At 42.6% G+C, this 54647-nt stretch overlaps 1 protein-coding gene across 2 annotated transcripts; it reads left to right on the forward strand.

The window, feature by feature from the left end:
- Window positions 1–19065: 19065 nt before the first annotated feature.
- On the forward strand, window positions 19066–31946 carry Zscan25 (zinc finger and SCAN domain containing 25). 2 transcript variants are annotated; one of them, XM_057763741.1, is made up of 6 exons: window positions 19066–19192; window positions 21410–21814; window positions 24322–24523; window positions 25625–25716; window positions 27111–27234; window positions 28888–31946. In XM_057763741.1, the coding sequence occupies exons 2-6, from the start codon at window positions 21428–21430 to the stop codon at window positions 29715–29717; spliced, it is 1635 nt and encodes a 544-aa protein (XP_057619724.1). In that variant the 5' UTR covers window positions 19066–19192; window positions 21410–21427; the 3' UTR covers window positions 29718–31946. The 2 variants fall into 2 exon arrangements, with proteins under 2 accessions (XP_057619724.1, XP_057619725.1); XM_057763742.1 differs by having other exon boundaries at window positions 29127–29236.
- Window positions 31947–54647: the final 22701 nt, after the last annotated feature.

The raw sequence follows: 54647 nt of genomic DNA on the forward strand, positions 1-54647 counted from the left end.
AAGCAGTAGTTAATCTCACACCAACAAAACCCAAAGAAGAGAAACAACCAAAAGCACACACACACACACACACACACACATACATACACACATACACAAAACACCAATAATAACAACAGAAGTAAGAGAAATTAACAATTATTGGTCATTACTATTTCTTAATATTAATGGTCTCAATTCACCAATAAAAAGACACAGGCTAACACAATGACTATGAATACATGAATCCTCTTTCTGCTACATATAAGAAACACACTTAAAACTCAAAGATAGACATTACCTCAGAGTAAAGCACTAGAAAAAGATTTTCCAATCAAATGAACCTAAAAGATAGATTTCTAACCAAAAGTAATCAAAAGAGATGGAGAAGGACATTTCATATTCATCAAAGAAAAAAATCTATCAAGAAGTCTCTATTCTGAAAATTTATGCCTCAAATATAAATGCACCAACATTTATAAAAGAAATATTACTAAAACTAAAGTCCCACACATTAAATCCCACACATTAATATTGGGATACATCAAGACTCCACTCTTACCAAAAGACAGGACTTCCAGATAGAAGCTAAACAGGGAAAAAAAGGAACTAAAGATGTTGTGACTCAAAGGAACCTAACATGCATCTACAGAACACTTCATACAAACATAGAATTTGTGTCCTTCTCAGCACCTCATGGAACCTTCAACAAAACTGACCTCATACTTGATCACAAACCAAATCTTATCATATACATACCAAAAATAAACCCCAAAGGAATAACCCCTGTATCATATCCAATCACCATGGAATAAATTTGGAGTTAAAGAACAACCAAAACAACAGAAAGTTTACAAACTCAGAGAAACTGAACAACTCTCAACTGTGTGACAACTGGGTTAAGGAAAAAGTAAAGAAAGAAATTAAAGACTTTTTTGAATACAATGAAAATGAAAGCACAGCATACCCAAAGTTCTGAGATACAATGAAAACAATGCTAAGTAGAAAGTTCATAGCACTAAGTGCCTGCATAAAGAATTTGGACAAATCTCACACTAGCACACATGATCTCTATAACAAAAAGAAACAAACACACCCAAGAAGAGTAGATGGTTGTAAATGATCAAAGAACTAAAATTTATAAAAAATAGAATCAAAGAGAGCAATTCAAATAATCAGTGAAACAAAGAGTTGATTCTTCGAGAAAATCATAGACAAACCGTTATCTAAACTAACTAAAAAGCAAAGAGAGAATATTGAAATTAACGAAATCAGAAAGAAAATTGTGCACATAACAAACACTGAGGAAATAAAAAAATCATTAGGTCATACTACAAAAAAACCTGTACTCTACAAAATTGTATTTTAAAAAGATGATTCTTGGAGAAAATCAACAAGATTGACAAACCCCTATCCAAACTAATCAAATGGCAGAGAGAGAACATGCAAATTAACAAGATCATAAATGAAAAGAGGAAAATAACCACAGACACAGAGGAAATTCAGAGAATCATTAGATCTTCCTACAAAAGCCTGTATGCCGCAAAATGGACAGTTTTTTTTAGATAAGTACCATATACTAAAATTAAATCAAGACCAGGTGAACAATTTAAATAGACCTATAAGTCATGAGAAAATAGAAGCTGTCATCAAAAACCTCCGTACCAAAAAAAAGCCCAGGAACAGATGGTTTCAATGCAGAATTCTACCAGAACTTCCAAGAAGTGCTAATATCTATACTCCTTAATGTGTTTCACAAAATAGAAACAGAAGAGTAATTGACAAACTCCTTTTATGAAGCTACAGTTACCCTGATACTAAAACCACACAAAGACTCAACAAAGGAAGAGAATTACAGACCAATCACACTCGAACATCAATGCAAAAATTTTCAATAAAATACTGGCAAACCAAATCCAAGAACACATCCAAAAAATTATACATTATGATCAAGTAGGCTTCATCCCAGAGAGGCAGGACTGGTTCAACATATGAAAATCTATCAATGTAATCCATCATATAAATAAACTGAAAGAAAAAAACATAAGATCATTTCATTAGATGTTGAAAAAGCATTTGACAAAATTCAGCACTGCTTTATGATAAAGGTCTTGGGGAGATTAGGGATACAAGGTTCATTCCTAAATATAATAAAAGGAATATGCAGCAAGCCGACAACCAACATCAAATTAGATGCAGAGAAACTTAAGCCATTTCACTAAAATCAGGAACAAGACAAGGTTGTCTACTCTCTCCATACCTCTTCAATATAGTGCTTGAAGTTCTAGCAATAGCAATAAGACAACATAAGGAGATCAAGGGGATTCGAATTGGAAAGGAAGAAGTCAAACTTTTATTATTTGCAAATGATATTATAGTGTACATAAGTGTCTCCAAAAACTCTATCAAAAAACTCCTACAGCTCATAAACACCTTTATTAATGTGGCAGGATACAAGATCAACTCCAAATAATCAGTAGCCCCCCTATACACAAAGGATAAGGAAGCAGAGAGGGAAATCAGAGACACATCACCTTTCACAATAGCCACAAATAGCATAAAGTATCTTGGGATAACTATAACCAAGGAAGTGAAAGATCTATTTGACAAGAACTTTAAATCATTGAAGAAAGAAATTGAAGAGCATACCAGAAAATGGAAGGATCTCCCAATGCTCTTGGATTGAGAGGATCAACATAGTAAAATGGCAATTCTACCTAAGGCAATCTATAGATTCAATGCAATCCCCATAAAAATTCCAACAAAATTCTTCACAGACCTTGAGAGAACATTAATCAACTTTATATGGAAAAACAGAAAACCCAGGATAGCCAAAACAATCCTATAGAATAAAAATACTTCAGGAGGCATTACCATCCCTGACTTCAAACTCTATTACAGAGCTACAGTAACGGAAACAGCTTGGTATTGGCATAAATACAGAGACATTGACCAACGGAATCAAATTGAAGACCTGGATATTAACCCACAAACCTATGAACACCTGATTTTTGACAAAGGAGCTAAAATTATACAATGGAAAAGAGAAAGCATCTTTAACAAATGGTGCTGGCATAACTAGATGTCAACCTGTAGAAGAATTAAAATAGATCCATATCTATCACCATGCCCAAAACTCAAGTCCAAATGGATTAAAGACCTCAATATAAATCTGAACACACTGAACCTGATAGAAGAGAAAGTGGGAAGTACCCTACAACATATGCGCACAGGAGACCACTTCCTGTGTATAACCCCAGTAGCACAGTCAACAAGAGCAACATTGAATAAATGGAACCTCCTAAAACTGAGAAGCTTCTGTAAAACAAAGGACACTGTCATTAAGACAAAAAGGCAACCTACTGACTGGGAGAAGATCTTCACCAACCCCGCATCAGACAAAGGTCTGATCTCCAAAATATATAAAGAACTCAAGAAACTAGACATTAAAATTCTAAATAACCCAATTTAAAAATGGAGTACTGAACTGAACAGAGAATTCTCAACAGAAGAAGTTCAAATGGCCAAAGAATACTTAAGGTCATGTTCAACTTCCTTAGCAATCAGGGAAATGCAAATCAAAACAACTTTGAGATACCATCTTATACCTGTCAGATGGCTAAAATCAAAAGCACCAATGATAACCTATGCTGGAGAGGATGTGGAGTAAGGGAAACACTCATCCATTGTTGGTGAGAATGCAAACTTGTGCAACCTCTTTGGAAATCAGTGTGGCCGTTTCTCAGGAAACTGTGAGTAAACCTACCTAGGGATCCAGCAATTCCACTCTTGGGAATGTATTCAAGAGATGCCCAATCATACTACAAAAGCATTTGTTCAACTATGTTCATAGCAGCACTATTTGTAATACCCAGAATCTGGAAACAACCTAGGTGCCCCTCAATGGAAGAATGGATAAAGAAGGTGTGGCACATATACACATTAGAGTTCTACTCAGCAGTAAAAAAACAATGACATCTTGAATTTTACATGCAAATGTATGGAAATAGAAAACACTTTACTGAGTGAGATAATGCAGACCCAAAAAGATGAATATGGTATGTACTCAGTCATTAGTGGGTTCTAGCCATAAACAAATGACAATGAGCCTATTGTTCGTGATCCTAGAGAAGCTAAATAAGAAGGTGAACCCAAAGAAAAACATATATTTATCCTCCTGGATATTAGAAGTAGACAGGATCGCTTGGCAAAAGGTGGGAGCATGGGGGTGGAGGTGGTTCCCAGGTGTCCAAGGGGATGTCCCCAGCTAGGTCCGTGGGCAGCAGAGGAGAGGGTGCCTGAACTGGCCTTCTCCCATACCCACACTGATGAATATCACCATAGAACCTTCATCCGGTGATGGATGAAGATAGAGGTAGAGACCCACAGTGGAGCACTGGACTGAACTCCCAAGGTCCAGATGAAGAGCAGAAGGAGGGAGAACATGAGCAAGGAAGTCAGGACCACAAGGGGTATGTCCACCCACTAAGATGGCATGACTGATCTAATGGGAGCTCACCAAGGCCAGTTGGACTGGAACTGAATGTGCATGTGATCAGATCGGACTCTCTGAATATTGCTGACAATGAGGGCTGACTGAGAAGCCAAGGACAATGGCACTGGGTTTTGTTCCTACTGCATGTACTGGTTTTGTGGGAGCCTAGTCTGTTTGGGTGCTCACCATCCTAGACCTGGATGGAGAGGGGAGGACCTTGGACTTCCCACAGGGCAGGGAACCCTGACTGATCTTTGGACTGGAGGAGGAGGGGGAGAAGTGTGGAGAGAGGGGGAGGGAAATGAGAGGAGGGTAAGAAGTGGAAATTTGTAATAAAAAAGCAAAAAACAAAAATATAAACAAATAAAAAGCAACAAAAAGTGGGTGACAAAAAGTGAAAATTGTCAAAGTACATTGTACACATATATGAGAATGTCATAAGGAGACACATTTAATACAGTTGATGTGCACTAATGAAAAAGACTGCCCTGGCAAGATGGTTCAGGGGATAAAAGCACTTGTTTTCAGACCTGACAACCTTGGAACTCACACTATGAAAGGATAATTCTGTAAATTGTCCTCCACATGTACTTAATGATAAGGCACACATACTCATACACAGTCATGTACAAACACACACACACATACACACGTCTCACTCATACACAAAATTTAAGAATTTAAAATGGTAAAGAATACTGGTTGGACCTATTAGTTCAAGCCTGTAATCCCATTTAGTTGGGAGGCAGAAGTAGGAAGGTCTCAAGTTCTGGGAAACTTTTTCTGACTGAATGAGAAAAAAAAAAAGAGAGAGAGAGAGAAGAATGGGAAAAGACCAAAGGCATTCAAAGGCACTAGGCTGTAACCACCATACCAAGATAAAGAAAATGAAAGAATACAGAATACAACAATGAACCAAAACATTTAAAGAATGCTAAACACATGCACTGTTGAGTACAATCAGAAAAAGAGGACTGCTACATATACAGCCCATCAAGGGGCTTCATGAGGCTAAAATCTACCCCCAACCCATTTCAGCACTAGAAGCCTCTTGCTTTCAAACAGAGCCCAGCTCTTTGAAGGGGCTAAAACCATCCCCACAGGTGATATTGTTGCACTGGTCAGACAGCCTTCTGGGAAGGCATGCATCTACTACATGTGGGCCAGGGAGGCCAGCAGGGAATCTGAGGGATGGGAGTAGATATCCTAAGTTATGTTGGATGTGCCTCCTTTCCCTTGTCTGCTTGAAGACTTTTCTAGGTATGTCATTTAATCCTTTCCACCATTCTACAGAAAGGGCTCCTACTGTTTATTTTCCGTAGAATGTTTCTATTGATCTATTTTTATTTTTTATGTGTATGTGTTTGGGTGAGAACTCCCACTCACATTGTGTCAAGTGCATACGTAGAGGTCAAAGGACAATTTGTGGGAGTCACTTCTCTCCTTTCACCTTGCTGGTCCTGTAACTCCAGCTCAGATCAAACTCGGTCAGGCTTGAGAGCAAGCGCCGCTACCTGCTGAGCCATCTCACAGGTTTGCTACTTATTTTTCTTTTACAGACAAGGAACTGAGAGCCAGGAAGAGTTCATTTATCCATGGTCACCCTGCAGTTCATGGCAGCTGGGATTTGAATGCAGCAGATATGATTTTTGGCGACTCAGAACAAAACCCCAGAAGTTGGGTTTCCTACCCAGTACAGGTGAGCAGCTTCACTCCAGCTCCTGGCATAAGCCCCCTTCCCTGGGAGTTCCCTCAGTCCAAACCCCACTTCCAAGAAAGCCTGCCAAATGGTGACCCCTCCCCAGGGAAGGTCAAGACCACCCCCACGGGCTATTTACAGTGCCCCCCCCAGAGAATGAACATATGGTCTCTGGGTTTTACATGGTCTTTTCTTCTCTCTCTTCCCCTCACCTTGTTTTCCCAGGGCCGCCAGGGAGTACGGGCATTTTATTAAACATGGGCATCTTTAATTCAGTCTGATTTGGTCTGATTGGTATTATTTGTGTTGGCAGAGAGGCTCATCTAAGACAAAATACATAACATTTAGAGTTCCATGGGGGGCTGTTTTTCCCACAGACCCAGGGCCAAGTGTTGGAAAATGACCTTCTTGCATGTGCTCTCCACCAGGCTAAGATTGGCTTCATCTTGGTGAGTACCTCTTTTCAGTACATATGCCTCTAGGGTTCAGGGACCCATTTGTGCTGATTCAGTCTGATTGGAATTGTTTGAGTCAGCAAAGAGGCTTGTCTAAGGAAAAAATACCTAACACGGGGAGATAAGCGAGGTGTTCCATGTGTGCAGGGAGGCACATGGCCCAGCAACAGGAAGGATGGATACTTAGATAATTTTATGAAAGGAGATGCAGGTTCATGGATGAGATGGATGTGTATGGGGGAAGGGAAGGGAGCATAAACCCAAGGCTGGAGCCAGGAGAAGCAAAAGGACAGGAACAGGGAAGCTTTGAAGTTGTACCCAGATGGCTGAGATTGGGGTGGACCCATAGGCTAAGCTATCAAATGAGATGGCCAATGTATTCAAACAAGACCAAGATGTAGTTTACAAGTCCATTCAGGCGAGGTCTAGAGTTAGACTTCTCAGGTTCTGGACCAGCCCACTCTCTTCTTCTGGAGTAGGGGAAATTGAGGCTTTGAGATTGACATTAGTGAGAGCTGGAGAGGAGGTGGAAGAGGAAAGTGGTGGAGGCAGAGAGGGCTCAGATGGGAAATGGAAAGTACATTAGAACATCTAGAGATCAGAGTAAAGTGCTTGTCCATCCATGTACAGTGATTAGCATATTTGGATGTGGGGTGCAGAAGGGACACATCCCAGGACCCCTGTCTCCAGGCCAACAGAAGTCAATAATATCCCTTGTTCCTGCCTATAGGGAGGGTTTGCATTGACGTGGTAGATGGGCATCTGTGTCTGGCACCAACTGTAGGTGTTTGTGGTGCTTGTGAAGGGGGAAATGAAGGAGCCAGCCACGCCAAGCTAGATATGAACAGATCACCCAAAGGAAGTTCTTTACTTCCAACCATTATCACCTGCCAGTGTAGGACTCAGGCATCAATAAATTTAATAGAGGCCTGAGTCTCAGTAGGTTAACCTGAAGCAATACCTGGTTGCAGGAAGAAGCACAGACTGAGATTACCTGAGCACCACCCAAGAACAGACCATTCAAAGGAAATGCCTAACTTTTCCAACCATTGTAGATAGGATCACCTGCCAGCACACTCACCCTAGACAAATGTCAGCCAATCAGGGGTCCTGAACCTCAGAAACCCCTCACTCCCACCTTTACTACTATAAAAAACCCCCACTGTAACTGAGCTTGGGGCTCTCGATTTGTTCCAATACGTTGGACATGCGAAGAGACCAAGACTGCAAACTTGCATAAAATAAAGGCTCTTTGCTTTTACATACAGGACTCAGTCTCCATGTTGGCTTTTTGGGGGACTTCGCAGATTTGGCTCATCCTGGATCCCCCAAGCTCACTGGGACTACCACCCATGGAGCCTTAAACCGGCCAGTAAACTTTCTGTTTTGTTTCATGTCGGTAAGTTTTTTGTGTTTTGTTTCATGTCTCATATCTGTGTCTCTTGTCTTTCTGTGAGCAGGCCCAGGAACTGTAAGTGCCTGTAGACTATCCAGGCGGATGTGCAAAAAGATCACAGGTGGGCGCCTGGAGAAGACATCCCCAGGACCCTTGTGCAGAGGGCGTTTCCCTCTGGTGAAACATGGGTAGCCATCTCAATTCTTGGTGAGACAGTCAGGTAGCATTCAGTTCTGTGGTATGACATGCAGGTAGCAGTCTCAGTCCTGTTGAGACACATGTGGGTAGCAGTCTCGGTTCGACAGAGGGAAGGGTCACACCCGCAAAACAGCTTAAAACTGTCGTCTTTGGTTTGGTTTGGAGCCATTGTCCTGTTCGTTGTTTTATATGTCTGTGTGTTGCTGTGGTTTTGTCCTGACTTAGACTGATGCTGACAATATGGGACAGACTCAAATCATGACTTCTTTGACTTTGATATTGTGATCACTTACAGGACTTTGGAGATAGGGCTATAAGCATGTGGGGTCTGTTTTTCTAAAAGGGATAAAACAAATAACCTCTACCAGCCACCATAAACATTTCCTAAAAAGGAATCAGCCTTGTTCCTAAGCATGAGGCTGCAGGGTAGCATGCTTGTATAGATGAGTGGCTGGGCTATCCAGCCTTGTTGCAATGTAGCAAGGCTGCCAGCCACAGTTGTAGGGGGCAGATGTATCCCAATAGGATTTCAAACACTGAACAGAGAATCTAGGGTTAATTGCTATGGCTTGGAGAGCTTAGCAATCTTTTCCCCCATGATGCATACCACCCTGTTCCCTCCCACACTGGTGGATGAGTTCTCTCTGCCCACCCTGGGGCTGCGTGCCTCAACTCCTGGTCAAACCTGACCAAGGTTTGGCTCCACGGGTTAAGGACTCTGGCTATAGCTGTTGCTGCAATGGCCGTGCTGTGACACTATAGCCAGACTTCCTTCCACCAGAGCTGCCTTTGATCATTCAGATTCAATGTGTCATCATTTATAGGGGCTGGTTACAAGTTATTACTGGTTAACATATATAAAAAAAACCCTACTATTGGTCTCAAATGTTTCATGCTGGTGCAGGATTTTATGCGATGTACATTTAAAGGTTTTTTGTTATAATATATGCATGTTTCTGTTCTTGTTCAAAATACTGTAGTCATACAACATATCATACACCACTGAGGGAAACCACAAGAAAGACTTTGGTATGTTGTCTAAAAATGGAGAGAGATTTTGGTGTGTTGCCTAAAAAGCAAGAGAGATTTTGGTATGTCATCTAGAAAGCAAGGGAGAAAGCAGGAGACTAAAAAAATAAAGAAAAATGGATTAAAGGTATATAAAAAGTTATAGAAGGTCAGAAGGGGATGTAAATTATGTTTGCTGTGGTTTCTCACACATGCAAATACTGAATATGCTTGTTTTGTTTAAAAGTTTGTGTAAGTTTTCTTGCAAGCATGGAGCTGGGACAGAAATGGTCTGGCTATTTGTTGTTGTTGTTGTTGTTGTTGTTGTTTTGATTTTTTCTTTTTGGTTTTTCGAGACAGGGTTTCTCTGTAGCTTTGGTGCCTGTCCCGGAACTAGCTCTTGTAGACCAGGCTGGCCTCGAACTCCCAGAGATCCGCCTGCCTCTGCCTCCCGAGTGCTGGGATTAAAGGCGTGAGCCACTACCGCCCGGCGGTCTGGCTATTTTTGCTGTCTCTGCCACCCATCACTACTGTGGCCACGTTTACGGGACTGACCTCAGAAATACTTCACTGAGCTCTGATTACTTAATTTGGGTTAGCAGAAATTCAGATGACTTTTTGGTGTAAATAATGTTCAAACTGCTATATGCTGTTTTTTATTGAAAAGCTGGCTCTAGAATTGGATTATGTCTCTCCCTTTGTTAGACCCATGTTTTATTTACTTAAAATCTATGCATGGGTAATTTTAAAAAAATCATAATGCATAATTTCATTTTAAGTTTTGGATTGCCATTTTGCTAGACTTAATATTGTTAATATTTAAACTTAAAAGGCTAAAAATTAGGGTCAGAGCCATAAACACCAAAAGGTAACCAAAAATGAAAATGTTCATTTCTTATGATGCAGAAGACAATGACCTAAGCAGTTTGATAGGGGGCTTGGAACAGCATCCAAGCCTATGAATCTCAATCTTTTGGAGGTTGTACTGGGGTAGTCTGGGACCACCTGCATATCAGATGTTTGAATTGAAGTTCACAGCATAGTCATAACCACAGCTGTAAAATAACAACAAAAAAGTTCTGTGATGGGAGGATCACTATAACATAAAAAACTATATCAAAAAGTAAAAGCATTAAAAATATTAACCAATGGTTTAAAAATAAATTTCCTTGTCCAAGGACTATTCAGGCTTAAAAATGTATGTTTAGCCTCCTTATCTTTGCTAACTTTGTTAGGTTTAAACTATTTGGATTAACTGAGTCATAAATTTTTGTATTGATACTAAAAGGTTTGGACCTCTTCTTCTGGGAAAAGAATGTTGTTTCTATGTCAATCACTCCGGGGTAATTAGAGATTCAACGGTCTTATTAATGATAAAAAACAAAATGCCCATGCAACAGGTGGATGGTATAAAAACTTGTTCAACTCGTCTCCTTGGTTAACAACCCTACTTTTACTTCTAAAAGGCCCCTAATGATATTGCTTCTTCTTATCAACAGACTTGATGGCTTTTGTTTGAGAACAGGTCAATACTGTTTGACTGATGGTATTGAGGTTCTAGTATCACCCCCTTGAGCCCCTGGACAGATAGGACCCATGATTGAGTCCTGTCATTGGGATTTGTGAAGGGGGAAAAAATGTAGGGCCCAGGGCAGCTTTCTGAGTGCAACTTGGTACATACCTGCCAAGATGGGTTCTATAGATCAGCAGGAAGGTAGGCCTGAGTCCAGTTTGCCCTAGCTCTTAGATTCCCTCCTGTTTCCATTTCACCCTGGGACCCCTTCCTTGCCTTTGCAGGAGACAGCATTAACAGCTAGATATAATCTTGTTCTTTGTTTAAAAAAAAAAAGCCGAGTCAATGAGTCGCCATGATTCTTCCACTCCAGACAGATGCAGGTTAAGATCTTTCCTGGTAAGCTAGCTCATGGTATTACACAAAATATTAAAAATGGGTTAGATCAATATATAAGAGCTAGCCAATAAGAGGCTAAAACTAATGGGCCAGGCAGTGTTCAAAAGAATACAGTTTCCATGTAATTATTTCAGGGCATAAGCTAGCCAGATGGCTGGGAGCTGGGGCAGCCGGGTGCCAGAAACTTAGCCCACTGCTCCTATTACAACACTCGGAAAGACTAATTCAGTTTCTTTATTAACTTTAATTCAAAATCATCACAGAGTGTGGAGTTCTAGTCTTGTAAAAGCTGCTAAATTATTATAGACTGTTAGGAAATGCAAGTTAGTCTATCATCTTTAAAGTATTGATATAATTAGTTACAGGAATAAGCCTTATTTAGTTTTCTGTATAGGTTTTCAAAATCAAACTTAAAACAAGTAATGAGAATCAAAGTTTGTCTAATCAGACACACCTAGGCAGCTCTCATACTTCAGAGATATACAGAATATAGCATTTAAAATAATGATTAAAAAGCTTATTATATTAGACAGAGACTCTGAGAAACTGGCAGCAACCCCAAGGTCTCCAAAGAAGATAATGAGACACCATAATGTCTCCACCTGGATTATGATGATGCTGACCACTGGGTGAGATGCCCCAGTGCAGCTCCTGCTGACAGGACCTGATCCAAACTGTGGACAAACAGCAGGACCTTAGAGAATTGATTGCACCACTTTTGCCTAGACAAAATAAGGTCAGTCTTTTCCATGTCCCTCTTCCACAGAAAAAGAAAAATTCACCTTATGGGCCTGGCTTAGACAGTAAGACTGTTGTTCTGAATATTTCTGCCTCCAATGGAATATGGAGACCTGGGTATGACTAATTATATATGAACTCTGGTTTGTCATTTTAAATAGATTTGAAAACTATTTGGTCTGTACCTAGATATACTTTATTTGTCCTTCTGAGATCTCTGATAGTATTAATGGCTAGGGCAGTTATAATGTCAATTACAGCAAAAGGTATCCAGATTCTTCCACAAGCTATAGCCAACTTGTTAGCTCATTCTAAAGCTTCCATACATGGTTCTCCAGGCAGCAGAAAAATATACATGCTTCTAACCAAAATCTATAGTTTTTGCTAGGACTCAAAAGTATGAGTCTATTCCTTCTGTTTACAGATACCTGTTATCTGCTCTTTTTCTAAATTTTAATTTCTGTTCCTAGTTTAAACTTATCTCAATTAGCAGGCAGACCGAGTTTGCAAACTTGCATAAAATAAAGGCTCTTTGCTTTTTACCTATGAGATTCAGTCTCCTTGTTGGCTTTTCAGGGAACTTCACAAATTTGGCATAACAGTGAAGTCTAGAGTTAGACTTCTCAGGTTCTGGACCAGCCCACTCTATTCTTCTGGAGTAGTGGGAACTGAGGTGATGAGGTTGACATTAGTGAGGGCTAGAGAGGAGATGGTAGAGGAAAGTCGGGGAGGCAGAGAGGGCTCAGATGGGAGAGGGAAAGTACATTAGAACATCTCAAGGTCTGAGGAAAGTGCTTGTCCATCTATGCATGGTGATTAGCATATCTGGATGTGGGGTGCAGAAGAGACACATCCTAGGACCCCCATCTCCAGGTCCACTGAGGTCAAAGATATCCCTTGCTCCTGGCTGTAGGGAGGGTTTGCATTGACGTGGTAGATGGGCCTCTGTGTCTGGCACTGAGAGTAGCTGTTTGCAAGGACCTGGGGAGATAAAATAGGAGCACTCCCTTTCTCATGGCCTCATCATCCACACTTCTCACATGTTTAGAAACCACAGTGCTGTCAAAGAAAACCCTGCATCAACAAGACCCCTCAGGCCTGCCTTTGAGTCTTTTGGGGCATACCCCTCATCTGCCTCATTATTTCCCTCTTTGACCTAATTACCTCCCATTGTATATTGCCAGATGGCCTGGCTTGCCACAGTGCCCACTGGAGGCCCTGCAACCAGGCCAGGCTTTCTTGCCAAATGCTGGGCTCCCAGCAACCTGCTTGTCTTATCCTGTCAGCCCTTTGCCATTGTAGGAGAACCCCTCCCTGGGCTCCAGGCAGAGTTAAAAAGGATTAGTTAAAGAAATGTGACCAAAAAGGTGAATAGGGTGAATAGCTGCCTGAACGTCGCCCCTCTCCCTCCCTGCAGTTGAAAATAGAATCCCCACCACCACCACCACCACCAACTCCCCACCCCCCCCTCACATTTCTGTGAAAGGCTCCTCCTAGACAGATGGGTTTGGCCAACCTGACCTCCAGCTTCCTCTGGCCAAAGAGCAGATCCCTGGATTAGGGCCCCTGAGACCTCAGTGTCACTGTCTCCCGGATGTCCTCATTTTGCAACCAAAAGGCAAACAGTTGACACAGCAGGGGGAGGTGGAAATGGCCTGCTGGCTACAGAGGTGAAGGTTTACTGAGGCAGTGCACAGGAGGCTGTGGGCAGGGCCTAGGCCAGCCTCCTCAGTTTTGCTAGATGAGGAAATTTGTCCTTAGAGATAGACGCCTACACCAACCACCTGGTGAGCTATCAGTAGATGACATTTCATGCAGGTTTTAGGTCAGTCACAGAGGCCTGTAAACCATACTGTTGACTGACAGCTGCCCTTCTGTGGTACATACAGACATCCCCTTTGCTCTGGGGATGGCTCACCCTGTCATTACTTTTCCCTTGCACAGGTGGTGCTGACTCTAGACTCACCTGGGCCATCACCCTGACCTTGGCCTACCTGTACAGACTGCTTGGTTTCTAGTCTTTCCTTCTGAGTGAGGCTCGTGAATCAGGGGATCCAGGAAGTGTTTTTCCAGTGGCCTGTTTGAGAACTGCTTCTATATCCCGTGTTGGAAGTCTTGACCCTTATCTAGCAAGGAGCAAGCAGGGAAAGGAGAAATGGGAGACAGAACCAGTGTACGGACTAGGGGACAGGGGACAGGGGACAAGGCAAAGTAGGTTGGGGGCAGAGGACAAAACTCAACAAGACCACAATGACATTTTCTTTAAAAGTTGCAAGTGAACTTATTTACTTGTACGTCTGTGGGTAACACACAGTCACAGCTTTGCACACACGTGAAAGTCAGGGGACAACCTTTCCGGAATTGGTTTTCTCTGTCCATTATCATACGGGCTAAGCCCCAGGCTTGAACTCAGGTGGTCAGGGTTGGTGGCAAGTGCCATTATCTGCAGAATCATCTTGCCAGCCCCTTCAGAGCATTTTCTCCACTCTCTTGGGATGACAGAAAAACAGGAAGCCAAGAGGAGGTGAATCCCATCAGGCGTGTTGGAGGGATGGGAACAGTCATAGACACAAATTTTCCTTCTGCATCAGTAGTGCTCTACGCAAGACTAAAGAAGGGTTCTGCTTTGGGAGGCTGGAGCTCCCAGCATCCAGATGCCACCCACAGTACCCACATGCACAGGCACAGCCCAGCCAAGGAGAGATCCCCAACTAGAGAACAGGATGTGGGTAGACTTTGGCCCTAGCCAGCTATGGGTGGTCCTCCGCAGATAATCTGCTCAGGCATGGGCACACTTAAGAGGTAACACAAATATATTGAACTTGGAAGACAGTGAAGGAAGTCGAATCTCTTTATTTCATTGTGTTAGTTCATTTTTTGTTTTAGTTTATGTAGCCCACACTACCCTTAAACTTGCGGCAGATCCAAGAATGCATTTCTAACCTGTCTGCTTCCTTCCTCTGAGTGCTGGGATCACAGTTGTGGGGTGCACCACCATCCTTCCTTCCTTCCTTCCTTCCTTCCTTCCTTCCTTCCTTCCTTCCTTCCTTCCTTTCTTCCTTCCTTCCTTTCTTGCTTGCTTGCTTATTTCTTTTAGGGAGGCCCTCACTATATAAAGCAGGCTGGCCACAAACTCACAGATCCACTGGCCTCTGCCTCTCAAGTGCTTGAGCCACTACAGCCAGCAGGGATGAACAATCTTTGATGTTTCTTGAAGTATCAGTAATATCATCCTTGCCTTCTTTCTACCCACTAGTTGCTATAGCATTCGGGTCAGGTGTCCTCTTGGGTGTTAACAGTTACCTGTTAACAAGCTACCTAGAGGTACTGAAGAATGCTTAAGATGCCCTGGTTGAGGAACACTGACTTTACCCAAATGGAGATTTGGAAACATCTAGGTCTTCTATAATACCTTTTTGTTTGTTTGTTTTGCTTTGATTTGCTTTTGTTTGTTCGTGTTGCTTGTTTTTGAGATAGGGTTTCTCCGCAGCCACCTCAACTGTCCTGGAACTTGTTCTGTAGACCAGGCTGGCCTTGAACTTGGAGCTGTGCTCGCCTCTGCCTCTTAACTGCTGGGACCAAAGGTGTGTGCCACCACCTCCCAGAAACAAACTTTTTAATGATTTATTTTTGTTTTATGTTCATTGGTGTTTTGCCTGTAGGTGTCTGTTCAAAGGTGTTGGATACCCTCAAAATGGAATTACAGACAGTTGTGAGCTGCTACTGGGTGCTGGGAATTGAACTCTGGGCCCTTCAGAAGAGTAGCCAGTGCCTTTAACTGTAAGCCCAGACTAATTCTTAAAATATTTGTCACAGGGGGCTGGAGAGATGGCTCAGCGGTTAAGAGCATTGCCTGCTCTTTCAAAGGTCCTGAGTTCAATTCTTAGCAACCACATGGTGGCTCACAACCACCTATAATGAGGTCTAGTGCCCTCTTCTGGCCTGCAGGCACACATGTAGACAGAATATTGTATACATAATAAATAAATAAATAAATATTTAAAAAAAATAGTTGTCACATAGCCCAGACCGGCTTTAAACCTATTATGTAACTGAGGATGGCCTTGAACTTGTCATTTTCCTGCCTCTATTTCTTGAGTGTTGAGACTAAAAGTGCTTTCCACCATGTCCAATTTATTTGGTGCTGGGTGTGGAACCCAAGCCCAAGCAAGCACTCTACCAACTGAGCTACACTCCCAGCCTCAGACTCATTTTTTAAGGTTTTATTTTGACTTTTGATTAATATTTTACATTTTTCTTTACTTTTATTTTTAATTATATTGTATTTATATGTATATGTATGTATATATTGAATTATATTGCCTGGCTATGTGTGGGTTTGTGCATATGAGTACAGTGCCTGAGGAGATCAGAAAGGGCGATGGGTTCCCTCTGGTGCTAAAATTACAGGGGATTGTGAGCCACCATGTTAGTGTTGAGAATTGAACCTAAGTCCTGTGCAATAGCAGCCAGGCTCCTAACTGCTGACCTGTCTCTCCAGCTCTCCAAGACTAATTTTTATTATGGTCTGAATATGTGAAGAAGAAGAAGAAGAAGAAGAAGAAGAAGAAGAAGAAGAAGAAGAAGAAGAAGAAGAAGAAGAAGAAGAAGAAGAAGAAGAAGAAGAAGAAGAAGAAGAAGAAGAAAGAAGAAGAAGAAGAAGCAGCAGCAACTAAAATCTCTTTGTTCCCATATTTAGCTCTGCATTCCCCCCACCCCAAATCTTTCTCATTTTTTCTCCTTCTTCGTCTTGTTGTTTTGTTTGTTTGTCTCACACGCACACACACACACACATATATATATATATATATGGCTGAGATCCGTCTGCCTCTGCCTCCCAAGTTCTGGTATTAAAAGCTTGTGTCACCACCGCCCAGCCTCTTTCACTTCTTTTATTAACTATGAAAATTAAATAAGGGTGATAAGTTCCTGTGGGGTGCAGCACACTTTTGACTTAATGGAGTTCTTATTTTCCATGGGTGGAGCTATTTTATCATAACTATGACAGAGGTGAATAGTTACATTTGCACATGAAGCAAAATTTGTTTGTAATTTTAAAATACACCTTATTTACTCACATACTGGTGTGCCATGGTGCAAGTGTAGAGGCCAGAGAACAACTTGTGAGAGTTTGGTTGTCTCTTTCCTCCAAATGGGTCCAGAAATTGACCTCAGGTTGTCAGGCCTAGTGTCAGGCACTTTTAATCACTAAGTCATCTCAACCAACCACATGTAGCAAAATTTTACTAGGAGATTTTGGTTTTATTTTGCTTATTTAACCTATTTTTTGTAAGTTTTTACATAATTTTTATTGCTTTTGTGACAAGAGTCTTGCTTTGTAGCCCTGGCTAGCCTGGAACCTGGGCCTTTGAAGGGACAAACAGGCCAACTACCGGTCTAATCCTGTCCTGAAGTCAGAGGGCTCCTGAGTGAGTGGATTCTGCCTGTCTGACTGTCTGTCTGTCTATCACCTATCTCTCTTCCTCTCATTGTATGTAATCCAAACTGGCCTCAAACTCACTATGTAGCACAGGCTGGATCTTAATTTATTGTATAGCTCAGAGCAGCCTAAGCTGATTGGCATTACAGGCATGCACCACCATGCTAAGGCTTCTCTCTTCCATTGATGAGTTTGGGACACATGAAGTACATCAGCAATATTTTAACATAACCATTTCTTTCTAATATTGATGACTTTCCAGGCACTGGTTTCTTTCCATCTTATTATTTATTTCTTGTTTACTTACTTAATTTTTGAGACTTTGCAGACTAGTAGTTTGGTCCTAAGCTGAGATCACAGAGATCTGCCTGTCTCTGCCTCCTGATTGCTAATATTAAAGATGTATACCACCATGTCTGGCCTGAGCACCAGTCTCTGGGTTCTAGTACTCTTCTCTGTCTTTTCCCAAAAGGGAAAATCCCTCATGTAGAACTAATCCCAACTGAAATGTCACCTGCTATATGACAACCTCCTAATCACAAGTTCTGTCTTTCTTTTCCAAGAGAATCCAATGTACTTGTCTTTTTTAGTAATTCTGTTATAGTTAAAACATTAAGCCAGGCAGGTGGTGGTGGTGCGTGCCTTTAATCCGATCCCAGCTCTCTGAAGGCAGAGGCAGGTGGATCTCTGAGAATTTGAGGCCAGCCTGATCTACAGAGAGAATTCCAGGACAGCCAGGGCTGTGGCACAAGCCCTGTCTCAAAAAAACAAAAACGAAACAAAACAAAACACCAAACATACAGTCATTAGCCAGGCATGGTAGTGGTAGCATTTAATCCTAGCACTGGGAGACAGAGGCAGGCAGATGTTTGTGAGTTTGAGGCCAACCTGGCCTACAGAGTGAGTTCCTTAACAGCCAGGGCTACATAGAAACTGTTTTGTCAAGCAAAAACAGTTTTGGGTAGATCGTGTTTATTTTGGCTTACAATTCCAGGTTACAGCCCTCATTGTAGGGAAGAAGAGGCAGCATGAATTTGAAGCAGATGGTCACATTCCACCCACAGTCGAGAGCAGGGAGATATTAGTTAATGTATGCGTGCTTACCACTCAGCTCCCTTTCTTCATTCTTTCACAGCCTAAGAACCAAACCCAGGGAATGGTGCCACCCACAGTAGTCTGTGTCTTTCCACATCATGCCTACAGGCCAACCTGACAGGGAGGGATTGTCTAACTCCTCATTGAGACTTTGCTGGGTGATGCTAGATTGTCAAGGTGACAGTTAAAACTAATCATCACCTTTCCTAAAGGAACATATGTCAATCACCTTCTAAATTATTTATGTTCAGGATCACTGAGGTGACTCAGTGGGTAAAGGAGCTTGGTCCCAAGCCCGGTGGTCTGAGTTCTATGCCGGGAACCTCAAAGAGGAAGGTGAGACCTGACTCCTCAGGTTGTCCAGACACACAATAAATAAATACACGTAAAATGTTAAACTATTTATGCTTATACCCATAGGCTAGCCTAGAGCAGAAAAGCTACGTTTTTGTAGAAATTCATTAAAAAATAAATGCACGGAAGTGCAGTAGAGCCAGGAAATAGATGGGGAGCCTGCGCTAATCATGACCCACCATAGAGATATGCCTCCTTCTGAGACCTCCGAGCGTCCTAGAGAGGAACCGGACGCGGGCCCTTTCATTAGGGCACCTGCCTGACAGCATCCGCCACTCACTTCCGGTCCGCGCTGGCCCGGGCAGGTGTGGAGCAGTCAAGGCCGCGGCCGGCTCGGGGCGGATAGGGCACGGGGCGGGTTGCAGTTCGGCAGGGCAGCTGCGGCCCGGAAGGTCGCCTCTCCACGCACAGCCGTGGTCCCAGGTAAGAACCGGGCGGAGGCCGGGCCAGGCGGAGAGAGCCTAATGCAGGGTGCCCACGCTCCGCGGGGAGACCTCGACCCTGCGCCTCTAGGAAGTGGGGCGATTTAGACGCGGATGCCGGGCAGTCGTTGGAAGAAGCCACGCGGCACCTTCTGTCTGCCAGAGGCCTGCAAGGAAAGACCCACGAGGGCCTATTGCCCGCAGGGCGCCGGCGGAACGAGCTAGGCAATAGCTGGCTCGTTCGAGAAAGCTCGATGCGGCAGAGAGACGAGTACTGTAGGCGGAAAATGAGTAATCGGTTTAAGGGGCGGGTGGAGAAAAACACGAACAGCCAGTAGAATCTGTCGCCGAAGGTCGTGGCCTCTCGCCCGCTGGTTGCGCCAACAGTCTGAGCGCTTTTGTGCTTTGGGGCAGGGGCCTGTCTCTCCAGCCTGCCCGCCCGGAAGTAAACAAGACTCATTTTACGGACTGCTTTGCTGCCTCTTTTTTCCTCAGGTGTAATGTTCGCTTCCCACCCGTTCTCCCGTTCTCCTCTCGCTTTCTTCCAGCTGTGTAACCAGATTGCCCTAGAACTCACCGTCTGCCAGCCTAAACCAGGTTCCGGGATTACAGGCAACTACTGCCCTGGCTGTTAATCTTTCTTTTTGCGAGAAGGGCTCACTGTGCACTGTGTAGCTCTGGCTGTCCTGGAACTCACTATGTAGACCAGGATGGCCTCTAACTCACAGAGAACATCTGCTTCTTCATCCAAATGCTGAGAGATTAAAGATGGTGGGTGGGTTTTTTTTTCTTTCCCCCTCACGTTTGTCTATGTACCGCGTGTGTGCCAGGTGCCCACAGTGTCCAGAAGACACAGCAGATCTTCCGGAACTAGAGTTACAGCAGGTTATGAGCCACGGTGTGGGTGTTGGGAACAGAACCTGGGTCCTCTGCAAGAGCAGTGGGTGCTCTTAATCACCGGACTGCCTCTCTAGCCCATTCTCTCATCTTTTTAACCTTCCATGTTTTTGGTGGGAGACGGTTCTATATGCTGCTTGCATATTCTTTCTGTGTCTCCTCTTTTACTTATTCTCTTGACACTTTTGTCCATGCATACAGCATGTCTTGACTATTGCTACCCTAACTCCCCTCCCCCACTCCTCCCAGGACAGCCAAACACCCCTTTTCATATCCTCTTCTTTTTTGTTGGGATGCTGACTGACTTTACTGGCTTTGTCTTGTACAAGTATATAAGTCGTGTGTGGCAATAAGTTCATGAATGCAGTGGCTGTGTCACATCCAAAAGACAGCACGTCACAGTTCTCTTTCCCACCCTCTGGCTCTTAAATTCTTTCTGTCCTCTCTTCTACTGTGTTCCCTGAGCCTTGGCTGTGTAGGGGTGTTGACACAGTTGTCCCACATCGGGATGAACAGTCAGCTTTGGCCAGTTATAAGTGTCTGTGCAAACTGTAAGCAGAAAGTGGCTTCCATGACTAAGGCCGAGAGTAGCTAATCTGTGGGTATAAACATAAATATTTAGAAGGTGGTTTGATGCCATGTCTGTTTAGCAAAACCATAGTTGTAGGTTCTCCCTTAGGCCCAGTCTCCCTGGCTGTGGGTTTTTGACCAGGTTTACAGTACCAGGCATGAATTCCCTCCTGTGGAGCAAGCCACAGATCCAGTCAGAAAGTAGTTGGCTACCTTCAAGCCACTATTAACAGCAGTGGACATACCTTGTCTGGCAGGTCATTCCTTGTTAGAGCCTGCAGGCTTCCCTGCTATGTACTACTGGCAATGACTTTTCTCCTCCAGGGACCTGGATAGCACCTTTCAGCACTATGAAAACTAGTTAATGGGGAGGAAAGTTCCAGGTCAGTTCCAGCTTGATTTCTCCAGGTGCTGCAACCAGAATGTATTGTGTCTTCAGCAGCAGGGCTTTACCATCTAAGTACCTGGGCATTCAAGAGCAGTGGCAATGGCCTGTGCAGCATTGTCTTTAGACCGAAAGCACCGTCACCATCAAGCCACTAGTGAATTTGTTGGTGTTGACCTCAAAGTTTGTCTTGGTCTTAATTTTGCCTGCTTTGTTGTCTCCACCCTGACCAACCAAAGCCCCAGATCAGCTGATAGGATTTTAAGATCTCTATCAGCTTCCTGAGAACAAACACAAAATTGGATGGGCTGACCTCCTGTTTGCATTTTCTGTTCTCAGAAGGGCCCTCTCTGTTGTCATCCTCAGGCTTGCTGGAGCTTGAAGATGCTGAAAGAGCGCCTGGAGATGGCAGAAGATCCTCAGCAGCAGATGGGTGCTCCAGTGGTGAAACTGGAGAAGGAGCTGCCATGGGGCCGGGGAGGGGAGGACTCCAGTCCTGAGGCATTCCGACTGAGGTTTCGGCAGTTCCGCTACCAAGAGGCTGCTGGTCCCCAGGAAGCCCTCAGGGAGCTCCAAGAGCTCTGTCGGCGGTGGCTGCAGCCAGAACTGCACAGCAAGGAGCAGATCCTGGAGCTGCTGGTGCTGGAGCAGTTCCTCACCATCTTGCCCCGAGAGCTCTACACCTGGATCCGAGAGCACAGCCCAGACAGCGGCAAGGCTTTGGTGGCCATGGTGGAGGACCTCATGGAGAGCACACCGGAGGCCAAGGCGGTGGGTGAGAAGAGGGTGTTCAGGCCTTGTGCGGTTGGTGTGGGAATCAAAAATGGAGAGGTTAAGGAAGTAGTGGGAGTGGATGAGACTTAGAACCTGCTCCATCATCCCTTTGCCCTCAAACAGCCTTTCTAGAGAGTGGCTGCTGTTTAGCAAGAGTCAGAGTTGAAGAGATGGCTCAGTGGGTAAAGCACTTGCTCTGCAAGCATGAGGACCCAAGTTCAGATCTCCAGGACCGTGTAAAGGGCACATGAGGAAGTGTGCACATGTACTCCCGGTAGTGAGATGGTGGACAAAGGAAGAAGAGCCCCCAGAAGTTTGCAGTCCAGCTAGGCAGACGTCCTCAGCAGGGATGAGCAAGAGTCCCTGACATAAGGTGGAAGACGAGAACCAGCACTGGAAGTTGTCCTCTGATCTCCACACATACTCAGTATATGACATGAACATACAGGCCTGTACTCAGTATATGACATGAACACATACACACTCATATACATACTTAGAGGATTTTATTTTAAAGAGCCATCTCTAGGGAAGATATCCATGGTTTAGGCATCAGGGACCCCTGGGTGAGCTTCAAATCCAGTGAACGTAGTTTAGCTTGTATTCCAGGTCCACTGTGAGCTTTGCTTGTCCTTGGGGAAGAGGCTAGTGGCAGTGGTTCTGCCAGTGGCAGCTGGGATTAGACACAACCCCACTCTGTCACTCTGGGATTTCTTACTCAACTTCTGGTACCTCCGCTCAGGCAAAACCAGATTTTGGATTCACTTTGTTGCAAAAAGCAGTTTTAGAAAGAGCAGAGTGGGGTATATTAAAAGACCTTTTTTTTTAGGGGTTGGAGAGATCGCTCAGTGGATGGAGCATTTGCTGTGAATGAATGAGAACCGGAGTTCTGTTTCCCAGCTCCCACATACATGCATAATGCTGGCTAGGCTTGATAGTCCGTGATCCACTCAGGAGGTGGAGTTAGCATCCGCTGTGTGATCAGCAAGCAAGAAATCAGATGACAGACTTTGCCTAAATACGTAAGATACAAAGAGATAAAGGTAGACACTGAAGTCACCCATTGTCCTCTGCGTGTGCATGCACATGTACCCACATATCATACATACATACCATACATACCAACCACACACATCTATGCAAAGAAAAGACATTTTAAATAACTTTGAAATTTTTGTTTTATTTTGTTTAGTGTGTGGGTGTTTTGCCTGCAAGTATATCTGTGCAGCATGTGCATGCAGTGTCTCTGGAGTCCAGATCCCCTGGAACTGGAGGTACAGCTACTTGTGAGCTGCCATGTGGATGCTGCAAGTTGAACCAGGGTTCTCTGGAAGAGCAGCCAATACTCTTAATCACTGAACCATCTCTCTGGCTGTTAAATAACTACCGTAAGGCCAGGAGTTACCAGAGAGAGAGATGCTCACATTTTGTCTCACAGTTTTTTGGAAAAGTGTGGTGGCGAGACGATGAGACAGCTGACCACGCACATCTGCCTTCAGGAAGCAGCGATGAATGCTGGCGCTCAGCTCACTTTCTCCTTTTGTTTTAAAGATTAAAACATTTACTTCTTTTTATTGTGTGTATGCGTGTCTGTGTGTTAGAATGTGGACATATATTCGGGTATCCACAGAGGACATTGGATCCCCTGGCGCTACAAGCTCCAGGTGGTTGTGAGCTACCTGGTATGGGCACTAGGAACAAAACATAGGTCCTCTGCAAAAACAGTATGTACTCCTTGCTACCGAGCTCTCTCCAGCACCTCACTTTCTCCTCTGATTCAGTGTAGGACTTCAGCCCATAGGATAGTGGGGCTGCATTTAAGCTGGGGCTTGCTACCTCAGGTAACCAACTCTAGACACATCTCCCTCCCAGATAAGCGCAGAGGTTTGTCTCAGGTGACTCTAGAACTGTCAAGTTGATTATCATTATTAAAATCTATGAAAGAGAAGAAAAGGGAGCAGGGCTTGTTTCTATGAGAATGTCACTTCAAAGCTCCACTTTTTGTAGAGCTGCTCTTTCTCATTAGCTAGTTCATTTTAGAAGCATTTATTTAGCTTTCTTCATGTGGAAGAAGTCAACAGCTTTCTTTCCTCTTCCATCTTTTCTCTTTTTCTCTTTTGCAACTCCCCTCCCCCCTTCCTCTCTCCTTCTTTCCTGCTCTTCTTTCCAGTCTTTTTTTTAAAACAGGGTCTACTGGGTAGCCCTGGTGTGCCTGCAATTCATTAATTAGACTAGTTAGACCAGGCTGGTTTTGAACGCAGGGGTGGAGGGCTCCTCCCTCTACTGGGTGCTAGGATTACAGCTTGGACCATCATACTGGGTTTATGTGGTGCTGGGGATGGAACTCAGGGCTTCAGGGCTTACGGGGCATCATGCCTGCAAGGCAAGCACTCTACTAGCTGATTTGCACCACTAGCCTTGCTTTCTTTTTCAGTTTTATTTCAGCTCTTTTTCTAACAACCTCCAGCAGGTCTCATTCTAACTGGTATGTGCATTCTTCTTAGGTTCCATGCCATGCCCAGGGAGAACAGCTGGTCGCAGCCCTTGGTGGAGGATCTTGGCAATCAGGCATCCACTTGGGGCCAGTAGAAGTCAAGCCTGAGTGGGGGATGCTGCAGGGGGAAGGAGTTCAAAGCCTGGGCCCAAGCACTGCAGAACAGCTGAGCCAGGGCCCTGGAGATGGGACACAGGCCTTCCAGGAGCAAGGTAAGATGCCAGTGATGAGGATGAAAGGTCAGCACTGGGCTAAGTAGTTACTGATGTGGGAGCGATTTCTTTCTATCTGTTGCTTTCATTGGTTAATTAATAAAGAAACTGCTTGGCCTCTGATAGGGTAGAATTTAGATAGGCGGAGTAAACAGAACAGAATGCTGGGAGAAAGAAGCTGAGTCAGGCAGTCGCCGTGATTCTCCCACCGGACACAGACGCAGGTTAAGATCCTCCCTGGTAAGCTCGTGGTGCTACACAGAATATTAGAAATGGGTTAGATCAATATGTAAGAGCTAGTCAATAAGAGGCTGGAACTAATGGGCTAGGCAGTGTTTAAAAGAATACAGTTTCCGTGTAATTATTTCGGGGCATAAGCTAGCCAATGCGGGGGCCGGGGTGGTGGGACGCAGCCCGCCGCTCCGCACAACAAGTTACTGGTAAAGTATAATATTGAGTTTTCCAGGCTACTTCCTTTACCCCAGTAGGAAACAAATGAGATGGTTTTTCACACCTTGACTGGTTTTACAGGACACATCTAAAATCATGTTCTCTTATCATTTCTTCCTTCCCCTCATATCCCCTCTAGAACCACTAGGAACTATGCCGATGATATGGGAGAGTTATTAAGTGAGGAGACAAGCCATACCCACATGAGGCTTCATTATTACTGAGTCTCAGAAAGTTGTTTTCATGAGTGACTCAGGAGTGTGACTAACTCTGAGGGGACAGGGTTGGGATAGTCTTCTCAGCCAGAAAAGGGCAAGGGACTCCCAGACTCTTGGCTATAGGTCATTGTGGTACTGAAGTAATTCTCTCTCTCTTGTATTTTTTTTTATATTATTATTATTATTTTTGAGATAAAATTTCTCTCTGTAGCCCAGACTGTTCTGGAACCCGCTTCATGGAGCAGGCTGGCTGGAACTCAGGGAGATCCACCTTCCTCTGCCTCCCAAGTACTGGTATTAAAGGCATGTGGCCACCACTTCCTGGCCCTGATGTAATTCTTTGTGGTCTGTTGTTCTAAGATGGTATGTATTGGGGTAGGGTACTTTTGAATTGGTGGACAACAGCCCTGATCCTTTTCTGTGTTCTGCTCAGCACTACCCATTCTTCATGCGGGTCCAGGTCTTCCCTCTGTGAGCACCAGAGACCAAGAAATTGCTGTTGGGTTCCTTGCAGCAACATCCCAGGTGAGCTAACATTTCTGTTTTGGAGATTTTGTTGATTTGTTTATTTTTTGAGACAGGGCCTTACGTAGCCCAGGTTACCTTTAAACTCAATATGTAGCTCATAGGGTCAGAGAGATGAGTCAGCAGTTGAAAGTGTTTCCTGTTCTTCCAGAAGACACAAGGTAGGCTTCCAACATTCGTGTCTGATGGATCACAGCTTCCTTGTAGTTCCAGCAGATCTGAGGCTCTTTTCTGGCCTCCCAGAGGGTTGCACATACGTCTCTGCCTCTTTCTCACACATACAAAAGTAAATCGTTAATTTTTTTTTAAAAAAAAGTAGAAGATGATGTCTTTATGCTTCCGATCCTTGTGTTTCCACATCCTGAGTACTGGGATAATGGGCATGCAGAGACACCTAATTGTGTGATGCTGAGGATGGAGCCCGGGGCTTTGGACATGCTAGGCAAGCACTCTACCAGCTGATGCTTATTCCTAAGTACCATACTCCATTTTGTTTATTTAACATACTTTATTCTTTTAAATTAAAATGTATTATTTATCCTCTTGTGTGCATTTGTATAAGATAGATGTGTGGGTGTCCATGCCACTACACGTGTCAAGGTCAGAGGACAGCTTCATGTAGTCATTTCTCTACCTTTCTGTTGGTCATCAGGTTTCACCTACTGAGCAGTTCTTTAGAAAAGCATAACCTTAAGGTGGGGCTTGAGGGAACACACAGGCTTCCAGGCTCAAACTTGAGGAGGTTACTGAGATGACGAGGCCAAGCAGGGCCATAGTAGCAGGTTCTGAACATGTTGGCCACCCTATTAAAGCTGGTTGGAAGATGGCAGTTCTCCCAATTCATCCAGGGTCCAGTTGCTTCTGTCTTTGCTGTGCTTGAGCCTGGTTTTGAAGCTACTGGTAGACTACCCCACCTTTATTTGACAATGTATCTAGTGTATGTGTTGTGGGAGGTGGGCCACAGTGCTCATGTAGAGGTCGGAGGCCAGCTTGCTAGAGCCAGGTCTCCCTGTCCACCATTTCATTTCTAGGAACTCAGCTGAGGTCATCTTGCTTGGCAGCCAGCACCTAAACACACTGAGTTATTTCACCAACTGTAGGGTTCTTACTTTTTTCTCTTAATTTATTTTTATCTTTTTTAGGTGTATGAATGTTTTGCCTGCACATATGTGTGTATATATGTGTATCACACATGTGCCTGGTGCACTCAGAGTCCAGAAGATGGCGTCTGATCCCTAGGAACCGTTAGTTACAGGCATTTATATTAGTTGTGATATAGGTACTGGGAACTTAACCCCAGTCCTCTAGAGGAGAGCAAGTGCTCTTAATGGTTGGGCCATCTCTGTAGCCTCCAGTGTTCTTTCTTTATCTATAGCAGTCTTTTGTTGTTTTAGGGTCTGGGGCCTTTTAAAGACATGGCTCTGGCTTTTCCTGAAGAGGAATGGAGACACGTGGCCCCAGCTCAGATTGACTGCTTCGGGGAATATGTGGAATCACAAGACTGTGGGATCCTTCCAGGTAAGATTGTTGCCTGGCACAGGTAAGAAAGGAGTTTTGAAAACTGCAGTTTAAGAGTCTTGCCCTAGCTGTAGTGCTGCTGACCAGATAGTATAGGAGAAGTGTGCCCATGACTAAGGGGCATCGAGCACTAGAGAGAAAGGAAAAGAGCAGAAGAGGAGCGCTTGGTCTGGTTCTCCAGCAGATGGTTACTGAACACCCCTGCATGCAGGCCCTGTGTGGCAGCTTTCCGTTGGGACAGGGAGTGCGCTGGATGGGAGAACGTAGTGTGGGTGTGCTAATAAGTGAAGCGTAAGTGAGGGCTGACTGATTATATCAGTGTAAAAGAGGCCAGGGGAAGATAGCTAGGTTGTGCTCTTCATAGAAATCTGAGTTAGATTTGTGTATGTGTGCTATATGTGCACATGTGTATATGTATGCACATAGCTGTGCTCATGCTCAGAGAAAAGACGAGGGAGTGTTGGGTTTCTCCCTTTGTCACTCTGCCTTACTCCTTTGAGGCAGGGTCTCTCTCCCTAAAGCTGGAGCTTGACTTTTTCAGCTAGACTGACAGTTCTTGCAGTCTTCCTGTCTCTGCCACTACAATGGTGGTGTTACAGGCATGTATAAGAGCACACTGGGCTTGTTCTATGCATGCTGGGATCTGAACTCAGAGCCTCTGGTTACACAAGTGCTCTTAACCACTGAGTTGTCTCTCCAGCCCCACTGAATTCGATTTTTGAAGGAAGTAAAAGTCTGAACTAACAGAACCTTGAGTGGGGGATGGGTATTAAAATCTGTCAGTCAGTTCAGTATCAGGGCAAGGAGGTGGTAAGGAGTAAAGAAAAGTCAGAGTTCAGGGTTCATGGATGTGAAAGGTGTTGTGGTTGTTGATCAAAGGAAAAATAGAGGAGCCATTAATGGGACATATTAGGAAGCTGGGTATGGTTATGCAGGCCTGAGATTTCCCCCTTCAGGACTGCATGAGTTCAAAGCCAGCATGTGTTACAGAGCGAGATCCTATCCCAGAAAATCAAACCATCACCACCACCAAGATGAAAGGATGCATTTGGAGGAGAAGACGTGGTGCATGAAGTTCCCTGGGTAGTCACTGTTTGAGGAAGACATAAAAGGAAGTGAGAGGAGTCTCCTTTCAGATGTTTCTTTCTAGCAAGGCCATAGCATCACAGTGGGAGAGCAGGCCTTCAGGTCTGAGGAGGAATGACATTACAAACAGCCGTAGATAATATGCTGGAGCCTGAAAGCATAGGCAGCCATGGGGGGCCTGGAGAGAGGAGAGATGGCAGCCTGTAGGTCTCTTCATTCCTTTCAGATCCCCACAAAGGAGTAAGCTTGTTCTTTTGAATGGTGATGGGAAGCCCATACCTAGTTCTGACCTGGCTCCTGGCATGCAGAAAACCTTAGATAAGAGTGGAAAGTTACAACAGGCATTTGTGTCTGTCTGCCTGTGTGTGGAAGAGCTGGTCTTGCTCACATTTGCAAGTGGGAGAGAGGGCGAGGCTACAAGGTCACAGCAGCTCTTTAGAGCTAGCAGAGAACCAGGCACAGAGAGACAGAAAGACAGGGTTACACCTTATTTCTGGGTATGAAGGAAAGTAGCAGTTGAAGGGTCTGTGCTGGAGCATCACCACAGTGTTGACCTTTGCCACACAGGTGCTGGGAACAAGGAGAAGGAGGCCAAACCCCAGCAGGAAGATCTGAAAAGAGCATTTGTTGGGTTGACTTCCGATGGGTTTGGAGAAACTGCCATCCAGGTTCCTGGACCAGGGGGTGCCTGTGAGCAGGAGCCTGGGGGATCTGGAGCCAATTTACCTGGGCTCCCTGCTCCTCAGCATGGGGTCCCCCTGCCAGACACCCTTAACACCCACAATTCTTTCTGGAAACCTTTCCAGTGCCCTGAGTGTGGAAAAGGCTTTAGTCGCAGCTCCAATCTTGTCAGACACCAGCGAACACATGAAGAGGAGAAGTCCTTTGGCTGTGTGGAGTGCGGGAAAGGTTTCACCCTGAGGGAGTACCTCACCAAACATCAGAGGACCCACCTGGGCAAGAGGCCCTATGTGTGTGGTGAGTGCTGGAAGACCTTCAGCCAGAGGCATCACCTGGAGGTGCACCAGCGCAGCCACACAGGGGAGAAACCCTATAAGTGTGCAGACTGCTGGAAGGGTTTCAGCCGGAGGCAGCACCTGCTGGTGCATCGCAGGACACACACTGGGGAGAAGCCCTACACCTGCGAGTGTGGCAAGAGCTTCAGCAGGAATGCCAACCTTGCGGTGCACCGACGTGCACACACTGGAGAGAAGCCCTATGGCTGCCAGGTATGCGGCAAGCGCTTCAGCAAGGGGGAACGGCTGGTGCGGCATCAGAGGATCCACACGGGCGAGAAGCCCTACCACTGCCCCGCCTGCGGCCGCAGCTTCAACCAGAGGTCCATTCTCAACAGGCACCAGAAGACCCAGCATCGCCAGGAGCCCCCTGTGCAGTGAATGTATCGTGGGCCGGCTCTGCCTCGGGGGTGACTTGCATTGTACCGAGTGTCCTGGGCAGTGCCCAGTGAAGGACAACAGAATGTGCTCAAGCAGGAGGAGGACAGAGCCTGGTGTATGGAGAGCTTCCAGAGGGCCCACAGTTTCCTTCACCTGTTGTAGGGAAACACAATCCTAAGTTTCAGGTTTTTTTGGGGGGAGGTTGTTGGGAACCTACCTCCTGAGCAAGTTCGGAAAAATTTTATTGCATACTGGGAACTTGAAGCTCATTTTTCTTTTCATTTTGAGATAAGGTCTCATATTATTTAAGTTGGTCTCAGACTAGTTGTGTAGCTAAAGATGATCTTGAACTTCTGATACTCCTCCCTCCATCTTCCCAGTGCAGGGATTATTGGAATGTGCCACCAAAGCTGGCTTATGCTATGTTGGAGATGAAACCCAGGATTTTGTGCATGCTAGGTGGGGTACCCTACTGACTGAGGTATGTGCCCAGCCTTGAAGCTCAATTTTTAGAGAACTCTGTCTTGCCTGCGAGATCTTTAGCTCAGGCCTGCCTTCCCTCTATTTTTCATTTGAAAATATTTATTAAGCACCTACTGTGCTCCTGGCTCAGAGAATGCCATGGTGATTGGGACCAGTGAAATCTCGGAGCTTGTGAGCAAAGCCGGAGCAGTAGCTTGTAAGTATCCCAAAACACGTGTTGCAAGTGCCACATCAGAACCTTGGTACACTCCTGTGACGGCCTGTCCCTGTGTGAGGTCTCACATGCCCTCCACCTCAGGTGGGGACTTCTCTCATGCAGCCTTGTTTATTTTGTTTATTTAGCTTTCTTGGCAGCCTTATTGTCGTGGACTAGAACGTTCTACCCTCATCTGTAAAGTCTCCCCCTCCCACTACTCCTTGCACTGTAACCACAGCTACTAGGAAATTAATATTTTGCTACTGATCATTGAATAAACGTGAACATATTTTAAGACAATTAGTAACTTCCCTGAAAATACCTGATGAATTTCATCTGAAAGACAAACTAGTATTAATGCCCTGTATTTGATGACACTTTCGTATATATAAAACCTCAGTGAGAGTGAGGGGCGTGTGAATGTGGTGTTGGCTATTAAACCTATAGCCTAACATGCTAGGCAGCATCATGCCGCTAAGCTATATCCCCAGCTCTACCTCTCCCCTTTTTTAGAAGTTAATTTTTTATATAAATTGCTCAGGCTGGCCTTGGAATTGTTTTGTGGCCCATGCAAGCCTTGAACCCTCCAGCTCCACCCTCTGGAGTAGGTAGAATTCCACATCTGCTCCACCAGGCTGGCTGACCCCTTTGTTTTTATCTCATTCATCCTGTGTTTATTGAGGTCCTGCAGTGTGGTAGGAACGTTTCTGTAAGCTTAGGTTGCATCAGTGAATCAAACAGGGACTATCCTTGAGCTTGAGCTGAAGAGATGGCTCCATGGATAAGAAAGTTGCTACTCTGACAGAGGACCCAGGTTTGGTTCTGGCAGCTCACACCAGGCTGCAGCTGCCCCTCCAGGGGATCCAGCACATTGTTGTGGGCTTCTGTCTTCCAGCTTCTGTGGGTACTTGATTCCCATACACAGACCTCCCATGAGTATGAACATAATTAAAAATAAATCTTTACAGGCTGGAGAGATTATTTAGCCATTAAGAGTGCATATTGCTCTTGCAAGGAGACTGGAGTTTGATTCCCAGCACTCACATTGAATGGCTCAATGCTTCCTGTAATTCCAGCTCCTGGGGATTGGACAACCTCTTCTGGTGTCTGCACACAAGTGCATAGCCACAGACAGACACATATACATGTAAATAACATGTTTTAAGAAATCCCTGAGCTTGTAGGATTCTCAACTTTGCAGATGAACTATATCTTCAGAGCCTGTGGATAGCCCATGAATCCTCTGGGTCTGAGGATTTTTGTGTTCGTTGTGCTTTTAAGATAATGGTCTCATTATGTAGACCAGGCTGGTCTCCAACTCAGAGAAATCTGGCTACCTTTGCTTCCTCAGTGCTGAGATTCAGGATGGGGTTTAACTTGGAGCTTCTTGCTCTGAGTTGCATTTCCCACCCACCTTATGATCCTCTCCAGTCATCTGGACTCTTGTCATCTGACATTTAGGAACATGAATACCAACTTCTAGTTTTATTTCTATTGCTGTGGTCATATAACCTGACCACCACCCAAAAAAAAAAAAAAAAAAAAAACTAAGGGGAAAAAGAATTTAGCTCACGGTGGCAGGTTGCAGTCAGTTACTGTGGGGAAGTCACAGCAGAAGCTTGAAAGCAGCTGGTCTCATCACTCTGTCAAGATGAGAAGGCTGGAGAGGTTACTGAATGCTTGAGAGCTGCTCTCAGAGGAGCAGGATTTGGGTCCCAGCTCCCATGTTGAGTGACTCAAAACCATTTCTAACTCTAGCTCCAACGGATCCAATGGCCTTTGTTGATCTTTGCAAGTACCTGACTGCACGTGTGCGCGCGCACAAACACACACACAGATTCTTTTACACATCTTAAAGAACAAGTGGCAGGTAGATCTCTAAATTTGAGACCAGCCTGGCCTACAGAGTGAGTTCCAGGACAGCCAGTCTCGAAAACCTGTCTTGAAGAATAAACACCAAAAAGCAGAGAGATGCACACATGCTTGTGCCTGCTGTGTTCAACCTCTTCTCCTTCAACAGGCCCAGAACCCCTGAGCACAGTGTGGGCCACAGTTGTTTGCATCTTCCTACATCAGTCAAGACAGTTCCCCATAGATAAGATCACAGGTCAAGCTGACCTCAACTGTGGCTAAGTGAAAGTTCCAGGAGACCTTTGACTGTCAGGTTGACAGAACAAGCACGTTGCAAGATGAACCCCATTTTGCATGTATGTGCTGGCTTAGCAAAGTTGGGTTGTCTGTAGGCATTAAAAACACATTTCCTTAGTAACAACCTGGGGCAGGGGAGATCCTAGAGGTAAAACATTTGCTGTGCAAGCATCAGGACTGGAGTTCAGATCCCCAGTGTCAAGTGGGCTTGGCTGCTCTGCCTACCTGTAATTCCAGTTTGGGGGAGGTGGAACCTGGGGACAGATCCCCAGAGCAGGCTGGCGAGTCAGACTAGCGAAAAGAGCTAGGTCTGGGTTTATCAAGAGATCCATCTCAATATACAAGATGAAGAGGGGGGAGAGAGACACCCAATGTCAACCTTGGTGGTCATGCACACATGTGACCACCCAGACACTATATGCATAAGCAAAAAGGGCAATGTAACTACATTTTCTTGTATTAATTCGCTGGTATGAAAGGATTTCCCTGCTGTTAAATTCTTCGAATTTTATTTTTACATGTGTGTGCATGTGCGTGTACACACAATTGCCATGGCACATATGTAGAGAGGGCAGAGGACAGTTTTCAGGAATTGGTGAGTTTTGGAAATGAACACTGTTTTTCAGGCCTGATGGCAAGCACCTTTACCTGTTGAACCTTTTTTTTTTTTTTCTGTTCATAAATTTGAGAACTTAAGTAACATGAGTATCCCTCATGCCATGGCTTTGACTGTGGGCTTTTGAGGCAATGTCTTGTTGACTGTTCTGTTATAATTGCAAGCTATAGTTTTGCTCAGGGTGCCTCCTGATATCCTTTAACTGAGACTTTCATTTTGCATTGTAAATAAGGTAATTAGGGGCTGTGGGTATTTGCTGTGTGAGCATGAGGACTTGATGGGTTCAGTCCTCAAAACCCATATGAGCCTCAGTTTGGTGGAGCTTACTGTCCAGCCATCTTAGCTAATAGATGAGATTCAGGCTGGTGAGATTCCCGGTCTTAAAATACAAGGTGGGTTCCATGAGGAATGGCCCCTAAGGTTAACCCCTGGCCCCCATACACATGTATACATGCACATGTATCTCTACACACGTGTGGGTGTGTGTGTGGGTGTGTGTGTGTGTGTGTGTGAATACATATGACAAAGATACATGGTAATGACAGTTACATGTGATTTTATTTCCCATTTCTTGGCAGGCAGCCATGACATTTAATATTTTGTTTTGGAGACAGGGTTGCTCTGAAACTCTAGAACTCTGTAGACCAGACTGACCTCAAACTCACAGAGATCTGCTTGCCTCTTCCTCCTTCCCAAGTGCTGGTATTAAGGACACATGCCACCACTGCACCACGGCATTTAATTTGTTTTATTCTTTATTTGTGAGTCTATGTATACTGTGACACAGTATGTGTTTGTACTGTGATTCTATTCCTAGGACAATGTAAACTGATGTCTACCTATCTCAGATAAGGAACCAGCAACAGATCGGAGTACCAATACTACCAAGGTCCAACCTGGCAAATAAATGAGTTTATTGTGGTTTTGTATAATATAGGGGAGGGGTGACCCACAGGAGCAGCTGCATCCCTGAAGCCCACCTCAGGATGGATGAGGGATCACTGCAGGACTTGCAAGCAGCTTGACAGACTGAAGAATCGCCTCGTCTCTGCATTCCTTAAACTGATTCTATAAGCTTGGGGAGGAAGGGCTTTGTGAATCTGGTCCATTTCAGAGACTTCCTGAGACTAGCGAGTTGCTTACTGAGTTTTAACCAGTTTCCTTTTAGAACTTACTGGGTCTCAACAAGTTTCTCTATGGGATGGCATGTTCCAGTTTGGAGATAATTGCTACACAACAGTGTGTGCAGGCACACATTCCACAGCAGCTGCACAGAGGACAACTGGTAGGAGTTGGTTCTCTCATTTTACTGTGAATCTAATGAATAAGACTCTAGTTGCCAGACTTGGTACCAAGCACCTTTATCTAAAACCTGTTTCATCAGTACCATCAAATTTACATTTTTAGATTAATTTTGTGCAGATGAATGTTTTCTCTGCATATGTGTCTGTACCATGTGTGTACCTGGTACACTCAGATTCCCTGTGTACTAGGACATATGGTTATGAGCCACCATATGGATGCTTGGAATTCAACCTGGGTCCTCTGGAAGAGCAGACAGTATTCTTAACTACTGAGCAGTCTCTCCATCCTCCCCTTCCCCATTATTATTTTTATGTGTATGAGTGCTTTGCATGTATGTATGTGCACTGCATGCATGTCTGATGCCCATGGAAACCAGAAGAATGCACCAAATAGTGTTACAGACTGTATGGGTGCTGGGAATTGAACCCAGGTCATCTACAAGAGCAGCAAGTGCTCTTAACCACTGAGCAACCTCTCCCGCTCTTATTGAATTTCTAATAACCAAACCCCATTCCTGTCTTTTAAAGTGTGTCCACAAGTTCATGTGAAGCAAGTGTAAACTTTATTTGAGATGCCTACAGTAAACAATGCTGAACTCTGTGTACAAAGTCAGCTTTTTCCATTCCAGATCTCAGATTAGGCAATGCTGGTGGCTCCTTGCCACCCAAGATCAATGGCAGGCTTCTGATGTGGGGGAATGGCTAACTGGACCTCTGTGTGACATGTGTATTTCAAAACTAGGCAGGGACCAGGGTTTTATATACTAAACACAACAGTGTGTATGTTTCTCTGAATGAATAATAATAACAATAAAAATATTAATGTGTGTACACCAGAGGACAACCTTGGCTGTTGTTTCTCAGGTGACCATCTTTTTTTTTTTTAAATAAAAAATACACTTACTTATTTTGTTTGGTGTGTGTGTGTGTGTGTGTGTGTGTGTGTGCGTGTGTGCGTGCAGACATCTTAAAGAAGATGGTTCTCTCCTTCCACCATGTGGGTCTTGAGGCTCGCACTCAGTTCATTCAGGCTTAGTTGGAGGTAGACACCTTTACTGCTGAGCCATATTGATGTCCTCATCTTGTTGAACAAAAATTTGTTTTTAAATTTATTTTTGTAGGTGTATAAATGTTTTTCCTGCCTTTATGTATGTCCTTGTGAGTGCCTGGCTCCTCTGGAGGTCAGAAGATGTTGGCTTCCCTGGAACTGGGGTCATAAATAATTTCAAGCTACCATATAGGTTTGAAATTGCACCTGGGTCTTCTGCTAGAACATTTTTTTTAAACCACTAAGCAATCCAGCCCTCCATCTTGGGATTGTAAGACAGGGCCTTTCATTTGTCAGGAACTCACCAAATAGACTCAGCTGGCTTGTCAGCAAGCCCCAAAAGTCTTCCTGTTTCCACCGTACCACAGCACTGTGGTTACAGATGTGTGTATAGTTATGCTCAGCTTTCTACCTGCATGCTGGAGATTTGAACCCAGGTCTTGATGCTTGCACAGCCAGTGTTCTTAGTTGCTGAGCCATCTATCCAGCTCCTAGATTCAGTTCTTAAAAGAAATTCAGGATGAGGGGCTGGAGAGATGGTTTGGCAGCTAAGAGTTCTTCATGCTTTTTCTGGAGGACGCAAGTTCAGTTTCCAGCACCCACTGTAACTCCAGCTCTAGGGGATTTGATGCATCATGGGTTCTCACACATACCCACACACAATTAAAAATAAATCTTTTAAAGAAAACTGTTGGCTGAGTGATTTCTTACCCTTACTGACCTGTTTTCACAATAATCACCTATTAGTTTCTTCCTGTAAAGGCAATCAGGTTTTGTTTAGAGCTCGGCATGGAATCCATACCTTGCTTATATTTGGTGCTGCTACAATTGTAGTGCTAGGCAGTCATTTATTAAAATTAGTAACGTTTGACATTGAATAGTCCACATAGTTACAGAATCTGATGTTCAATATATTTCATCTTCAATCAGTTGAAGCCTCTTTAATTTGACTTTATTTTAAAAAATGTATGTGTGCATGTGTGTAGAGCTGAAGTTGATACTGTCTTTCTTAGTTAATTCCCACTTTTATTTCACTAAGACAAGGTTATTTGCTGAACTCAAGAGTTTACAGATTTGGCTAGCCTTAGCTACACGGCTTTTCCAGAGGTCCTCCATCTCTGCCTCCTGACCAACCAGAACTGGGCATTTTTTATTCATTTTCCCTAGATAAGTTTTTTTTTTTTTTAGACAAGGTTTCTTTGTGTAACTCTGACCATCCTAGAATTTGCTCTGTTCCAGGCTAGCCCCAAACTCAAGAGATCTTCCTGCCTCTGTAAATGGAGATTTCTTGTTCTTTTCCCAGCCACTTAGACCCAAATAATCACAGAAAAACTATATTAATTACAACACTGTTTGGCCAATGGTTTAGACATATTCCTAGTTACCTCTTACCTCTTAAATTAATCATTTCTATTAGTCTATGTATTGCCACGTGGCTGTGGTGTAACCTCATTTTCTACATGTTCCTTGGCACCTAACTCGTCCTCCTTTGACAGCTATATGGCATCTGCCTGTCTCTGCCTTCTGTCTCCCTTCAGTTTATATTCTCCCGCTGACCTATATTCTGTCCAGCCATAGACCAGAGCAACTTCTTTTTGTTTAATTTTTTATTTATACATTTATTTTTTAGAATCGAAGATATTGAAACACCAGATGGTCAGTCTAAAACAACATTTGAAAACAAGCAAGCTTGCAGTGTGTGCTATCAGACAGCAATGGGAATAAGGAAAACAAAATAGGGAGGTTTCCATAAAACAGCCTGGTAGTTATCTGAGCTAGGTTTTTTTCCAAGACAGGGTTTCTCTGTGTTAGTGTCCTAGCTGTCCTGGAACTAGCTCTTGTAGACCAGGCTGGTCTTGAACTCACAGAGATCCTCCTGCCTCTGCCTGCTGAATGCTGGGATTAAAGGTGTGTGCCACCACCGCCTGGCTGCAATGAACATTTTCAAAAAATAAAATGTAGGACTGGGGATGTGGCTCAGTTGGTTCAGTGCTAGCCAGCGTACACAAAGCTTTGGTTAGAGCCCTATCATTGTAAACCAGACATGGTGGCTCACAATGGTAATCCCAGCACTCAGGGGTAGCAAGGTAATAGGTTATTCTTGCCAAGAGCAATTCTAAGGTCAGTCTGGGGTACATGAGACCCTATCTCAGAAAATTAAAAATGAAAAACTGAAAATACCAGGTATAGTGGCACATGCCTTTAATCCCAGCGCTTGGGAGACTGAAGTTTGTCAGGCTTCTAGGGTTGGGGACTATCCTGGTTTACACACTGAGTTCTAGGTCATTCACAGCTACATGGTGGAATCTTGTCTCAGACATCCCCCAACAGCACACAGAACTTGACTACCTATAATATACAGATATTTGTCCATTCATACAGTGATTGAAATGCATATACTATTCTTTCATGAAATCCTAAAGCATCTAAAATTATCCCAATGATACAAAAAGAAAGTAGATAAAGTTTTAAGAAATTTCATTACCTGAAATTGCAAAATTAACTGTGGGCATAAAGTGTTTGAGTTCCCTTCGCTCCTGTTCCATCCTTTTGGCTGGCTTCTAGTGATGTGGTATCTGCCCTGCTTGTCTTCCTTTCATATGAAAAGCATCACAATCCTGCACTCAAGGAAAACCCCATCTCAGTTATCAGTCCCCTACCTCTTGGCATCAAGAATAAACAAGACAGTTTGATCAGTCTCTTTGCAATGGATCTTTTATTCACTAGAGTTCTCCCTTAGAATTTAATTTCTTTGTAAGTCTGGCCTGTGAGATTTTATTGCTTTGTCATGGCTTCCTCTTTCTCAGTCAGTAGAGCTCGCTCCAGGTCCTTTGCAGCATCCTCTTCCTCATTAGTAGAGCTTGCTCCAGTTCCTTCACAGCATCCTCTTCCTCACCAGTAGAGCTTGCTCTAGGTCCATTTGCTTTTGTAGCGCTCACATTCTGGTCATTGTCTTGCTCAAAGTAGTGCATTTGTGGCTCTTGCTCTTGCTCATATGTGGTTTTTACTCATCAAAAACTGGTTTAAAGGGTGCGTGAATAGCTTGACATCAAGACTTTGCTACTTAGGGTTCACCTTCTTAATTAGCTTCTCTAGGATCACGCATAATAGGCTCAACGTCCCCTATTCATGGCTAGAAACCAAATATGAGTGAGTACATCCCATGTTCCTCTTTTTGGGTCTGGCTCACCTCACTCAGTATAGTGTTTTCTATTTCCGTCCATTTGCCTGCAAAATTCAGGAACATAATGGACAATGAGGACTACTGAGAACTCAAGAACAAGGGCAATGGGTTTTTGATCCTACTGCACGTACTGGCTTTGTGGGAGCCTAGGCAGTGTGGATGCTCACCTTACTAGACCTGGATGGAGGTGGGTGGTCCTTGGACTTCCTACAGGGCAGGGAACCCTGATTGCTCTTAGGGCTGACGAGGGAGGGGGACTTGATGGGGGAGGGGGAGGGAAATGGGAGGTGGTCGCAGGGAGAAGGCAGAAATCTTAAATAAATAAATAAATAAATAAATAAATAAATAAAAGACTTTGCTACTGATAATGCCTTTAAAATTGCACCTGCTGAATCAGGATGGTTAGTGTAGATTTTGCATCCCAGCCTATATTGAATGTGATCCACATCAGAGGCAGCTTTCAGTAATGTCAGTTCCAGGTTGTCAGCCTACCTCTGCACTGAATAGTTGACATTGCTCAGTTCATTTTTAGTGTGTGTGTGTGTGTGTGTGTGTGTGTGTGTGTGTGTAAAATGCTCATGCATGCAGTACCCATGGCTACCAGAAGGTGGCATCAGATTCCCCCTTGGAACTGGAGTAGCAGGTGCCTGTGAGCTGGTGCTGTGCATACAATTCAGGTCTGTGTCTTTAACCCCTAAGCTGTATCTCCCACCTTTTCTTTTTTCTTTCTTTCTTTTTTTTTTTTTTGAACATATTGGTAACTTTATGTATCTCCTTTAATTGTTTATTAATTTTCTGTATCGTTTCTGGTCAGTTTTAATCTGGACTTCACTCTCCCTTCTTGGTTTGATTGGCATTTTATGACTAAGCCAAGCACTGTGAATCTTTGTAGACATGGAATCTGCCAGATCTCTGTTTTTAAGGTGTGATATATTGGGGAGAACAGTACTTAGCCTGGGATGCTTATCTACACCTTTGGAAGTTACAATCTTAGAGCACTTTATGGGACTGGAGAGTTGGCTCAATGATGAAAAGCATATGTTGACCTTGTAGAGGACCTGGGTTTGGTTCCCAGCATCCACATAAGATGGCTTACAAAAAACCTGTTATTCCAGCTCCATGGAAGTCCTAAGCCTCGGATCCATGGAAATCGAAAGCCTGGGGCCCCTGTGATCATAACTACCTGCTCATGTCCACACATGGTCACGAAACACACATAATAAAGAGTAATAAGAGTAATCTTACAAAGGAGAGAATGCCACTCAATGAACTGAGAATTTCAAGGTTCTCCAGGTTGACTGATGGTCACAGCTAATGAACAGTAGTGGTGATAAGAGGGCATGATGTCTTCTTTGATTCCTAAAGGTTCTGATCCTGACCACAGCATGTTTCCTCATGCATGTACTGATCATTTAGCTGAACACTCTGAACAATCTGAACACTGCAGATTTCCAGGGTTTGTACAGGGGTACAGGGTTTGTTTCTCACTCCCCCTTCTCTTACTGATGTTTTATTCTGTATATGAGCAACAGGTGAAGGTCAGAGGACAGTGTATGGGAGTCAGCTTTCTTCCTCCACCATGTGACTTCTGAGGATAATACTTGGGCCATCAGGTGTCATGCTTGGCTGCAAGTGCCTCTGCCTGCTGACCCATTTCTGTAAGCCCAAGAGTCACCATTTATTAACCTATTATTAGTCATAGATTCTAAGCATGTAAGTTAAGAGAAAAATGTGCTCAGAGGAAAAAAATGAGAATTTTCAAGCCTTGGTATGGGCTTCTCAAAGGAGAGTGAATGAAAGCTTTGCTGGTTATAGTAGTCTGGGCTTGATCCGTGGTCTCTTAGTACCTGCAGCACATCTATCCAGGCCCTTCTGGATTTCAAGTTTTCCATTGAGAAGTTGGGTGTAATTCTGATAGGTTTACCTTTATATGTTACTTGACCTTTTTCTTTGCAGCAGAGTAACTTCTTTATTACCAATGAGAATAAATAATAATCATAGCATATGGAGGGAAATTCCACATCATGCCTCTATCTCTTAAGTACTGGAATTAAAGGCAATTGTCACCACTCGTGACTCCCCAGATAACTTAATGTATACAAATGTATTATTTTTCAGAAACTTTCACAGAATGTCTTTTTGTTAAATACATTTTTGTGGAATTCAAGTAACTCCTTGAGAACAGCTAGAATTCTGTCTAGTCTTGCACTCTGGGGAGAACACACTTCATGTCCTGAACATTCCTCAATAATCCTATCACATGAACCTTCTAAGTTTTATGTGGTCAGTTAAGGTCTTTGCTTAATATTTAATAAGGATTATGACAGCAAGGCAGTTCTTGGTAAACATCAGTTATGCCATCCTTGGCATGAAAGCCACTGCCTTTGTAGGTTGATTTTCTGCAGCTGTGTTATCAGAAAATAGAACCCATTCAAGAAGTGTCAACGTTTTTGATAGGTATGAGGACTGTTCCTAACAGTATTTTATTCCTAAACTCTGACAAATTGCTATTACTTGCCTAAAGAGTTGTCTGAGTGTAGTGTGAACATTCTGAAGTTTACAGGGTCAGCTGTGGTCTCAGGTTAAATATTTAACATGCCGAACTATGAGGAAACAACTCATGATGTCGTCGTTGTTTTTTGTCTTTTGTTGTGAAGCAGTCACTAGCCCTGCCTTCAGTTTATCTCCCGTGTCAACAGTCTCAGAAGCTTTTGGGTCACAGAATGCTAGGAAACCACAGGCCAAGCATATGTACTTCTGAGTGCCAAGTCAGATAACCAAGAGTGCTAATGTCTTTGCACAGTCAGTAAAGTAGAGATGGGGCCTGGGGAGATGGATCAGCCTTTAAGAGCACTTGCTTCTCTTCCAGAGGCCGCAAGTTTGATTCACAGCATCTGCTTCCCATGCTCACAACTGCCTGTAATTCCAGCTCCAGGTAAATATGATACCCTCTTCTGTCCTCAGTGGCAAACAGCACAAACACACACACACACACACACTGAGATGCACATAAATAAAATTTAAAAAGTCTTAAAAGTAAAGAATGAGTTTTAGATCTGGAATGGGGCCATGAGATCTGAACTGTTATTATAACTTCTTCCAAACAACTCTGTTACTCTGTTTGGATTTTGAGACTTTTCACTAACTATATGTATAGTTACACTTACAGATCGGTTTTGGATGAAACCAATGGTGGTGGCTCAGGCTTTAACCAAGAAGGTGCTCAGAGAAAATATGAGAATTTTCAAGTCTTGGCATGGGCTTCTCAAAGGAGACTCAAAATTAAGCATTCCAGTCATTGTCACCTCTACCATCTTAGGGACTTTAAAACTATATTCCAAAGGCCTGTTAAAAAAAAGTTAACTCGGGGCTGGAAAGATGGCTTAGTGGTTAAGAGCACTGTCTGCTCTTCCAGGGGTCCTGAGTTCAATTCCAAGCAACCACATGGTGGCTCCAAACCATCTGTAATGAGATCTGGCGCCCTCCTCTGGCGTGTGGGTATACATGGAGGCAGAAAGTTCTGTACATAATAAGTAAATAAATGTTTTGAAAGAAAAAAAAAAACCAGCTCACCTTACTAGACCTGGATGGAGCTGGGTGGTCCTTGGACTTCCCGCAGGGCAGGGAACCCGGATTACTCTTAGGGATGATGAGGGAGGGGGACTTGATGGGGGAGGGGGAGGGAAATGGGAGGTGGTGGCAGGGAGAAGGCAGAAATCTTTAATAAATAAATTAATCAATTAATTAAAACAAACAAACAAAAAGTTAACTCGCACCTGGCATGGCGGCACACGACTTTAGTCTCAGTACATGAGGGGCAGGGGCAGGGGCAGGTGGATCTCTGTGAGTTTGAGATCAGCCTGGTCTACAAGAGCGAGATCCATGACAGCTGGGCTGTTACATAGAGAATCTCTGTCTTTGTGTGGTTTGGGTATCAGGGTGACAGTAGCCTCATAAAAAGAATGTGGCAATATTCCTTCTGTTTCTATTATGTGGAACACTTTGAGGAGTATAGGTATTAGCTCTTCGAAGTTCTGGTAGAATTCTGCACTAAAACCATCCAGCACTGTGCTTTTTTGGTTGGGAGGATTTCAAATAACAGCCTTTTTCACTGTAGTATAGGTTTGTTTAAACTGCTCATCTGGTCTTGATTTAATTTTGGTATATGTTATCTATCTAAAAAATTGCCCAATTTTTTTACATTTTCCAGTTTTGTGTACTACAGGTTTTTGTAGTATGACCTAGTGATTCTCTGAATTTCCTCAATGTCTGTTGTTATGTCCACCCTTTCATTTCTGATTTTGTTAAATGGATGTTCTCTCTCTCTCTGCCTTTTGATTAGTTTGGATAAGGGTTTGTCTATCTTGTTGATTTTCTCAAAGAACCATCTCTTTGATTAATTAATTCTTTTATTATTTTCTCTGTTTCTATTTTGTTGATTCCAGGCCTCAATTTGATTATTTCCTGTTTTCTACTCCTCCTGGGTGAATCTGCTTCTTTTGTTCTAGAGGTTTTAGGTGTGTTGTTAAGTCACTAGTGAGAGCTTTTTCCATTTTCTTTATGTGGGCACTTAGTGCTTTGAATTTTCCTCTTAGCACTGCTTTCATGGTGTCTCTTAGGTTTGGATATGTTGTGCCTTCATTTTCCTTGATTCAAGGAAGCCTTTAATTTCTTTATTTCTTCCTTGATCCAGGGGTGGTTCAGTAGTTCACTGTTCAATTTTGATGAGTTTGTAGGCTTTCTGGGAGTAGAGCTGCTGTTAAATTCTAACTTTAATCCACGGTGATCCAATAGGACACCGAGGGTTATCCAATTTTTATATCTGTGGATGTTTGCTTCGTTACCGAGTATGTGGTCAATTTCAGAGATGGTTCCATGAGACGCTGAGAAGAAGGTATATTCTTTTGTGTTCGGATGGAATGTTCTATAGATGTCTGATAAGTCCATTTGATTTATGACATCTGTTATTTCTCATATTTCTCTGTTAAGATTCTGTCTACTTGACTTGTCTATTGGCAAAAGTGGAGTGTTGAAGTCTCCTACTATTAGTGTGTGGAGTTTGATGTGCGATATAAGTTTTAAGAATGTTTTCTAACATATGCATGTGCTCTTACATTAGGGGGATAGATGTTTAGGATTGTGACTGAATCTTGATTAATTTTTCCTGTTATGAGTATAAAGTGTCCTTCTCCATCTCTCCTGACTGATTTTAGTTTGAAATCAATTATGTTAGACATTAGGATATCTACACCTGCTTGTTTCTTTCTTAGGTCCATTTGATTGGAAAACCTTTTCCCAACTCTTTTCTCTGAGGTAGTGTCTGACTTTGAAGTTGAGATGCGTTTCTTATATACAGTAGAAGGCTGGATCCTGTTATCATATCCATTCTCTTAGCTTGTGTCTTTTTATAGGTGAATTGAGTCCATTGATATTAAGCAATCTGAATGACCAGTGCTTGTTAACTCCGGTCATTTTTCTATAGTAGTGTTTGTGTGTTTCCCTTCTTTGTGTTATGCTGGTGAGGGGTTATCAGATGCCAGTGATTTTGTGAGTGTAGTTAGCTTCCTTGAATTGGGATTTTTCTTCTAGTACTTTCTATGAGACTGGGTTCATGGATATGTATTGTTTAAATCTTTTTGTCCTGGAATATTCTGTTTTCTCCATTGATGGTGAATGAAAGCTCTGCTGCTTATAGTGGTCTGGGCTTGCATCCATGGTCTCTTAGTGTCTGTAGCACATCTATCCAGGACCATCTGGATTTCAAGATTGCCATTGAGAAGTTGGGTTAACAAATAAAGGTTTACCTTTATATGTTACTTGACGTTTTTCCTTTGCATCAGAGCAACTTCTTTATTAACCAATGGCAATAAATCATAATCATAGCATATGGAGGGAAATCCCACAACATGCCTCTCTCTCCTAAGTATTGGGATTAAAGGCAACTGTCACCACACCTGACTTCAAAGATAACTTAATGTATACAAATCTATTATGTTGAGAAACTTTCACAAAATGGCTTTTTTTTTCTTAAATACATTTTTGTGGAATTCAAGTAACTCCTTGAGAACAGCTAGAATTCTGTCTAGTCTTGCACTCTGGGGAGAACACACTTCATGTCCTGAACATTCCTCAATAATCCTATCACATGAACCTTCTAAGTTTTATGTGGTCAGTTAAGGTCTTTGCTTAATATTTAATAAGGATTATGACAGTAAGGCAGTTCTTGGCAAACATCAGATATGCCATCCTTGGCATGAAAGCCACTGCCTTTGTAGGTTGATTTTCTGCAGCTGTGTTATCAGGAAATAGAACCCATTCAAGAAGTGTCAACGTTTTTGATAGGTATGAGGACTGTTCCTAACAGTATTTTATTCCTAAATTCTGACAAATTGCTATGACTTGCCTAAAGAGTTGTCTGAGTGTATGTAGTCTGAACATTCTAAAGTTTATAGGGTCAGTTGTGGTCTTAGGTTAAATATTCAACAAGCCAGATTGTACAACTCATGAGTGTCATCGTTGTTTTTTTTGTCTTTTTTTTTTTTTTTTTTTTTTTTTTTTTTTTTTTTTTTTTTTTTTTGTGAAACAGTCACTAGCCCTGCCTTCAGTTTATCTCCCGTGTCAACAATCTCAGAAGCTTTTAGGTCACAGAATGCTAGGAAACCACAGGCCTAGCATATGTACTTTTGAGTGCCAAGTCAGATAACCAAGAGTGCTAATGTCTTTCCACAGTCAATGAGGTAGACATGGGGCCTGGAGAGATGGATCAGCCTTTAAGAGCACTTGCTTCTCTTCCAGAGGCCGCAAGTTTGATTCACAGCATCTGCTTCCCATGCTCACAACTGCCTGTAAGTCCAGCTCCAGGGGAATATGATGCCCTCTTCTGTCCTCAGTGGCAAACAGCACAAACACACACACAAACACACAAACACACACACACACAGATTCACATAAATAAAATTTAAAAAGTCTTAAAAGTAATGAATGAGTGATGGATCTGGAATGGGGCCATGAGATCTGAACTGTTATTATAACTTCTTCCAAACAACTCTGTTACTCTGGATTTTGAGACTTTTCACTATTTGTATAGTTACACTTACAGATCGGTTTTGGATGAAACCAATGGTGGTGGCTCAGGCTTTAACCAAAAAGGTGCTCAGAGAAAATATGAGAATTCTCAAGTCTTGGCATGGGCTTCTCAAAGGAGACTCAAAATTAAGCATTTCAGTCATTGTCACCTCTACCATCTTAGGGACTTTAAAACTATATTCCAAAGGCCTGTTAAAAAAAAAAAAAGTTAACTCGGGGCTGGAAAGATGGCTTAGTGGTTAAGAGCACTGTCTGCTCTTCCAGAGGTCCTGAGTTCAATTCCCAGCAACCACATGGTGGCTCCAAACCATCTGTAATGAGATCTGGCGCCCTCCTCTGGCGTGTGGGTATACATGGAGGGAGAAAGTTGTATACATAATAAGTAAATAAATGTTTTGAAAGAAAAAAAAACCAGCTCACCTTACTAGACCTGGATGGAGCTGGGTGGTCCTTGGACTTCCCACAGGGCAGGGAACCCGGATTACTCTTAGGGATGATGAGAGAGGGGGACTTGATGGGGGAGGGGGAGGGAAATGGGAGGTGGTGGCAGGGAGAAGGCAGAAATCTTTAATAAATAAATAAACCAAACAAATGAAAAAAAAGTTAACTCGCACCTGGCATGGTGGCACACGACTTTAGTCTCAGTACATGAGGGGCAGGGGCAGGTGGATCTCTGTGAGTTTGAGATCAGCCTGGTCTACAAGAGCGAGATCCATGACAGCTGGGCTGTTACATAGAGAATCTCTGTCTTTGTGTGGTTTGGGTATCAGGGTGACAGTAGCCTCATAAAAAGAATGTGGCAATATTCCTTCTGTTTCTATTATGTGGAACACTTTGAGGAGTATAGGTATTAGCTCTTCGAAGTTCTGGTAGAATTCTGCACTAAAACCATCCAGCACTGTGCTTTTTTGGTTGGGAGGATTTCAAATAACAGCCCTTTTCACTGTAGTATAGGTTTGTTTAAACTGCTCATCTGGTCTTGATTTAATTTTGGTATATGTTATCTATCTAAAATATTGCCCAATTTTTTTACATTTTCCAGTTTTGTGTACTACAGGTTTTTGTAGTATGACCTAGTGATTCTCTGAATTTCCTCAATGTCTGTTGTTATGTCCACCCTTTCATTTCTGATTTTGTTAAATGGATGTTCTCTCTCCCTGCCTTTTGATTAGTTTGGATAAGGGTTTGTCTATCTTGTTGATTTTCTCAAAGAACCATCTCTTTGATTAATTCTTTTATTATTTTCTTTGTTTCTATTTTGTTGATTCCAGGCCTCAATTTGATTATTTCCTGTTTTCTACTCCTCCTGAGTGAATCTGCTTCTTTTGTTCTAGAGGTTTTAGGTGTGTTGTTAAGTCACTAGTGAGAGCTTTTTCCATTTTCTTTATGTGGGCACTTAGTTCTTTGAATTTTCCTCTTAGCACTGCTTTCATGGTGTCTCTTAGGTTTGGATATGTTGTGCCTTCATTTTCCTTGATTCAAGGAAGCCTTTAATTTCTTTATTTCTTCCTTGATCCAGGGGTGGTTCAGTAGTTCACTGTTCAATTTTGATGAGTTTGTAGGCTTTCTGGGAGTAGAGCTGCTGTTAAATTCTAACTTTAATCCACGGTGATCCAATAGGACACCGAGGGTTATCCAATTTTTATATCTGTGGATGTTTGCTTTGTTACCGAGTATGTGGTCAATTTCAGAGATGGTTCCATGAGACGCTGAGAAGAAGGTGTATTCTTTTGTGTTTGGATGGAATGTTCTATAGATGTCTGATAAGTCCATTTGATTTATGACATCTGTTATTTCTCATATTTCTCTGTTAAGATTCTGTCTACTTGACTTGTCTATTGGCAAAAGTGGAGTGTTGAAGTCTCCTACTATTAGTGTGTGGAGTTTGATGTGCGATATAAGTTTTAAGAATGTTTTTTTTACATATGCATGTGCTCTTACATTAGGGGGATAGATGTTTAGGATTGTGACTGCATCTTGATTAATTTTTCCTGTTATGAGTATAAAGTGTCTTTCTCCATCTCTCCTGACTGATTTTAGTTTGAAATCAATTATGTTAGACATTAGGATATCTACACCTGCTTGTTTCTTTCTTAGGTCCATTTGATTGGAAAACCTTTTCCCAACTCTTTTCTCTGAGGTAGTGTCTGACTTTGAGGTTGAGATGCGTTTCTTATATACAGTAGAAGGCTGGATCCTGTTATCATATCCATTCTCTTAGCTTGTGTCTTTTTATAGGTGAATTGAGTCCATTGATATTAAGCAATCTGAATGACCAGTGCTTGTTAACTCCGGTCATTTTTCTATAGTAGTGTTTGTGTGTTTCCCTTCTTTGTGTTATGCTGGTGAGGGGTTATCAGATGCCAGTGATTTTGTGAGTGTAGTTAGCTTCCTTGAATTGGGATTTTTCTTCTAGTACTTTCTATGAGACTGGGTTCATGGATATGTATTGTTTAAATCTTTTTGTCCTGGAATATTCTGTTTTCTCCATTGATGGTGAATGAAAGCTCTGCTGCTTATAGTGGTCTGGGCTTGCATCCATGGTCTCTTAGTGTCTGTAGCACATCTATCCAGGACCATCTGGATTTCAAGATTGCCATTGAGAAGTTGGGTTAACAAATAAAGGTTTACCTTTATATGTTACTTGACGTTTTTCCTTTGCATCAGAGCAACTTCTTTATTAACCAATGGCAATAAATCATAATCATAGCATACGGAGGGAAATCCCACAACATGCCTCTCTCTCCTAAGTATTGGGATTAAAGGCAACTGTCACCACACCTGACTTCAAAGATAACTTAATGTATACAAATCTATTATGTTGAGAAACTTTCACAAAATGTCTTTTTTTTGTTAAATACATTTTTGGGGAATTCAAGTAACTCCTTGAGAACAGCTAGAATTCTGTCTAGTCTTGCACTCTGGGGAGAACACACTTCATGTCCTGAACATTCCTCAATAATCCTATCACATGAACCTTCTAAGTTTTATGTGGTCAGTTAAGGTCTTTGCTTAATATTTAATAAGGATTATGACAGCAAGGCAGTTCTTGGTAAACAAGGTATGCCATCCTTGGCATGAAAGCCACTGCCTTTGTAGGTTGATTTTCTGCAGCTGTGTTATCAGAAAATAGAACCCATTCAAGAAGTGTCAACGTTTTTGATAGGTATGAGGACTGTTCCTAACAGTATTTTATTCCTAAATTCTGACAAATTGCTATTACTTGCCTAAAGAGTTGTCTGAGTGTAGTCTGAACATTCTAAAGTTTATAGGGTCAGCTGTGGTCTTAGGTTAAATATTTAACACGCCGGACTGTGAGGAAACAACTCATGATGTCGTCATTGTTTTTGTCTTTTGTTGTGAAACAGTCACTAGCCCTGCCTTCAGTTTATCTCCCGTGTCAACAGTCTCAGAAGTTTTGGGGTCACAGAATGCTAGGAAACCACAGGCCAAGCTGTGAGTGCTTCTGAGTGCCAAGTCAGATAACCAAGAGTGCTAATGTCTTTCCACAGTCAATGAGGTAGAGAGGGGGCCTGGGGAGATGGATCAGCCTTTAAGAGCACTTGCTTCTCTTCCAGAGGCCGCAAGTTTGATTCACAGCATCTGCTTCCCATGCTCACAACTGCCTGCAATTCCAGCTCTAGAGGAATCTCAAACCATCTTCTGGCCTGTGTGGACAACAGTACACAAAACACACATACACACTCTCTCACTCACTCATACACAGACACACATAAATAGAAATAAAAAGTCTTAAAAGTAAAGAATGAGTGATGGATCTGGAATGGGGCCATGAGATCTGAACTGCTATTATAGCTTCTTTCAAACAACCCTGTTACTCTATGTGGATTTTGAGACTTCACTAACTATATGAATAGTTACCTTTACAGGTCTGTTTTGGATGAAACTAATTGTGGCCCAGGCCTTAACCAGATGGCATCACCTACTTTTGAAACCCATTTGGCCTGTTTAGCTTTAATTGTCACCTTGAGATACAGTAGAGTCACCTAAGAGGAAAACCTCAATTGAGGCATTGTCTAGATCAGACTGACCTCAGGAATTTCTGTGGGAGATTGTCTTGGTTATAAACAATGCAGGAGCATACCTCTTACTTTAGATTACATCATCTCTATTCAGGTAGTCTTGAGACATATAAGAGGGTTAGATAAGTGTGAGCCTGTGAGCCTGTGAGCAAGTAAGCCAGAGAAGAAGCCAGCAAGCAGTGTTCCTCTAGGGTTTCTGCTATGACTATGACCTAAAAGTGTTAAGGTCACACCATCTTCCCTCCAAGTTGCTTCTGAGTAGAATGTTTTATCACAGCAGCTGGGTGAAACTAGGCCAGCATCACATTGCAAAGAGCTAATAAGGAAGGTCAAGTTGCACTCATGCTGATGTTGGAGGTTCCTGCAATCTAGTTTCTGCTCCTTTTACTTTATTTTTCTTATAGCTAAACCAGGTTCTCTCTTCCAACCTGACAACTCTGCATGTCATTTTCCTGGGGGAATTTACGTCCAAAGATGTTCTGGAGTCTATAGAGGGAACTGTAAGTCTATGGGAACAGCTTGCAGAAAAATATAAGGCAGAAGGTGGGGAAACATGGACAACAGGCAGTCAGTACAGTCCCACTGAAAATGCTCGGAATGATATCAAATTAGATTAGCACTTCCTTGGAAGAATTTCTCAGCAGGTATAGTGCATGAAGAAAAAGAAGAACTATATTAGAGACTGGAGATGTGCTTAGTTGATGACATGCTTAGCAATCACAAGAAAGTCTGAGTTTTATCTTTAGCACTGTTAAACAAACAGGGGTCTGGGGGTGCACTGCTAGAATCCCTGTACCCAGTAAAGAGTCCAAGAATAAGAATATAGAAATGTAGCTTCCAGAAATTACGAAATGTAAAGTTGTAAACCTAGGAGAATGAGAACAGACTGTCAGCAGCTTTCTCAGCAGTTTAAGGATTAACTATCAGTAGTGGGTTACTTTGCTTTACAACCCATGGCTCTGTCAGCAAGGCTGAAGCTGCCCTCTGCAAACTGAGAGTCCTTCTGCAAACTGAGGGTCAGCTTTTAGACAACCCCTCCCCACTACTCATGACCAGCAAATGATGTGAGCTGAGTTAACTTTTAAATGATGGGATGTACCTGACTTTTTGGTTGTGCATTTTCCATTAAACTGCCCTGCTATCCAAAACTGGTAGTATCAGGGGACTGTAAGGCTTTAGTAAATACAATCAGGAAGTGCTAGAGAGAAACAATGGGCTAAATACAAACACTAGTTTAATTTAAAAAAAAAAAACAGCTAATGAAAATTGTAAAAAAAAAAAAGCAATTTGTATCTGAGTTTTACCTTAAGATTGTAAAAAAAATCTTTTTTCTATCTAATGCATTTTCTTTTTTATTTTATTACATATTTAAAGTATGTAAATTGCTTTTTTAATTTTTTATTTTTTATTGATTTTTATTGAGCTCTACATTTTTCTCTTCTCCCATCCCTGCCTCTCCCCTCTCCCTTAAACCCTCCACCAAGGTCCCCATGTTCCCAATTTATTCAGGAGATCTTGTCTTTTTCTACTTCCCATATAGATTAGATCTATGTAAGTCTCTCTTAGTGTCTTCATTGTTGTCTAAGTTCTCTGGGATTGTGATTTACCTCTGGTTTTCTTTACTTCATGTTTAAAAACTACCTATGAGTGAGTACATGTGATAATTGTCTTTCTTTGTCTGGGTTACCTCACTCAAAATGATGTTTTCTAGCTTCATCCATTTTCCTGCAAAATTCAAGATGTTATTTTTTCTGCTGTGTAGTACTCCATTGTGTACATGTACCACATATCCCTTATCCATTCTTCTGTTGAGGGGCATTTAGGTTGTTTCCATGTTCTAGTTATGACAAACAAAGCTGCTATGAACATAGTCGAGCACACATCTTTGAGGCATGATTGAGCATCCTTTAGATATATACCCCAGAGTGATATTACTGGGTCTTGAGGAAGGTTGTTTTCTAAGTTTCTGAGAAATCGCCACACTGACATCCACAGAGATTGTGCCAGCTTGCATTCCCACCAGCAATGCAGAAATGTTCCCCTTTACCCACAACCTCTCCAGCATAAGTTGTCATCAGTGTTTTTGATCTTGGCCATTCTTACAGGTGTAAGATGGAATCTCCGAGTTGTTGTGATTTGCATTTCTCAGATGACTAAGGATGTTGAACATTTTCTTAAGTGTCTTTCAGCCATTTTAGATTCCTCTGTTGAGAGTTCTCTGTTTAGGTCTGTACTCCATTTTTTTTGGGGGGGGGGGGAATTATGTGTTCTTTTGGTGACCAATTTCTTGAGTTCTTTGTATATTTTGGAGATCAGACTTCTGTCTGATGTGGGGTTACTGAAGATCTTTTTTTTTATTTTGTAGGCTGTCCTTTTGTCTTCTTGACTGTGCCCTTTGCTTTACAGAAGCTTTTCGGTTTCAGGAGGTCCCATTTAATTGTTTCTTTCAGTGTCTGTGCTGCTGGGGTTATATTTAGGAAGTGGTCTCCTGTGCCAATGTGTTCAAGTATATTTACCACTTTTTTCTATAAGTTTCATAAACATGGCTTTATGTTGTGGTCTTTGATCCATTTGAACTTGCATTTTGTGCATGGTGATAAATATGGGTCTATTTTCATTCTTCTACATTTTGATAACCATGTATGCCAGCACAACTGGTTAAATATGCTTTCTTTTTTCTATTAGATATTTTTTGTTTCTTTGTCAAAAATCTGGTGTTTGAAGATATGTAGATTGATATCTAGGTCTTCTGTTCAGTTCCATTAGTCCTCCTGTCTGTTCTTATGCCAATACCAAGCTGTTTTCAGTACTGTAGCTCTATAGTTGAGTTTGAAGTCAGGGATTGTGATGCCTCCAGAAGTTCTTTTATTGTACAGAATTGTTTCGAGTAACCTTGGTTTTTTTTTTTTGCTTTTCCATATGAAATTAAGTATTGTTCTTTTGAAGTCTATGAAGAATTTTGCTGGGATTTTGATGGGCATTGCATTGAATCTGTACATTCTTTTGGTAAGATTGCCATTTTTACTATGTTAATTCTGCCTACCCAAGAGCATGGGAGATATTCCCACTTTCTGGTGTCTTCTTCAATTTTCTTTCTTCAAAGATTTAAAGTTCTTCTCATACAAGTCTTCCACTTATTTGGTTAGCGTTACTCCGAGATATTTTATGCTATTTGTGGCTATTGTGAAGGGTGTTGATTCTGTGATTTCTTTCCCAGCCCTTTTATCATCTGTGTACAGGAGGGCTACTGATGTTTTGAGTTAATCTCATATCCTGCTACATTACTGAAATTGTTTATGAGTTGTAGAAGTTCCTTGGGGTCAGTTATGTAAACTTTTCATATCATCAGCAAACAGTGAGAGTTTGACTTTTTCTTTCCTGATTTGTATCCCCTTGATCTACTTTTGGTGTCTTATTGTTCTAGCTAGGACCTCAAGAACTATATTGAATAGATATGGAGAGAGTGAACAACCTTGTCTTGTTCCTGATTTCAGTGGAATCGCTGGGAGTTTCTCTCTATTTAGTTTGATGTCAGCTGTTGGTTTGATGTATATGGCCTTTATTATGTTTAGGTATGTTCCTTGTATCCCTGCTTTCTCCAAGACCTTTATCATGAAGGGATATTGTATTTTGACAAAAGCTTTTTCGAAATCTAATGAGATGATCATGTGGTTTTTATTTTTCAGTTTGTTCATATGGTGGATTACATCGGTAGATTTTTGTATGTTGAACCATCCCTGCATCTCTGGGATGAAGCTGGCTTGATCATGGTAGATGATGGTTCTGATGTGTTCTTGGATTCTATTTGCCAGTATTTTATTGAGTATTTTTGCATCAATGTTCATGAGTGAAATTGGTCTATAATTCTTTTTCTTAGTAATGTCTTTCTGTGGTTTGGATATCAGAGTAATTATAGCCTCATGAAAAAGAGTCTGGCAATGTTCCTTCTGTTTCTATTGTGTGGAATAATTTGAGAAGTATTGATATTAGTTCCTCTTTGAAAGTCTTGTAGAATTCTGAGCTGAAACCATCTGGTCCTGGGCTTCTATTAGTTGGGAGGCTTTTGATGACTGTTTCTATTTCTTAAGCAGTTATAGGTCTGTTTAATTTGTTTATCCGGTCTTGATTTGATTTTGGTAAGTGATATTTGTCCAAAAAGCTGTTCACTTTCTTTAAGTTTTCCAATTTTGTGGAGTACAGGTTTTTGAAATATGACCTGATGATTCTCTGTATTCCCCCCATGTCTGTTGTTATGTTTCCCTTTTCATTTCTGATTTTGTTAATTTGGATATTCTGACTCTACCTTTTGGTTAGTTTGGATAAAGGTTTGTCTATTTTGTTGATTTTCTTAAAAAACCAACTCTTTGTCTCATTGAGTCTTTGTATTGTTTTCTTTGCTTCTATTTTGTTGATTTCAACTCTCAATTTGATTATTTCCTGCCACCTATCTTAGCTGAATTTGCTTCTTTTTGCTCTAAAGTTTTCAAATGTTCTGTTAGGTCACTAGTGTGAAATTTTTCCATGTTCTTTACTTACATGTTCAGTGCTATGAACTTTCCTCTTAACACTGCTTTGATGGTGTCCCATAAATTTGGGTATGTTGTGTAGTCATTTTCATTGAATTTTAGGAAGTCTTTAATTTCTCCCTTTATTACTTCTTTGACCCATTAATGATTTGGGTGAGAACTGTTTAATTTTCATGTGTTTGTGGGCTTTTTAGAATTGTTATTGTTGTTGACTTCTAGTTTTAAACCATGGTTTAAAAGATACATTGGGTTATTCTAATTTTTTTGTATTTGTTGAGGTTTGTTTTGATTTTTTT

The sequence above is a fragment of the Chionomys nivalis genome, chromosome 3 (genome assembly GCF_950005125.1).
Source record: "Chionomys nivalis chromosome 3, mChiNiv1.1, whole genome shotgun sequence".
NCBI classification, from domain to species: domain Eukaryota; kingdom Metazoa; phylum Chordata; class Mammalia; order Rodentia; family Cricetidae; genus Chionomys; species Chionomys nivalis.

Coding starts and splice junctions, on each gene's coding strand:
- Zscan25 (XM_057763741.1), top strand. CDS start 21,428: ATGCTGAAAGAGCGCCTGGAGATGGCAGAAGATCCTCAGCAGCAGATG. Junction 25,717..27,110: donor TCCTTGCAGCAACATCCCAG/GTGAGCTAACAT, acceptor TTGTTGTTTTAG/GGTCTGGGGCCTTTTAAAGA. Junction 27,235..28,887: donor AGACTGTGGGATCCTTCCAG/GTAAGATTGTTG, acceptor TTTGCCACACAG/GTGCTGGGAACAAGGAGAAG.